The sequence below is a fragment of the Bidens hawaiensis genome, unplaced genomic scaffold, assembly GCF_021521415.1.
Source record: "Bidens hawaiensis isolate Kalapana, Puna unplaced genomic scaffold, B.hawaiensis_p1.1 tig00003058_1, whole genome shotgun sequence".
Lineage (NCBI taxonomy): Eukaryota > Viridiplantae > Streptophyta > Magnoliopsida > Asterales > Asteraceae > Bidens > Bidens hawaiensis.
In genome coordinates, this window is record NW_027491165.1 from 2,104,070 (window position 1) to 2,176,158 (window position 72,089).

At 36.4% G+C, this 72,089-nt stretch overlaps 3 protein-coding genes across 3 annotated transcripts in view; 2 read left to right on the forward strand and 1 right to left on the reverse strand.

Moving 5' to 3' along the window:
* The first annotated feature begins 14,538 nt into the window (after nucleotides 1-14,538).
* Nucleotides 14,539-15,273, forward strand: LOC143622182 (uncharacterized). The gene has a single exon (XM_077093394.1). The coding sequence runs from the start codon at nucleotides 14,539-14,541 to the stop codon at nucleotides 15,271-15,273; it is 735 nt and encodes a 244-aa protein (XP_076949509.1).
* Nucleotides 15,274-19,818: 4,545 nt separating this feature from the next.
* LOC143622210 (ent-copalyl diphosphate synthase 1-like) lies at nucleotides 19,819-42,892 on the reverse strand. Its single transcript, XM_077093414.1, has 15 exons — nucleotides 42,755-42,892; nucleotides 41,804-41,866; nucleotides 34,962-35,056; nucleotides 34,390-34,696; nucleotides 32,991-33,174; nucleotides 32,220-32,434; nucleotides 32,003-32,123; nucleotides 31,168-31,280; nucleotides 30,869-31,095; nucleotides 30,597-30,712; nucleotides 21,562-21,660; nucleotides 21,129-21,383; nucleotides 20,445-20,559; nucleotides 20,174-20,365; nucleotides 19,819-20,096 (listed from the first exon to the last, which is right to left on the reverse strand). Exons 1-15 carry the CDS (start codon nucleotides 42,846-42,848, stop codon nucleotides 19,872-19,874), a joined length of 2,421 nt encoding a protein of 806 aa, XP_076949529.1. The 5' UTR covers nucleotides 42,849-42,892; the 3' UTR covers nucleotides 19,819-19,871.
* A 27,673-nt stretch (nucleotides 42,893-70,565) lies between these two features.
* LOC143622155 (small ribosomal subunit protein eS24z-like) overlaps nucleotides 70,566-72,089 on the forward strand; it is a 2,118-nt gene continuing 594 nt past the window's right edge. Inside the window, exons 1-4 of the mRNA XM_077093380.1 lie at nucleotides 70,566-70,647; nucleotides 70,881-70,960; nucleotides 71,049-71,090; nucleotides 71,850-72,020. Coding sequence (XP_076949495.1) covers nucleotides 70,886-70,960; nucleotides 71,049-71,090; nucleotides 71,850-72,020 — 288 coding nt within the window. The 5' untranslated portion in view covers nucleotides 70,566-70,647; nucleotides 70,881-70,885. The remainder of the gene's footprint in view (nucleotides 70,648-70,880; nucleotides 70,961-71,048; nucleotides 71,091-71,849; nucleotides 72,021-72,089) is intronic.

The window sequence follows — 72,089 nt, forward strand, 5'->3', positions numbered from 1 at the left end:
AGTTAATTATGAGAGTTATCAGCCAAGATTGCAGCCAAGAACCCGAAATCAAAAAATTAAAAAACCCTAAACCCTAAGGTTGCGATCGGAACAGCAGGGAAGAAAGAAAAAAGAAAAAAACGGCGGCTGTTGGCGGCTGTGGAGGCTAGAGGAAGAAGAAGGAGGCTCGGGGTGATCTTGGGCAGCTGCTAGGGACTTTATACATCACAAATCTCAGTCATATATCTTAAGTAATTCATCTATAAACTTTTCTTTTCGTTCAAGAACCCTAATTTTGTTGAATTGGTCTTTTGCTTTGAATTGTTTTGCAAGTGATTGATAGTTTGACTTGTGATTGATTGTGTTTGAATCTTGAATGAGTTTTATTATGTTTATGATGATGTTTATGATGTTTTTCTTAAGTATACATGGCTGTCCAAAATCTATGTTAGGCTAAACTTGTTTGTTCTACCTAGGATAGATGATTGTTGAGTAGTTTAGACTTGTATAATGGATTGTTAATGTTCAAGACTTGAATTATTGATGTAAAGTTTAACTAAACCATAAATTAGATCGTGTGTGATGGCTGTGTTTTATGTTTTATTACTTATAATCCTCTTGCATTAGTTAATTGAATTAGTTTTGATTAATTGATTGCTTGTTAGACTCTTGACTTGGTGTTTAGGGTTTATTTGCGGGGTGTACAACCGTAGGGATAAGTGGGTAATATAAATCATCTAAAATCAGTTAAAATACACCTTCTTTGAGACCGAGAGGTGATAAGAAGTAATATTGTCTCGTTGCTTTTACTTGTTAGAATTAAGACCGCGCGAGAGCGGGTTTTTGACTTGTCAAGTTTGAGTGTTTATGTGCAATTAGTTGGTTTAATTTGGGTTAAGTTAAATTGTTCCTCTATCCTTGGTGACATAGTATTTGTCTCCATTAGGATAGTGTGTCGGTGAGACCGAGAGGAGAGTCGGCATTTGAACACGTTAATAATTGTTTTTCCGGTTTATTCTTTAAAATCAACTAAAATAAGTTAGAGTTTGTTAGAGAGACTGAGAGGTAATTTGACTTTCTTAAAACAAGTTTTAGTTGTGTCATCTTTTATAACCGGTGTCGTGAATATTTTCAATCCGTTGTCTTGTTATTTCTGTCAACATGATTCATTCCTAGGTAGACGTCTTTATATATTGAATTTAAACCAAAGTTTTCAAAGTTTTGTTAAAAGTTTTCATTCAGTTAAGGTAAGTAGTTAAAATAAATTCTAAAATAAATCAATTAAATATTTTGGTGAGTCTTGGTTAGAGTTTAGTAATTATAAACGTTTTCACGTGTCTTCGAGTTCGATATCCGGACTTTCTTTATCTGTGCTATACGCGATCGGTACACTTGCCGTTTGTGTGAACTAGGATAGTTTTTTTGGTTTTTAAAGCTTAGTTGCGACTTGTGTTTTATTTATATATATTTTTTCGCACATCAAGTTTTTGGCGCCGTTGCCGGGGACACGGTTTGAGGCGTATTAAGAACGACTCGAGTTAGGACTTGCTTTGTTACTACTTGTCTTTCTTATTTGTTTTTTTGTTAGTTTAAAATAGTTTAGCTAATTATAGTTTCTTTTATTTATTTTAATAGTTGTATGCGACGTACTCGGTCTCTAGGACCACCAGAAGTTGAAGGATTTCCCGAACCACAGAGAGAGCTTCTTAAGAGACGTCGTACAAAACCGTCTTCCAGTTCATCTACATCCGTCCGTAATACGTTCTCTTCTCCTACTTTTTCTGAACCCGTCATTAGGGATAGGATTATGGGCGACGCGAATCCACCACCGAGGAGGACAGTTGCAGACCGGGCCCGTCCGGTCGATGCTGGCGCGAGATCCAGCATTGCTCCACCAGCTATAGGAGTTCAAACGACTTGGCAGATTCCATCTAACGTTCTGAACACGATTGCTCATTCTGCTCAGTTTCACGGGTTGCTCCATGAGAACCCGCATTCTCATCTCACTCGTATTACACGTATCTGCGACACGTTTCATCTTGCCGGCGTATCCGAAGACGCCATCAAACTCCGAATCTTTCCGTTCTCACTCGTTGATCATGCGAGTCTGTGGATTGAGTCCCTCCCACAGGGATCCATTGCTACTTGGGCTGCCATGCAGGCCTAATTTCTTGAAAAATACGATCCTCCGGCTAAGGCCGCTCGTTTGCGTAACCAAATTCATTCTTTCCAGATGGAGGACACCGAGAGCTTCTACGAGGCGTGGGAAAGGTTCAAAAATCTACTTGCTTTATGTCCGAACCACGGCCTACAAGACTGGGCGGTTGTTGAGAAGTTCTACAACGGAGTGACGTACGCAACTCAGAGTATGCTCGACACAGCTGCAAGAGGTAACCTACTGACAACGAAAGATACGGATGAGTGCATTGCCTTGTTTAACGGTTTAGCCATGAGTGGATACCAGCGACCACCAGTTAAGAGCACCAAAATCATCGATTCCCTATCACGCGGCATGCATTCGGTCGACACGAGCACCGCACTTGCGGCACAAGTTGAAGCGTTAGCAAAGATCGTGAAGGACTTGCAAGTGAAAAGTAAGTTATGCGAGATCTGTAGAAGGGGACACGATACCGTTCAATGCCCCGTAGGTTTCCAGGAGGAGGCAGTCGACTTCGTTAATAATCCAAACCGAAATCAACATTCTTTCAATTCTTATAATTCGGGGTGGAGAGGTAACCAAAATTCCAACTGGAGGAACGGAAATCAGTCCGGCTTCCAGCAACGTCAGAGCCTATTCCAGGATTCCGGTGAGGGACCGAGTAGTGGGGAGAAGAAGCCCACGTTAGAGGAGATGATGGCATAGCAGACACAGATGCTGTCACAACTCATGACTCGAGAGGACTCCCGTCACAAAGAAACTCAAGAGAAATTCCGGGAGCACGAGTCATTCATGAGAAATCAAGAAGCATCAATTCAAAATCTTGAGCGTCAGATGGGAGAGATAGCAAGTCGTCTAAATGAGAGGTCGCAAAGTACACTTCCAAGTAACACTGAACAAAATCCGAAGGCGTTCGCGAAGGCTGTGACGACAAGGAGCGGTACTGGGGCACGTAGCGAGCCCGTGATTCAAGAGGCGACGAGAGGAGTCGTTAACAAGCCTGCGGTAGATGTGGAGGAGCAGGTAGACGAGGAGATTCAGTTGGAGTCTCCACTGGCCGAGGTGCATCAAAGGGACAGACTCGGAAGTTCAGCACAGGCCGAGAACCAACCATTACCCAGCACACCACCGAGAGTCTACAAACCTAGACTCCCATTTCCTGGGAGAGTCCGTAGGGATAGAGACGAGGAGCAAAACTCCAAATTTCTTGATCTTCTGAAGCAACTTCATCTTAATATTCCTTTCCTTGAGGCACTTACGCAAATGCCCAAATACGCAAAGTTTCTTAAGGATATTCTTTCGAACAAAGAGAAGTTAGCCGAAGTCTCTTCCATTCCTTTGAGTGCTGGTTGTTCTGCAGTCTTGCAGAGAAAGTTACCAGAAAAGATGTCCGATCCTGGGAGTTTCACAGTTCCCTGCATCTTGAGTGATAATACGGTCATCCATGCGCTGGCAGATCTTGGTGCCAGTATTAATCTCATGCCGTATTCCGTGTATCGCAAGTTGGGACTAGGCGAACCGAGGCCTTCCCGTATGAGTATCCAGCTTGCTGATCGTTCTGTGAAATACCCCCGAGGGGTGGTCGAGAACATGCTTGTTCGTGTCGACAAGTTCATTTTCCCGGTGGACTTTGTCATCCTGGACATGAACGATGACGTTAGTGTCCCACTCATCTTGGGCCGGCCATTCCTTGCCACTGCACAGGCATTGATCGATGTCTGCAAGGGTAAATTAATCTTAAGAGTTGGGGATGAGAACGTCACCTTTGACGTTCGACAATCACTGAAACACCCCAAGACTGCTGATGACTCCTTATACTTCATTGATACCATCATGGAGCATGTCGGGGAGTTTTTCAGCGAAATTTGTGGAGGATCTGCCTCCGACACCCAGATTCTCGATAGGGAGATTCCAGAGATTGAAATGGTTGCCGTAACCAATCAGTCCTTAAATGACGACACCGAGTCGCATACCCCATAATCTGGCGTGTCTGCTGAGATCGTACGAGACGATCTGATAGACCGACCTTCGGTCGAGAGTCCTCCTCTTTCCTTAGAGCTTAAGGATTTACCTTCCAACCTTGAGTATGCTTTTTTAGATGAAGAGAGGAAGCTTCCGGTTATCATTGCATCTGCACTGACCGAGGTCGAGAAGGAGAAGTTGTTGAGGGTGCTACGAGAGCACAAGGAGGCTATTGCTTGGAAGATTATCGACATCAAGGGTATCAACCCTTTGTTCTGCACTCATAAAATCCTCATGGAGGAAAATTTCAAAACTGTCGTCCAGCCGCAACGGCGGCTTAATCCGAAAATGCAAGATGTCATAAAGAAGGAGATCATTAAACTCCTTGATGCGGGGATCATTTTCCCCATTTCTGATAGTGCTTGGGTGAGTCCAGTCCAAGTGGTTCCTAAAAATGGTGGCATGACTGTCGTCACCAACGAGAGGAACGAGCTTATTCCCACGAGGACTGTGACAGGATGGCGAGTCTGCATCGACTATCGCCGACTGAATGATGCCACCAGGAAAGACCACTTTCCTCTCCCATTCATTGATCAGATGTTAGAGCGATTAGCAGGTCAGCAATACTACTGCTTCCTAGATGGTTTCTCCGGGTACTTCCAGGTTCCGATAGCTCCCGACGACCAGGAGAAAACCACTTTCACTTGCCCTTACGGAACGTTTGCTTACAAACGTATGCCATTCAGACTTTGTAACGCTCCGGCCACATTCCAGAGGTGTATGGTGGCCATTTTTCATGATATGATCGTGGACTCCATGGAGGTGTTCATGGACGATTTTTCCGTATTTGGGAGTTCCTTCGATCATTGTTTATCAAATCTCAAGAGGGTGATGTCCCGTTGTGTTGACACCAACCTAGTCCTTAACTAAGAGAAATGTCATTTCAAGGTCGCGAGGGCATTGTTCTAGGTCATCGAATCTCAAGTGCGGGGATTGAGGTTGACCGGGCAAAGTTCGAGACCATTTCTAATCTTCCCCCGCCTACTTCTGTAAGATCAATTCGTAGCTTTCTAGGTCATGCCGAGTTCTACCGCCGGTTCATCAAAGATTTTTCTAAAATTGCGAGACCCATGACCAAACTTTTGGAGAAGGATGCTCCATTTATTTTTTCTGAGCAGTGTATCGAGGCGTTTGATCTTCTAAAAGACAAACTAGTTAACGCCCCGATCATGGTTGCTCCCGACTGGTCGTTACCATTCGAGTTGATGTGTGACGCGAGCGACTTCGCAATCGAAGCGGTTCTTGGACAACGGAAGGATAAACATTTCCATCCGATCTACTATGCGAGCCGGACCTTAAATGGCGCACAGGAAAGCTATACCACCACCGAAAAAGAGATTTTAGCTGTGGTGTTCGCCTTCGACAAATTTAGGTCCTATCTAGTTTTGTCCAAAACGATTGTTTATACGGATCATGCCGCTATTAGATATCTTTTCAGCAAGCAGGATGCTAAGCCTCGTCTTATCCGATGGATCCTGTTTATTCAAGAGTTCGATATAGAGATCCGTGATAAAAGGGGGCCGAGAATGTGGCGGCTGATCATCTTTCACGACTAGAGGGAGTTGATTTAGGAGATTCGAGAGTTAGGATCGACGATCGTTTTCCGACGGAGAGTCTGATGTTCATTACTGCACAAGAGGAAGGTTTTCCATGGTTTGCTGATTTCGCGAACTATCTTGCTGACGGATACCTCCCAATGATGCCTTACCAGCAAAAGAAGAAATTCTTTGCTGACATCAAATTTTACCTTTCGGACGATCCATATCTTTTCCGCATTGGTGCTGATCAGCTTATTAGAAGGTGTGTGGATGTCAAGGAAGGATGGCAAATTTTGAGCCATTGTCATGTGGGACCGACTGGAGGTCACCACGGTGTGAATTCTACGGCAAAGAAAGTCTTTGATTCTGGTTTTTACTGGCCGTCTATCTTTAAGGATGCTCACATGTTCGTTAAGAGTTGTGATCGTTGCCAGCGTGTCGGCAACATTTCTTCGCGAAACGAAATTCCCCAGAATGCCATTCAAGTTTGTGAGGTTTTTGATATATGGGGTATTGATTTCATGGGACCGTTTCCATCTTCGCGTGGAAACAAATACATACTCGTGGCCATCGATTACGTGTCTAAATGGGTTGAGGCCAAAGCTCTACCCACCAATGATGCTCGAGTGGTAGTCCGTTTTCTGAAAAGTCTATTTGCTCGTTTTGGAGTCCCGAAAGCCTTGATCAGTGATCGAGGTACTCACTTTTGCAACTCGCAGATGGATAAGGCGTTGAAGCGTTATGGGGTCACCCATCGGCTTGCGACCGCCTACCACCCACAGACTAGTGGGCAAGTAGAAGTGAGTAATCGGGGAATCAAACGTATTCTCGAGAAAACGGTTGGTTCAAATCGTCGGGATTGGTCCGACAAATTAGATGACGCTTTGTGGGCCTTCCGTACAGCCTACAAGACTCCGACTGGTTCCACACCATTTCGGATGATTTATGGGAAGACCTGTCATCTTCCTGTTGAATTGGAACACCACGCTTCATGGGCCCTTCAAAGGGTTAATCTTGATTTACCCGCCGCAGAGGGTAATCGTTTCCATCAATTACATGAATTAGAGGGGCTCCGGAATCACGCATATGCACAATCATTTCGGTATAAGGAGCATACAAAGGAACTGCATGACAGGAAATTGAAGGGTAATAAGCAGTTCAAGTGTGGGGATAAGGTTTTACTGTATAACTCACGATTGAGTTTATTCCCGGGAAAGATGAAATCCCGATGGTCGGGACCGTTCACGGTCACTGAGGTTTTCCCGTATGGCACGATTGAGGTACAAGATCGAAGCGGGAAGTTTAAGGTGAACGGCCATAGATTGAAGCACTACATTGGAGAGCCGATAACTGATCATACAGTCGAGGTGTTCTACCTTGACTCATTCACCGAGGAATATTCGTGATGGATGCATCACTCGGGAGACAGCCCGAGTTTTAGAGTTTGTATTATGATTCTTTTTATTATCTGTTTTTATTTGTTTTATTTTTATTTATATTTATAAAAACATAAAAATAAAAAAAAAAATATTTAATAAAAATCAAAAAAATTAAAAAATTCAAAAACACAAAAATATGTTTATTTCTTATGTTTTTGTTTTCTGTTTCGTACGCCGCTACATGCGAGCGAGTTTGAGTTTTTACAGGTATTATTATGCGCATGGTAGCTCTGATGGCGTTTTGGAGCTGGTTCACCCGAGGTTGCGGCCGCGAATGAAATGCTATACGGTCGTTCGTTCGAATCATACACAGCTGATAAAGAATTTGCATCTAAACCAGGGGAGTAACCCGTTCTCTATTTTAATTTCTATTCTTTCAAGTTTTAATTTTATGCTTTACGTTTTATTTTTATTTTATTTCTTTTCCTTGTTCTCATTGAGGACGATTTCGTTCTAAGTGTGGGGATGGGAATTTATTTTACTTAGTTGTAGAAAAGAAAAAATTTAAAAAAAATAAAAAATTAAAAAAAAAATAAAAATAAAAAGTTTTCACTTATTTTTCGTTTTCGTACGTTGTTTAAGTTTAAAAAAATATAAAAATAAAAAAAAATGTCCCTTGTTTTTAGTTTCTTTTGCATTAAAGTGGGAGATGATGATATTTATCGGAAATCGGTTTTTCAAACTACTAATAATATGAGATAAATAAAAGAAAACGCACTTAACTTGGGATGTGTCGGTAGGCTCAGCCTTGAAAATGAAAGGGCAAATTTGATAAAATGGTTAAACGGAAATCTTTTGTGGGTAAAGCGTTTTGTCCGTGGAAAATAAGCAATGAAAGGTCGGGCCATACTCAAGCCTCAAATTTTGGTATGAAAAAAGTGGAAATATCATGAGTTTTTAAAAAAATTTGAATACGTTATCATATGATGCTTGGGTAGGTTTAACGTTAGAGTATGCTGTGTAGCCTGTGATATAAATCTTAAACTGCTAGTTTAGTGTTTTACACCTCATCGGCGTATGGTTTTATAACCTTAAATCCTGTATTGATGGGATGCTTCGGGTCCGGAGGCCATGGGTCTGTATGTAATCTATTCATCTGGGTATTCACAATTCCTAAGTAGGGTTGTGGATATTTAAAAATAAAGCCAAAGTGCAAACCCTTATAAGTCTATAAACATGATCATAAAAAGTACAAAAGTACAAATACACTACAGACTTGATCATCCACGTTGTTAGCCATGTGGGGTCCCCTTGCTCGCATCTCATTACCATTAAGAAACGTACCACAAGGGACACGCTACATGTAAGCCCTACAGATGAAATTTTGCATACTCAACTATGGTGATGGATTTGGGGTATTGCTTGATAACGGGGGTATGTCATGTTGTGGGGAACACTAGCTATAATTAATTGAACCTTAATCATATCTAATGGCTGCTTGGTAGACTTTGATGCTTAAGCTTAGGTGGATAAACAATACCCTTGATCGTCTTAACTATTCATAAATATTGAGCAACAAAGTTTTAATTCTGCTAATTTTGAGGTTTAAGTCAAGTTGGGGTGGTCTGGTCCGGTAAAAGCAGAAAATAAGCGGGTCTTAATTGTGTAAACCACTAAGTAATATTATTGTCGGATCTTATTTGTCCCGGTAAAGATTAAGGCATGGGTTTAAGTGGACAACAATATCGATGATCGCGGTTTTTGCGTTTTTCTGAGCTTTAAAATATAACCTATATGTTTGATTTAACTTTGATTTTCCGATTCTGATCCAACTGCATTAGACTTTTTCAGGGACGAAAAAGACTTAAGTGTGGGGATGTTTGATGTGTTGTAAAACACATTTACTTTTCGTATCATTTTTATCATGTTTTAATTGCTTTTTAGTATAATTATTAAGTTTTATGGTTTGTTTATGCTTAATTTTACAAAGTTGATTGTTTACTTGTAGGCTATGAGGTTTGGTGGAAAAAAGAGTTAAAATTGAAGAGTTTAGGGGCTTAATTGGTCAACTTTCAAACTTATAAGTCAAGGCCCGACCCAAGCCCTTTTATTAGAAGCCTTTTATAATAATATATGAAGTTAATTATGAGAGTTATCAGCCAAGATTGCAGCCAAGAACCCGAAATAAAAAATTAAAAAACCCTAAACCCTAAGGTTACGATCGGAACAGCAGGGAAGAAAGAAAAAAGAAAAAAACGGCGGCTGTTGGCGGCTGTGGAGGCTAGAGGAAGAAGAAGGAGGCTCGGGGTGATCCTAGGCAGCTGCTAGGGACTTTATACATCACAAATCTCAGTCATATATCTTAAGTAATTCATCTATATGACAAACTGAAAATTTTTCTTACTTTTTCAGACACTCATCACGACTTGACTCAAATTTTCGGGACGAAAATTCTTTAACATGGGAATGATGTGACAATCGTCAATTTCAGGTTCACTCCGTTAACTCAACCCCGTCAATTCAAACTTAAGATCATTGAATCTATAACGCACACCTCATTACATTTAAACTAGGGTTTAAATGACGCTTAACACTTACTACATGTGTAGTCTTTCGGGAATCGCACCGAAACGCAAACTAGTTGACGCAAACAATTGGTGAATAAACGAAAAACGTCAAAACAATAATTATGGGATAATTATGTGTTAGACTTATGTGTTATGTGATAACATTGTTATAAACGTTAACTCAAGGTGCAAGAATTAGTTAATTAAGCTAGTAAAGTAACATTTGAAAGTTAAGGGACCAAAGTGTATTATATTATTATTATTAATATAAACCTAAAACCCTAACTCTCCTCTTCCTTTCTCTCCCAAACCGACGGCAGCCCCCCCCCCCCTGCTTCCCCCTTGCGATCGGCCCTCATACACACACATACAATCAAGATTATTCAAGTTGATTGAAGATTAAGGTGCTAGGAAGGTATAAACGACTATCCTATGCATCCTTTATACTTAATTTCGATTTTTAATGGGTTAATTACAAACCCTAGATTCCGAAAATTTCATATATATTGTGTTCATATGATTTTTGTTTGAGTTGAGGATGTATTGATGATGATTTGATAACTAGGATTGATATTGTTACATGTTAATTGTTGTGTCTTTGATTTTGAGATCAAATAAAACCCTAACCATGTATGTATGGTGTAATTTATGTGCATGGATAGTGGTTATGGTGTCTAGAGTGTCATATGAACGGATTATGGTCTATAGATGATTAATATGTTGAATTTTGTTGCAAACAGTTTCTGGACAGATTGTGTTATTGATGTTCAATTGACTGTATCGGGGTGTAAATGTGAAAATTGGTTGAGAATATTGATACTACAGTAAACTAGGTTGAGTCTAGTTTCTAAAGAATATAAATTTTCAATTTTTGGACGTGTAAAAGTTAACCTTTATGATTTTACAAAACCGTTGTGCAAAGCTGAGTTGTTAGACCTGCTGTTAGGTTATTTTGTAAATGTTATATCTCATGAACTACGAGACCAATTGGGTTGGTTCCACTTCTGGAATTTGACTTGTTGAGTTAGGAACCTAACCCAAGTGGTCTTGCATTTTTTGGATTTTTCATTTAACGGGAATTTCAAATAACATTCCGTTGCGCATGAATTTGACTGTTATGAGCTTGCTGTAATGTTTTGATCATTATGAGAAATCTATGTGGAATAAAAATAAAATAAAATATGTTCTGGAAACCTAACACATTCATGCTTTTGTGATGATTTTTGATAAATTAATTGAGATGCTATGATCGGTGGAATAGTACAATCTTTCAAGTAGAATTTCTGTCTCGGTGAAACTAGCTGCTGAATTTTGTGAAAATGCATGAAACATGACAATTGCTAGTTAATTGTTATGTTTTGACCAAATTGCCCCTGTGGGGAATACTTGCTATATAATTTTCGTGTTTTGACCAAATTTCCCTTGCGGGGAATAATTGCTAGTTAATTGTTATGTGTGACCAAATTGCCCTTACGGGGAGTAATTGCTAGTGATGTACATTATTAATACATGACACGTAAATAATTGCTCACACATGAAATGTATCACGAATGTACTTGTTAAAGTCACACACGATTCACAAACGAAACACATTGTGTGCATAGGTATTATGTGCCGAGTCTAGAGACTCGATAATAGTTCCGACACTTAGAAAAATCTCTTTGTTGTTTTAGAACGCTAGAGAGAGTTTTTCTGTGACGCGCATCCTTTGGTGATTTGTTTTGGGAATTCTTCGCAAACAGTGAGTTCATTTACCCCTCTAAACTGTTTTCAAACGCTTTTCACTTGGGGAGATAACATACTCCGAAAACGCATTTAAGATTTTGTTAGTATAAATTATATATCACTTGTAAAGACTAAGTGGCAAACGCAATAACTAAAGTCCTTCATTCACATCGAACCGTTTAATATTGGATAATAGCGAGTCATTGTTGAGTAGTACTACTGGGTTTGACAAACCCCACCCAACGCTAAACTCGACTGGAGGTCGAGTGGGTGTAATCTTCGCTAAACACATACCATGGTCGGGATAGACCTGGTGGCAAGGCAAATGATAAACAGTCAGCTTCGGTGTCGAACACTTAGTAATACTTGTTTTATAGGCTAGCTACCTATAGATATATAATTGACATAACACTATCCGGTAACGCAAAACGCTGAACGCAAAACGCTAAACGCTTTATTTTATATAAACTTGTGAACTCACCAACCTTGTGTTGACACTTTTAGTATGTTATTCTCAGGTAGCCGAGGCGGGCGCGCGGTATAGGATCATGCATGGTTTTTGAACATTCTGATATGCAAACATGTTTTTAACTATTATTACTTGAGTTTTAAGTCGTCCTGCGTGACGCAACTTTTGTCTTTTGGTTTTTAAGCTTCCGCGCTTATTTTTCATTTAAACGTTTTTTATATGGTTTGATTATAACTAATGATTCTGATCCTGTTAGTTCACACCCTCTGACGGTAAAACTCCGTTAGTGGATTTTGAGGGTGTGACAATCTATAATCTTTTCTTTTCGTTCAAGAACCCTAATTTTGTTGAATTGATCTTTTGCTTTGAATTGTTTTGCAAGTGATTGATAGTTTGACTTGTGATTGATTGTGTTTGAATCTTGAATGAGTTTGATTATGTTTATGATGATGTTTATGATGTTTTTCTTAAGTATGCATGGCTGTCCAAAATCTATGTTAGGCTAAACTTGTTTGTTCTACCTAGGATAGATGATTGTTGAGTAGTTTAGACTTGTATAATGGATTGTTAATGTTCAAGACTTGAATTATTGATGTAAAGTTTAACTAAACCATAAATTAGATCGTGTGTGATGGCTGTGTTTTATGTTTTATTACTTATAATCCTCTTGCATTAGTTAATTGAATTAGTTTTGATTAATTGATTGCTTGTTAGACTCTTGACTTGGTGTTTAGGGTTTATTTGCGGGGTGTACAACCGTAGGGATAAGTGGGTAATATAAATCATCTAAAATCAGTTAAAATACACCTTCTTTGAGACCGAGAGGTGATAAGAAGTAATATTGTCTCGCTGCTTTTACTTGTTAGAATTAAGACCGCACGAGAGCGGGTTTTTGTCTTGTCAAGTTTGAGTGTTTATGTGCAATTAGTTGGTTTAATTTGGGTTAAGTTAAATTGTTCCTCTATCCTTGGTGACATAGTATTTGTCTCCATTAGGATAGTGTGTCGGTGAGACCGAGAGGAGAGTCGGCATTTGAACACGTTAATAATTGTTTTTCCGGTTTATTCTTTAAAATCAACTAAAATAAGTTAGAGTTTGTTAGAGAGACTGAGAGGTAATTTGACTTTCTTAAAACAAGTTTTAGTTGTGTCATCTTTTATAACCGGTGTCTTGAATATTTTCAATCCGTTGTCTTGTTATTTCTGTCAACATGATTCATTCCTAGGTAGACGTCTTTATATATTGAATTTAAACCAAAGTTTTCAAAGTTTTGTCAAAAGTTTTCATTCAGTTAAGTTAAGTAGTTAAAATAAATTCTAAAATAAATCAATTAAATATTTTGGTGAGTCTTGGTTAGAGTTTGGTAATTATAAACGTTTTCACGTGTCTTCGAGTTCGATATCCGGACTTTCCTTATCTGTGCTATACGCGATCGGTACACTTGCCGTTTGTGTGAACTATGATAGATTGTTTGGTTTTTAAAGCTTAGTTGCGACTTGTGTTTTATTTATATATATTTTTTCGCACATCAAGACTGAAAGGAGTAATTGGGAAGTTGATCTCGGAACAACAATCGGCGTTTTTGGCAAAAAGGAGTATTTTAGACGGGCAATTAATATTAGACGAATTGGTGGCATGATTACGAAAGTCTAATAAACGCGGTATGATTTTTAATATGGACATAGAAAAGGCATATGACTCGTTAAATTGGGGTTTTCTTGACTCCATTCTTTGTCAAATGAATTTCCCGTCTCGATGGAGGAGTTGGGTCTCAGCAATACTAAACGCGGGTCGGGCATCAGTATTGGTGAACGGATCACCTACCCGCGAGTTCAAATGTTTTCGGGGCCTACGACAAGGTGACCCGCTATCGCCCTTTCTTTTCATTATTGCTATGGAAGCGTTGACGGGTATGATGAAACGAGCAGTAGAGGTGGGTCTGTTTCGAGGGTTGAACTGTGGGCAAAATGGTCCATTTTTATCGCACCTCAGTTATGCTGATGATGTAATCTTTATAGGGTGGGAGAAAGAAAATGCACTGAATATTTATAGAAGGTGCTTTTATATGGTGTCGGTTCTAAGAGTAAATATGGCTAAGTGCAGGCTATTTGGTGTGTGTGTGACTCCGAGGGAAAAACAGGAAATGGCGAACATATTACGATGTCGGGTCAGTAATTTTCCTTGTAAACACTTGGGCCTACAAATAGGCGGAAACATGAATCTTATCAAGTCGTGGGATCCGGTGGTCGAGATGTTTAAAAATCGGTTGTCGATTTGGAAAGCAAAAAATATATCATTTGGAGGCCGACTCATTGCTATTAGGTCGGTGTTGAATGCTCTCCCGACATATTATTTTTCACTTTTTTGGGCACCCGACGGGGTGATAGAGAAGTTGGATCGACTAAGGAGAACGTTGTTTTCGGGAGGTTCGGACGAGAAGGCAAAAATTAATTGGGTGGCTTGGCAACGTGTGATTGCCCCCAAGGAGTATGGTGGACTTGGTTTGGGCTCATTGCGGGATACAAATTGTGCGTTTTTAGCAAAATGGTGGTGACGATTTAAAGGGGAAAGAGATAGACTATGGAGAAGGGTAATATGGGCAATACATCGCACGTCAATAGATTGGCAAAGCATTCCGACTAAGGTGTCGGTTCCAGGTCCATGGAAACAGGTTCGGCGTAACACATCGGATTTGAACTTGATGGGTATTAGATTGGAGTTGTTGCTGAGGCATGTAGTTAAAAGTGGTAACAAATCCCTATTTTGGCTAGACTACTGGATTGGTCAGGACCTTTTATGTAAAAAGTTCCCATTACTCTTTGCTTTGGAAAGGAATAAAGGGTGTACAGTGGCCAAAAAGTTAGTGATGATGGATGATGTCATATGTAGCACATGGAGTTGGGTTAGAGATCCTAGATCAGTTAGGGAGGTTGAGGAGCTTAGAGGGTTGCTACAGTTATGTAAGGATGTGGTTTTAGTTGATGGTGACGACTCGGTCAAGTGGGTGTCGGATGTTTCTAGCAATTTTTCAGTCGCGAGCTTAAAAGAGAAGATAGAAATGGCAAGAATTAGTTCCCCTGTTTATATGATGAGGTGGAATAATTGGGTTCCTAGTAAGGTGGGTTTGCTTGCATGGAGTGCGGAGTTGGATAGGCTCCCGGTGTTAACTTTATTAGCTAGACGGAATGTTGGGGTGGGATCGTTGGATTGTCCGGCTTGTGGAGAATTGGAAGAGACGGTCGAACATATTTTTGTCTCATGTGGATTGGCACAGTCAGTATGGCAAGCTATTTCCATTTGGTGTAATGTACCTCAAGTGTTTGCATTTAGTGTCCATGATCTCCTTGAATTATATAAATTTACTAGTTTCCGAAGAGAAAGGAAAAGGCGTTTCACGCGGTATGTATGGTTACCTTATGGTGTTTATGGAAGGTAAGGAATGACATGGTGCTTGGTGGTTTGAAGATTTCAGCTAGAAGCGTTGTGGATGAGGTTAAAGCTCTAAGCTTTCTTTGGGTAAAAAATAGGTCGAGTGGCTTATGTTTAGTGTGGGAGGATTGGGTTAGATTTATTGTAAACTGAGGAGTGTTTGGATGTTTTTTTGGAGTCTTGTTTTGTTGTATTTGTGTTTGTAGTCTAGTTTCTTACTAGACTTTGTTTGGTTGTATTGGTTGTGTTGTTTGTTTTTTAATAAAATACTTTTTGTTGGCCGTTCAAAAAAAAATTCAGACAAGTTTTTTGACTTTAATACAAAAGCTGGTTTTTTTAACAACAATTATTCACCTATAATCTTCACACCTTGCGTTTGTAAAAATTTATACCCGCCACCTCATTTTTAATGACACAATTGCTTTCCTGTATGGTTTTACAAATTGTTGGGCTTTAATATGCATCAAAATTAAGTTGACATTCTCTAAAAATAAGAAAGTTCACCGGTTCTAGCTTTTTTTTTTCTGTCATATCGCCAACTTAACAATGTTTTTTGTGTATGTTTTTAATAATTTGTGGACTTTGATACACATCAAAATCAAGTTGCTTGACTTTCCCTAAAAGTAAGAAAAGTTCATTGGTTCATTTTTCATGTCAGCCTATTTAAACCCAATGTAGAGTACTAATTTTTTTTCTTGAATTCATCTATGTTGGCTTAATTATTGTTTGGCCCAAGTGTAAGGCCCAACCCAAGAATTAGGGTTTTATAATATTTGGTAATGTCTTGTTTAGCAAGTTAGGTTAGTCTATATAAACCAAGTTATGGTTAGACATTAGAGTGTGTGAGTTTGGTGTAACCGAGTTAGGGTTCATCAAAGGTCAAACCGAGTTAGGGTTTGAGGGTTTGTAATCAGTTTTTATAGTGATATTTTCTGTTTAATATAAATGATAGTTATTCGTTTAGTTTGTGTGTTGATTATCGATACGGGACTTGAATTGGCATCAGAGCCAAGTTCAAGAATCGATAATCGGTACCGTGGTAGGCGGCGAGCGCTGGCTTGAGGAGGAGCTATTACTCGGCACATATCGGAACCAAGTTGGGTTTCCAAATCAGGGTGTATTTTCCGAGTCGGACCTGTGACGGCAAACGATCGGAAGAACAAGGAGGTTCTTTGGTTGGTTGCAAGGGTTACGTATTCACATTCTGTGGTTTATGTGGTTATGTGATTTTGAATCTTTAATTAAACAATTGAAGGAGGACGAGACAGGTCTAGCAATTACTGTATGATTGAAAAATAGTATTTCCTTGGATTTTGTGTGAGGAAATAGAGAAGGAAGCAATATATATATTTTTTGGTTATTAGGCCATATGTAATGGGGCTACAATTTGGGTGATTTTGGGCATGAAGGGGCGCGAACACCCCCCCCCCCCCCCGGGCGATTTTTGGGCGAAAAGGGGCGGGGGGCGAGGTCTTCTCGTCGTTGGAAGAAGGGGGAGAATTTCAGGGTGGTGGGGCCGGCATGTATGGATGTGTGTGTGTTATATATACATATATATATATATATATATATACATATATATATTATATTACTAGCTGTAGCCCATACACCATTACACCGCAAAAACAAATTCTCACATCTTGCTAACAGGGCGCCACACGGCGCAAAACGCCCCTATTTGTAGCTCCTCCACTACGCATAGCCTTACGATTTTTTATTTGTTTTGGGTTATGCTCACGTGCAAACAAAATAGGAATAATACTTTCCAAGAAAATATATTTGTTCTTTTGGAGTCTTGACGTTCAGGAAAGTTTGTTTTGCACACAGTTCGGTTTTCGAGAGATATTTGTAACCGGGTTTTTGTGAGCAAGCGTTTTGGTTCTGAAAAGTTGTCCGGAACTAGTTGGTTTGTATTTGTTCCAACGTAGTGGAGCAAGGGTGTTCTACGACGTCAATGGCAGGTGATAAAGAAGAGCCGATAATCCAACCTAAAGCGAGTGGGGGGATATCGTTGTAGGTTCCAAAGCTGAATGGAACTAATTACATCACATGGGCGATTGTGGTGGAAGCGATCTTAGATGATCAAGAGTTATGGGAAGTTGTTCAACCGAATGAGGGTGCGGTTATTGATGCGAAGAAGAATAAAATGGCAAGGTCGTTTTTGTTCCAAGTTATGGAAGGCAATATTCTTCTTCAGGTTTCTCAATACAAGAATGCTCGAGAAATATGGGCGACTTTGAAGGCACAGTTTGTTGGGGCCGAGCGAGTCCAAAAGGCTCGACTCCTAACGTTGAAAAGTGAATTTGAGAAACTCAAGATGGCGGAAAACGAGACTATTGATCAGTTTGCGGGAAAAATAACCGGTATAGTTTCAAAGGCAACGGGTCTTGGTCACGTATTCGAGCAAGATGTATTGGTGAAAAAGTTACTTGACGTGGTTCAACTTGATAGCCTCAATCGAGCAAACGGTTGATCTCGATAGTATGAGGTTTGAAGACGCTGTTGGAAGACTTAAGGCGTTTGAGGAACGTCTACGATGGGTCGAACGCACTTCAAATTCACAATGTCAGTTACTTTTCAATCGGACAGAAAGTAATTACAAAGGGAATTTGTATGATCAGTCCGGTAGCCGAGGTAAGGGTTGTCCGAGTTCACAGGGACGTGGAAGAGGCCGGGAAACCAGAGGTCAAGATCGAGAGGATGAGGATCAAGATGGTTGTGAAAACCGAGATGGTCAACATGGTGGGTCAAGGTATACGGGTCAAAAAAAGGATCGTCAATGGAGAAGAAAGGATATGTCACAGGTTCAGTGTTACCGTTGTGATGAGTTCGGTCACTTTGCGTCTACGTGTCTGGAACGTATGAAGAAAAACGAAGAATCTAATTTGAACAAAATTGATGATTTTGATCCAAGTGTATTTATAATTAAAGGTGATTAGAAAACGGTTTATATGAATGAAGATGGTATGATTCCAAAGCGTTTCGAAACCGAGCCGATGGAGAAAGATGTTTGGTATCTCGATAACGGAGATCACATGACAGGTAATAAAGCGTATTTTTATGAATTGAATGAACAAGTCACGGGAACGGTGAAGTTTGGAGATGAATCTTGTATTGATATTTGGGGAAAATGGTCGGTCTTAATTGAAGGAAAAATGGGGGAGCAACGTTTGTTGACCGATATCTACTACATTCCGAGCCTACAGTGTAATATCATAAGTCTTGGTCAAGCAACGGAAGGTGGATGCGAGATTTACATGAAACATGATTTGCTAACCATTAAAGATGATACAGGTAAGCTTTTGATGAAGGTGACAATGACCAAGAATCGATTGTACAAGATCAATCTCAAGATAACAAGTCCCGGTAAACGAACTATCATTGGAATGAAGAATTTTGCAGGTAGGAATCTTCAAAGTATTGGACTGAAAGAAGACAAGCCGGTTACGAGTCAAATTCCAATCAAAGATCCAAGTTCCAAAATTCAAAGTCCAAATAAGAGAGTTCAAGAAAATAAACGTGTGGTCAAGAAAGTGATTCAAGCCCAAGGGAAGGCGTGTGATGATCAAACGAAGCAAGTGTGTCTTCTAGCCAAGTGAAGCCGAAAGAACATTGCAAGAGATCATGAAAAGCCTCGGGAGAATCAAGATAATGATGACAAGCGTGAAGTTGAAGACCCGCCAATTTCGAGTAGGAAATTAGGGGGTGAGTCGGGTGGCTCGGATACAACAATTGCGGGGGGTGATTGTTGGCTCAATTGTTGTTTGGCTCAAGTGTAAGGCCCAACCCAAGAATTAGGGTTTTATAATATTTGGTAATGTCTTGGTTAGCAAGTTAGGTTAGTCTATATAAACCGAGTTATGGTTAGACATTAGAGTGTGTGAGTTTGGTGTAACCGAGTTAGGGTTCATCAAGGGTCAAACCGAGTTAGGTAGAGTTTGTAATCAGTTTTTATAGTGATATTTTCTTATTAATATAAACGAGAGTTATTCGTTTAGTTTTTGTGTTGATTATCGATATAGGAGTTGAATCTAACCCATTTATTCTCTCTGGCATTTGAACCCTCAACTTAGAATGGGAGGAAGCATTTATAGACAAATATATTAAAGGAGTTTGTGTAGAAATAGTGATGCGTTGAAACACAGCATAAAAATATCGCTATAAAATTACAAAATCTGAGTGTAACCATAACCTGAAAAGATAAGATTTGCACTCATGTTTTATACCATATATCCTGAAATATAAATATCGATGGGTTCATTCGAGAGAAAATGACAACTTTGTGTTTGTCAATCCCGTTGTATTTTCATTGCATACTTAAACATGCATTACACTTTCAATAAATCCATTTATGCTAAAATTATCTCGATGACACTTAAACGATCCACAATTAGCCCAAAAATTAAGACAAAATACGGCGGAACAAACTGATACATATATAACCGAAAACCAAAAGTAAATTCGAACGCTTTTTTATTACAATAACCAAAACTTTTGGTTGTGCTTTGATTATAGAAAACCAAAAGTAAATCCGAATTATTTTTTAAAATTACTGCATTTATTTTACCATATTTTTTTTGCACATAAGCAAGAAATATGGTATTTTCAAATTACAGTCTCAAACAATACTTTCGAGATATGATCATTTATGGTCTTAGGATCAAAGTAAGCCTTGTAGTAGAAGGTTTTTGCGACGGTTAGGAATGTCTGCTTCACATCTCGATCAAGATCATCAACGGGTGAGTCCGGCAACACAAGTTGCACTAGTTCTTGCATTTTGGAGTCTATCGTCGCGGTGATCCCATTATCGCTACTTGTCATGTCATCCTCCTAACGACATATAAAAATGTTTTTTTAATTGAAACAAATTCAAATCGGACGTAAACAATGTGAACTTATATGTTTACCTTGGAGTTATGGAACTTAAGTAGTTCCATGCAAAGGTTATTAGTGACGGTTGAAAGCCGTTGATATTGAGGATGAGCTAAGAGTTCAGTCAATACACATCTGCCAGCAGTTATGTTTATAGTTCGCACTATGAGTTCCACTTGTGCTGCCACGTGTTCTCCATCTTGCCATCTCATCAACCACATCTCCCACTATTCAAGAAAGACAACTGTCATTAGCGACAAGAGAAAAGTTTGTCACAAAAGAATATAGAAGTTATGGCAAACTTACGGCATGGTGTAGTTGTAGGCGGATGTCTTGATTGTGAATCATGAGTGAGTCCGATGCAAGCTCGTGTAGGGTTCCTTGAAGTGCCGCCATCACCTCAAACCATGGTTCTATGGTCCTATGCAACAATCCAGTCAGGGGATTAATTACACACACTTATATTTTTTTCGTTTTCAGTTGTTATATAACACTAAGTTATAACTTAATCTTTCATTAACATTTAATATCCAATACTTTAATATTTTATCTTTCTCAATTTTTATTTAAAACTTAGTTTGCTTTGATTTTTTTTTTTACGTTTTCATATAAATTTATTGAAATATCGAGATAAAAAAATACCGTATTCTTTGATCACACAATATAAAATATTACTTTAGTTTGGATACAACTCGTTTTTCAATAAAATTAATACGTAAAAAGTCTTGGATAAATAAAAATAAAAACAAATTTGTGCATTTAAAGTTTGAATTTAAATGTCATTAGGAAAAAAATAAATAAAATGGTAAATAAAATTTAAAAGAAAAAATATTAAAAAGAGTAGGATGTGTCGTTAATATCCGCAAAAAATGATAGCCAACGGTTTAAATAAATTACCTGTTTTTTCAAAAAAGAAAATCCTGAAAACAAACTTATCTTGGACTAATATATATTCCAAATCTACAGGAACATATCAAAGAAAAGGCGTACATGCGCTTGGGGTGTGCTTTGGAAGTGGATTTGTTTCTAAACTCGTCAGCAAAAGCTCGTCTATCCTCTTTCGCGAGTTGTGGTGAATCAAAGAACTCGGAGATCGCTTCGGCTAGTGTCACGGTTTTCGCCCATGATACCCGCTCCTTGGACCTTTCGGGCTCAAATATGCTGGCTGCAGCCAGGTAATACGCGACTAAAAAGCTAGTGGGATCACTGGTTCTGAACTGTTTGATACCAAAATTCACATACCATCTGCATATAAAAAAATAAATTAATAAAGATTAACCAGGTTTTGCCTTTTTAACCACAAAAACTGTTGCATGTCTGAAGATTTGAATTTGATTAAATGAATTAATTCATAAAAATTACCAATTAACCAATAAAATATTTTTGAAATTATGTTACATGAATAACAGACGTAGTAACTTACTGTTGAATAGCTTTCCATTCCAGTTGATGCATGGCTAGGCAGTTATTGTAATCTAATTTAGCCATTTCAAGGTACGTGTTATTGCTCAGCTTTCCCATCCTACATTATCATTAATTTTTGGTATAATGTTAGATGCAATAATACGTGATTTAAGGAACAATACTAAAATAAACAAATCCGATAATTAGGGTGTAAACAAGCCAAAGTTGCTCGCTTTCTACTTGAGATCAACTCACTAAAAGGCTAAAACAAGTCAAGCTTAAATGAGTTCGAGCCTAAACGAGTCCAAGTTTGACATACAGTTATCGAGCTCAAGCTAGCTCGTGAGCATGAGGCACCTAGTATTTATATAATTTATTAAATATACTAAATGCATATTTGTAACATATAGGCGTGAGTTAAGTTACAATAATCGCTTTACGTACATTATGTGCATGAAATACATTCAAGGTCAAAAACACTAAAACGTTCAAGCCAAATTCTCAACCCTAAAACGTTCAAGGTTAACCTTAAACGTTCAGGTTTAAATCCTGATACATTCAAGGTTAAAACCCAATATTCAAAACTCAAAACTGATTTATTGAAGCTTCAAATTGATGATTAATTGAATCGATTCCATAGAGTAACCGATCAGTTGGCTTCAATTTCAATTTCAGTTCTTATCAAAAGCTAAACAAAAACCTGTGAAACAAAAGGAGCGTTCGTGTGTTTCCGGCGAGTTGCAGGACCCTTGTTGTCGACTCCTGTGATGGTGAAGGAGATGTGTTGTTGCCGACAAGTGGTGGATCGGCGGTGGTGGAGATGGATTGAAAAAGAGAGACAGGGGCAAATGAGTGTATTTTGTGATTTAGGGTTTCTGAAATCAACGTTATATGTGCTCGCGTACGTAATGTACGATAAAGAATTAATGTATCGGATTCTTTATATATATATATATATATATATATATATATATATATATATATTGAAAAGATCCGATACACTAATGCCTTAACGTACATTACGTACACGAATCTATTTTTTCACGAATCGATCTATGAAAACACATCCAAACATCTCGGAATCGTCGATACATATCCAATCAATCATTTGTTCACCGAAAAAACAGTTTTGGATGGTTAATTGACCAATTTTTCACTTTTTCACGAAGACCGTTTTTTGTGTGTTTGCTTAGCGTTTAAGTTTTGTGAGCGTTTTAGGTTTTTGCCTTTGTTTTTTACCTTTGAGCGTCTCGTGTACCTACCGTACGTTAAGGCATTAGCGTATAGTAATTGCACCCTATATATATGTGTGTATATATATAAGGGATTGTTTGATAACCAACTGAAAATTGAGAACTTTGAGAACCATTTTGGACCGAAAAAAAACCCTTCAACAAAAATTTATTAAAAAATTCTATAAAACTAAAAAAATGCGAAAATAAAAAAATAAAAAAAACCAAAACGTTTATCTAGCATCCCTGTTTCAAAAATAATAATAATAATCTCGATTTCGCTAAATTATACATATGCTAGGTTATTGACCCGTGCACGACACATGTGGAAATATAGAAATCGTCGGGTAAACACATATATATGAATATACTTCATAAAACATAAACTTCATCAACTTTAAAAATTAATATTAACATATAACAAACAAATTTCACTAACATTAGTTTGGAAAGCAAGCAAATCAGAAAATAAGCATTCAGGAAAGATTCCCGATAAGCATCCAAGAATTATTCGGGCTTCTTTTCTTCCAGGACCGGAAACACACTTAATGACCTAAACATTCATACACCAATCTAACAAACATAGTGACTAACTGACTTCCAGAACTGTTTTTATATTTCATGTGAAAAATCTTACACCCTAATAAACTAAAGCACGCCCAAAACGCATTTAAGAACCAGAACTAAATCAAAACCTATTATAATGACATGTTTTGACTAGAATCAAATCGTTACGTTTTGAGAATGACCCATTTTAACCGAACCAAATCGAAATCTTCTAAAATTGACCCGTTATGACTCGATCCAAATCAATACGATTTTAAAAAGACTTATTGAAATCCGAACGAAATCGATACTTTTTTATATTGACTCATTGACTAGAACTAAACTGATACCCTTTTAAAATGACTCATTTTGACCCGAACCAAATCTAATAATTTTTTTTTCTAAAATGTCATGTTTCATAAATAAGAATTGAAATAACACAATTGAAAATAAATGAAGGGTAACGCATATAACATTCTTAGCTTTTGAAATCCTTTCTACAAAATGCAAATTCATTAATATCACCAGTTATGAAGATTCAAAAAAATATAAAGCTTCAATGACTTAAACCACTTGAAATGATTTGGGTGAAAAAGAGAAAAGAGGTCGTCGAGACGATTATTTTTACAGCTTGGTGGATTATTTGGAGTACCCGGAACGAAATGATTTTTGGTTCGAGTATGAAGTATAGAGAAAGCCTCTTTGATTCCATTGTTTCGGTTTCTTTTTTGTGGTATTCGTCTCGTAACTTTAAACATCGTATAAACTGGGTGACGTGGTTGAAAACCCCGTTACTTAGTATGTAATTTTGTCTGATCTGGTTAGAAATTTCTAACCACAGAGGTTTTATATATAAGTTTGCCTTTCAAAAAAAACTTAAACCACTTGAAAGTTGAAATGCATGTGAACCTTTCAATTAATTTGTCAATCCTTCATATTCTTTCATTTTACAGTAGGCACCAAAATCAAACACCAAACTAACTAAATACAATTTGAACCAAACCGAAACCGAAAACCTAAATATAACCGAATACCAATAAAACTAAAACAAAAATCGAAATGAAACTAAAAAAACTAAAACTGATAATCTGAAACCAAACCAAAAACAAAAATTGTAAAACCAAAATGAAAAACTAAATAAAGTTAAAGCCACCTAAAACGCAACTAAAAAAACAAAAACAAAATTGAACCGAAACAAAACAAATTAATAAAAACTAAACCGAATAAAAACCAAGAAAGCGAAGTGAAACCAAAATAAAAAATAACTATCATGAAACTTTGAAAAGAAAAAATCAAACTCATTAAGTAACACATGTATGATGTATTATTAATAGTATAGTAAATTAGAATATGTTGAATATAATTAAGTTGAATGTAATTAAATATAATTTTAAATTATTTTATTAGTAAGAACTATGAGAATGCTTATTAATAGTATAGTAAATTAGAATATGTTGAATATAATTAAGTTGAATGTAATTAAATATAATTTTGAATTATTTTATTAGTAAGAACTATGAGAATGCATATTATTTATGGTAAGAGTTATTGCTTTAAGAATATAACAGATGTATAATACTTATAAGCACATATGTACATATATGTTATATACATGTTATTTTTATACTCATATGTACAATTAAAATACATTATAATGTATTAATATTTTTTTGAAGGGATTTATATGTGGTTCAAATTGGTTCTCAAATTTTCTCAATTTCAAAATGTTTTCTACATATAATGACAATTACAATAAAAATAACTATAAATGTATATTGTTTAATTAATAAATAGTAAATGAGTAGTCAAAGAAAATAATAATAACAATACTAAAAATAATAATAATATTTAAAAACAAGTCGGGCTTAGTTTGAAAAACGACTCGCAACTCACAAGCTAAGCTTAAGCCAAAGATTCAAATACAGAGCTGAAAATAAGCGAAGCTAAAGTTCTTAGAAATTAAAAGATCGAACTTAATCTTGAAAAAGACTTAACTAGAAACGTTAATATGTAGATCAATCCACGCAAATTGTGTAGTGGTAACGACGAGTTAGAACGCAGGCAATCATTAATGTGTGTGTAAATATGTAACATCTTACTTTAGATAATAATAAATAAAAGAATTTCGTTTATTTAATAGTGTGTTATTATTTAGTTTAGTTAGATAGAAATAATAGAGTATGAGCTTGAAAAATAAAAAGATGGAATAAGGGATGATGATGGACCTTAGGTTCATGGGCTTAAGGGTATATAAACCTCTTTAAACCTCCGTAAAACACTCAATTCTATATTCTAGCCTCCATAACACACTAAAAACACACACGCAAACCCTCCTCTTTCATTACGGATCATATTTGAATTTGAACCAAGAAGAGTTTGTGGTAGATCATCATCATACAAGCAAGAAAAAAGTCCATAGTCACGTGTTGAGTCAAACCGTAGCTAGAAGTGAACCAAAAAGGTACGTTTTAGATTAAAAGGTTAAGTTTTTTAGGTCGGTTTGCCCTAAGATAAGGTAATAAGGCAAATCGGGCCTTATTATGTAAGAAAAATGTAAACATGAACGTAAACGAGATGTTTGGTATGAAACGGGACAAACGGGTAACATTTGGACCGAGTTAATGCAAGGAAACAATATGGTTAAAGTCCTAGGCTCGTTTCTTATGAAAGACGGGGAAAACAAGTAGAAAAGAAAGGCTGGAAAGTGATGCAAATAAAATCATATTCGAACGAAAAGTAATCGAATCAGATGGACAAAGTAATCGAATCGAATGGGCAAAGTAATCGAATCGAATTGGTAATTCGATTCGATTATAATTTTCATTCGATTGAAATTTGATTCGATTAGTTCAAACTTAAGTTTTCTAATGAATTTTTAGTAAAGGACGGTTAATGAAAATAAAACTTAAACTCGACTACAGCCAACCGCTGCCAGGGGCGCTGCCCCCAGACCCCCGTTAGCTAGGGTTTTCACTAAGATAAAAGTATGATATAGTTAGAAGTAATTAATTGATACTATAATTGTTACACAGTTAGCCATACACATCTAAGGTGTAACATCCCGAAATTTCTAAGAATAATATTATATATATTATTTACATATGAAGGGGAACGTTTACTTGAGTTGGTAGAGAAATGGTAAAATAACAAAGATGGTTCAAGTGGGCTAGTTAGATGGAATTAAATATGGACCAAGAAGGAAAGATGGGCCTTAGGTCCATGGGCTTAAGGGAGTATAAATACCCCTTAAACTCTAATCCTTTCCATTATCATCTCTACACCATAGCTTACACCTTGGAAAACACACACAAACCTTATCCTATAACCCGAGCCAAGATCCGAAGACGAGAACCCGAGCTTGTTGGTGTTAGATCGTCGTGACGAACCAAAGCAACATCAAAGACCAGCTCGTGTTCGTAGTTCGACTCGTTTACGGTACGTTTATATTGAGAACTTGTTCGTTAAGGTTCGGATTTAGTCTAGAAATCATAGATCTGTGTTAGTATGGTAAAAACGAATCCAACAAAGCTAAACTTACTGAAATTGATTACAGTTTGATAGGTTAATTGTTAGTATGAAGAAACCCATATGTAGATGCATAAATCGCACCCTTTAAATGTAAATTTTTGGCCGATTTGATGATTGGGGTTTGTAGGCGCTGGTCAGACGATTCCATTGATACCAAAATCGTGACGTTTCGTTAAGAAACGAAGATTTAATTGCAAATCTAAGTTCTGTTGACTGTGGGTGTTCTTGACGATTTTGACTTTAACCCTTGAGTCAAAGTCTGGATAAGAACTGTTGATGATTCGTTAAGGTTGGGTGATTCGTTACGGTGATTCGTTACGGGGTCATAACGAATGGGACTCATTCGTGTGACTTGATAACGAATCAGCCCTTAATTCGTTAAATGCCCATTCGTTCTGTCAAGGTAACGAATTAGCTACCAGTTCGTTATGTTCAAGTAACGAATCAGATGAAGATAAGGTAACGAATCAGTTAGCGAATAAGACTCAATTCGTTATAATTGAGCTAGCGAACTAGGCCATTCGTTATAGCGAATGAAGGAGGATTTTGTAATTAATTAGACTTTGAAATAATTACAGAAGTGACCCCTGGACTTGTGAAAGAATGAGATAATTATATAATATCCCTTGGACTTTGATAATTTATGAAAGATTCCTTTAAAGGTTAATAAGTAACGATTAACTAACCGGGTAATGATTCAATGAAGTAAAACCGGCTTAGACGAGTAAGACTAATTAAGTAGCATTGAGAGTGGCTAGAGTAGTATTTAATATTTGCAATTATTAAACAGTTAGTCGCGCACAGCTCAAGGAGGAACCAATAGCCGAAGAAGTAACCGAGTTCAGGTGAGTTTCTAGCCCCATTCCTTGTTATGTTTTCGGGGCTGTGTGCATAATCGATGTGTTTGTTAATACATTTATTCTAAGTGATAATTGTATGCCATATGTGATATATGTGATAGATATGAATGATTGCTTGTCGGTACGCGAACGATCTTCGGATATTGCGCATACTGGCAGGTTATAAATAAAGATATGAATGTTATATGTAATGTATGACCGTGATAGATGAATACTTGTCGGGGCGTGAACGATCTTCGGATATTGCACGTATCGACAAGGAGTAAGATTGTCAAATGAATGATGTGTAGAGCGCCTAGAGTGTTCTTATGCTACGATGTGATTATTGTATATGCAAATAAGTGTATGCAGGTACAGGAATGGCAAATGAGTTCTATATCTGACTTAGTAAGTTAGGATGACAAATCCCTCTAACTTCCGTTGGACATAGACTTGGCATGTGATGGCGTAGTTAAGGACGGCGGGCCTTATACGTGTTATAGATGATAAATGAGAACGTCGTTAAGGACTGTGGACCTTATACGTGTTTACGAAATAGGATTCGGCATGGGAAAGGACTGCAGACCTTATACTTGTTGTAATTGTGTTGTGATAGCATAGGGGAGGACTGCGGACCTCTTACGTGCTAATAAATAGGTTGTAACACAGGGAAGGACTGCGGACCTTGCACGTGTTGTCAATATAGGTTGGTACAGGGAAGGACTGCGGACTTTGTACGTACCATAAATGGTGAACATAGGTAAGGACGGCGGACCTTTTTCGTGTTCACGACCCTGAGTATAGGTATAGACGGCGGACTATGAACATACTTTCGGTGGATTTAGGTAGGTAGTAGTAAGTATGTATGTAGAATAGAAGATTAACTGGTTAAGTATGAATATGTATCTTCGGATACATAAGTATGTATGATATGCGTATGTATTGTATGTTACCTGATTAACTAGAACTCACTCAGCGTAGCTGACTTTTAGTATGCACGCAGGCATATATGTTTATCGTGATGGCATGAGAATGGCACGTGGCATGGATTGAACGACTGACATCTGAAGATAGAAGGAACGATGTTTTAATTATGATGCTTTATGTTATGGTTTTTAAGAAAAGATTGAATGTTTTGTAGCGAATGTTTAATGTTTTATATTCCGCGAAAGTTTTAATAAACTCTGATTTGTAGAACTGTGTTTATGAGTAAATTCAACGTCCAAAGGTGAGGCACCGGTAACGGGGCCTTACATAAGGAGGGGTATTACTGTAAACTTAGAAAGGAACAAGATAAGGTGAGTTTCTAGCCCCATTTTCTTGTTATGTTTTCGGGGCTATGTGCATACTCAATGTGAATAGTTAATACACTTATCTTAAGTGGTAAGTGTATGATATGTGAATCTGTATGAATGATATATCTATGAGAGAATGTAAGTATGAATGTTTATGAACGACATTTGAATGATATAAGAAAAGGTAAGAGTATGTACGTAAATATTCGAATGATATTATTAGTTCGTAATATATATATATATATATATATATATATATATATATATATATATATATATATATATATAACTGAAAGTATGTATGGTTGTATGGTTGTATGCTTAAAAGGTTGCAGACTCTAATAATATTTCCGAATGTGACAGGGTTGCAGACCTTAATAATATCTGCGAAGGTTACATGGTTGCAAACCCAAATAATATATTCGAATGTTAAATGGGTTGCAGAGCCTAATTAATATATGCGAAGGTTACACGGTTGCAGACCCTAATAATAACTGCGAAGGTTATAGGTCAAAATGCTCTTTAAAACATATACATAGTTATGTATGTAATGGACATGCTAAAAGAAAGTATGAAAGTATGTATGTATGTATGTATGTATGAAATAAAGGTAAATAGGTTAAGTACATAATATGTGCTTTCTTATACATATATATGTAAGTATGTGAAAGTATTGTATGTTGCCTGACTAACTAGAAATCACTTAGCTTAGCTGACTTTTGGTATGCACGCAGGTAAATAGAATAAGGCAACTAGCTTGAATGAAGATGCATGGCATTGGACTGAAGAGGCCGGCATCTTTAGAAGAATGTTGGGTTGTTTAGTTATGACTTTTTATATTATGTTAAAGACAAGAGTTTGATTGTTATGAAAAGATTCGAATGATTATGTAATATATGGTTGAAGTTTTATATTACGCGAAAAGTTTTAATTAACTCTGATATTTAGAACTGTGTTTATAAGTAAATCTAACGCCAAATTAGAGCACCGGGACCGGGGTTTTACAAAATGCAAACCAAAACTGTTAAGCGAACATTTAAGGTTAATTATTAAATCCAAAATGTGATGATTACACGTCGATGACAAAAGGTGTCATTGTATATAAATAGAAGTTTATAATTACATGCTCACGTCTTAGGATTATAAGGAAAAAGATATCAATATATTTTTCTTTATTAGAAAAGGCCCTGATTTTAAATCCACATTAGGCCCTAAAAAGTACGGCTCAACCATGGATGTTGTGTATTAACATAGTTCGTATTATAAGAAATGTTATGTTATTCTAAGAAAACGGTAGTATGTAATTCTAGCGTGAATACGTGATAACAATAGTAGTAGTTTGTAAGAGCTGACGTGACACGTGATGCGTTATGCATTTGCATCATTACTAGTTTTTACATTTACTTTATTAAAAAGAAATTTAGAATTACGTAATTCAATTGAAAACAAAACCTAAAGAAAACGGAATTAAATGTTTTAACCTAAAAGCGTTTTTAGTCGATAGTTGTACTCAAGTTGTGTATGAGGATATGATTTTCCCTACAATAAACTACTTATTAAATTTGCTAACGAAATTAAACTTTGTCACAATTCTCGTTTCTGAATTTGTCATACCTGTACAAGGTTTTCCCGATCCAAACATCTTCTTCGCCTCCGTATTGCTCCAAATAATATCTTGTCTCTAGTCGAGGTAAGCTCGTGTACCATGGTACATTTAGTGCATATCCAACCTGTTAATATATACTCAAGTAAGTCGCTACAAGTAAGTTCATATAAACATGTAGTTTTTTTTCCTGAAAATGTTGCATCTACTCACTTCTAAATTATACCAAAATTTTATATATATTGTATTGCTAGTTGTTTTTTGAAGTAATAATTTTGCATACCTCTCCAGGCAAGTCCTTGTTGATGATCCATTTATCAAGAAGCTTGTTTGTCGATCGGTTTTCCTTCAAGTAGTTATATGAAAATCTCTTGGCATCATCGAGTATTTTCTCTCCGGGAAAGAGCATTTGTGAAGCCCTATACAAGTTGAACATTCCGGTGATCGCTTGCGTTGACTGCCCCACAAAGCATACAAATTTACCATTTTTCTCAAATTGTCGAAACACATCTGTCATAAAATTACTCGTTGGGATTTTGCCGCTAAAGATATTTTTGACATGCTAAAACCTAATTAACGAACCTGGACTGATTTCATAACCATACATTCTCAAAACCCTAAAGCCCATAGCGGTATCATCAACATCTTGTACATGTGAGTTTTTCGCCCAACAAATCCCATCATTCGTCCAATACCTGATATTGAGTTTGTAATGATCTTAATACCGGTTCTATTATTCGTTTAGCGTAAATGGGGTAGTGAGGTACCTTAGGTTTAAAAGGTGATTTGAGCAGCACAAAACAATGCATTAACCACGATTATATACCATATACTAGTTATACATACGTGGTATGACGATACCATGTTATTAATGACATATGAATCAATTATACAAGTGTACTAATCATGTTCATTACATTGAATACAAAGAAAACCTACCATTGGAACACGATACTTGAATATAGATAATAAGCTGCTTACCATTGTATCACTTCTTAATGTTTATTTATAATCCGTTTATCCACAAACTATTTAAATATATTTTGATACGAATGGAATCAATAATCAAATGGTCCAAAGACAATAGATGAAAACAAGATTAGAAATAGAGAAAAAACCAGATCAGTTCATTATTCTTCGTTTATAAGTTGATATTGAAATTAGATAGATTTTTATAGGCAGAAAGAAATGAAATCCCTAACCCATGACTACCAACTCTAAACTAACCACCAACACTTTGTAACTAAATAAAATAAACGGAAACATGAAGCGAAAAGGGCATGGCACGTTATAACATATTCAAGTTTAGAAAGATAGATTACACAACTATAAGAAGCTTTATTCGTATAGACAGGTACTCTACACATAAACATCCAAGTATGTACATTTTACTAATCTCTAGTTATAAGTTGCATACCTGTGTATATATTCGACGCAATCCTTGATCTCTTGCTCAAAATAACGAGCAATCCCGAGTCTATGAAGGCAATCAACGACCCATATGTGTTCGAAAAGATCCACCGGGTAGACATTCGGGACTACAACATGACCAAGCACAAGAACTTGATACACTTACATAACTAGAAACAAATGCCCTTTATAAGAACACCTAAATGGTGGTTGCTAAAACGTACCTCCACCGTTGAATTTGGTAACAATATTTGTAAGATATTGAAGACACTTTTCATCTTTTGTTTGCATAAGTGCAAACGCAGTAGACGCCGGCGAAAAGAGAAATGATCCATCTTTGCACTGCAATTTCAGAAGCTTTTCCCACTCTAGATCTAACATTCCTTCCAAACTGTGAAGTAAAGTTGTCGGCACCGTGTGCATTACTTCCTTCGGTATCCTTTTCATTGTAAAAGAAATAACCCTCACGTTTATGTTTTATGTTTCGTTGTTTCTCATTAATTTACACCGACAAAACCAGAACTTCTTGGTCGGGGCAATCATATCTAAAACTTAAAATTACACTAAAAAATCACTATATTTTAAAATTTACACTAAAGATCACTATACTTTCACTCTCTTTTTAATTAAATAATATTTTTTATACATTTATCATTACCATTTCTCTTTCCTTCACTCACAACCACTTTCAAAATCTTATAAAAAATTATTGAGTGTAAACAGTAACTTTTCAAATATACAGAAAAATCACTGCATTTCTCTCTCTTTCATTGATAACAGCCTAAATCACTACCTACATTATAAAAACTCCACTCAAATAATATAGTGAATTGAATGTGAATGCTCTAAGAGTTGAACGCATGTTTTTGTTAAAAAAAAATTAAGATTCTATAACAAAATTAAAAACTTGACCCCGGCCTGGTTTCATCCATGTATTTTGCCATATGTATATACTTGTTTATTTCATTGAAAAACAAAGGGTTTAAAGTACTTGCTTTGTGATCTTAAGAGTTCGTCTTGCGTAGATTTCTTTCATGGCAGGAGTATCCTCAGGGACTTCGAGTTTTAGCTTCCTGGCCATTTTTATTAGCGAAGGGAACGCTACTTCAAAACCAATCGGCATTCGTTCCCCATACTCGTTGTCAAGTTTGCCTATGTTTTCTTTCAGAAACGTCAATCCTGATCGAGTACGCAAATATTAATGATACTTTTTCTACCATTAAGCCACCTTTTAGTGGCGCAAGACATCAACGATTGAAGCATATATATATAAAAAACAGATATAAGTGTTAATTCAGTTGTTGGCTTGTTGCAATTCTTTACTTAAATATATAAAAATATAGTTATGTACTGAACGTTCATATGCTAGTGATTTTAGTGTAATTAAAGATTAACTTGTTGATAAAGTTAATTGTAATATTAGTCTAAATAAGTCAGGTGCGAGATGCACGCTTATTTAATTTTATTATAATTTATAATCCTATTGATATTTATGGAAAATGTTCCTAGGTTATGGGGATTCCAAGGAGGCAACACCCCTTTGGCGGGGTCTGAGGGTAGCCCTAACCCTAATAAAATGTATCTTGATCAAAAGATTCCTTTTTTTGATTTGTCAAAACGCACACAAAAAAATACATATACAATTATTGCTCTCAAAATGAGTGAGTTTTGTCAGGTTAAAACACTTGGAAACCATAAATAGTTTTGATCTAAAAGTGTTTCATAGCTGTCAGATATCAGATGTCCAAGATAACCCGTTTTCTATGCAATTTCCCCAATCAATAATATATATAATCGAAACCATAAAAAACCTAAGTGTCGCGATGTGGTCGCTCCCTCTTTTTTTGGAGTCACCAGATTTGCTTGATTTTTAAATGAAGGTTTCTCATGTATTTGACCCGAATTCACGACTATGGGTCTTATCAAACCCAGATTTTTCTTAAACGGGTTATAACATCTCATTAAATTAAAAACTAATTTCACCAAATATTTGATATAAAAATCTTATAAAGTAGGGATATACTAAAAATTAATATATGATTTATTTAAAAAAAAGATATATATTATTATAATTAAAAAATCAATTTTATAGTAAAAAAAAACGGGTATTGGTTCTCATCAAACCCATATAACTTTTAAATCGGGTTATAACATCTCATTTATTTGTGAAACAAATTATTATCAACGATAAGTATATTATTAACTTTCATACAATAAAAAAATAAAAATTCAAAAAATATATAAATATTATAAACAAATAATATAAAAAAAACCCGGAGGATAAAAACTAGTTATATATATATAAAACACAAGTAACGGTACATATTATGTTTATACTTTTCTGTAGAAAAAAATTGAACTACTTTTGGTAGTATGGACCAAGGAAAGATTTACCTTTTTGGCATTTAGTGGGATGAACGTTCCAATAACTTAGTGCAATAATACAAGCAAGTGTATTAATGAGTCTATCATGTGCAGAAAATATCAAACGGTCGCCCCAGGACCCGTCTGAAAGTTGATTATTAACGATCCAGTTCAAACTTGATGGAAACTGAGGGCGACCACTTCCATTGACATCTTGTACGAGTGCAACCCAGGCCGTATCATAAGCCGACACACTTATCTCTCCATCATCCATAGAACCCAACTTTGTTTTAATTATGTCTTCAAACTGCGTAATTTTATGGCTTGGATACACAATCTGATGATTTAAAATAGTAATTATATATGTTAGATGATACAAAATGTACTTTTAATAGTAATAAAAATAACGGACATGGCATAAAGTTGTTTATAGGGTGTTTGAAATGTATATTTACTTCTAAAATTAAATCTACTAAAAATAAATTACAAAATTAATTAACTTTAAAGAGACAATATAATGTTTAGTAAATTTTAGTTATCTATTTAAAACTATTTTTTTTTCTTTTTAATTATATCTCACGCTAAATTTGATAAAAATGCACCTTTTGTGTGTCCTCATGATTCATCAGCTTGTCATTATTGTGCGAGTTGATAAGTGGCGAACGATTCTGTTTAAGTACATCAGAGTATTCTGCATCTACAGACATAAGAATACATGTAATGTCGTTACAAATTTTCGAACAATTTATAACTAAAATAAAATTCACTTGACATAAATACTTTTATGCAATTTATAACTTTTTAAAAAAATATGTCTCTTATGTTATCACTTAATATTTTAATATGCATATTTTATACTTCGGGTTGTAAATCTCTAATTTCAGAGTACGTATTATAATATGAAAAAAATTCGGAGTACGTATTATAATATGAAAAAAAATAAAATTATCTCTCTATTAAATTTTTTTTTTTTGAATGGCAAATTTCATTAAACACCCAAAAAACGAACTAACTCCAAGACGGAGATAGTTCCAAGCCACAACAAGGAAAAAACGGCTAAATTACATCAAAAAATTGAAAGATTGGAAGAATGCCAACCCTTCCAATCTACATCACATTTACCCCTACTTTTATACCAAAGGAAACCCATCGACTTTACGTCCGAAATAATCTCAGTAATCTTTGTATTATTCTTCGTAAACACCTTCTCGTTTCTCGCCTTCCAAATGCGCCAACATGTTAGCACCAAGATGCCATGAAGCAGCTCCTTTTTCCGGTTCGAACTCCCCGACTGATCAACAATAGTCTGTATATCATTAATTGAGAATAAGAAGATCGGAGGAATGTGACACCACCGAGCGATTCCATTCCAAACTCCGTCAGCGAATCGACACACCGTGAACACATGTTCAGCCGTCTCTTCAACTTCTCCACATAGGACACACTTGCAGTCTCCTACCAAGATATTCCGTCTTCTAAGGGCAACCTTTGTAGGAATCCGATCTAATAAAGTTCGCCACATAAAAATGTTGCACTTAGCCGGTAGCCAACTACTCCATCGAAACGTATGCCCAACAGCATCTGAATTGAAACTTTTAATCCACGACTTAGTTTCCTGTACCGTTAGTTGCTGCAATCGACCCTTATTCCATTCCCACAAATCCCGGCTCGAGTCGAGTGTAGTACCTGAAACCATCTGAGAACACTCAACAACCTCAGCTATTTCTTGGACAGTGGCCGGATACTTCTTCCATTCCCAAGTCATTACACCAACAAAGTCATTATTGCCGACTCTATCCGCGACCATACACCATTTATTCTTTTCGAGACGGAAGAGTGCAGGGAATAAAGTCTTCAAAGGAAGGGGATTTATCCAAGGATCAATCCAGAATTTAATACTCAATCCGTTCCCGACCTTACCTTGCATCAAACTACTAAAGCTAGATCCATTCACTATAAGCCGAGAACCACTTTTAACAATCTTTGACCAAGTACCCGAAACATTCCTATTACACGGAACAGATTGCCACCGTCGTTTAGACCCATGAACAGCATCAACTACTTTCCTCCATAAAGCATCGCCCTCCATTCGGTATCTCCATATCCTTTTGAGTAATAACGCATTGTTGCAATCATCCACTTACTCAAGCCTAACCCACCATCCTTTTTTGAGCGAGTAACTACATCCCATCCAACCCAGTGGACTTTATTAGCTTCCAAGTTTCCTCCCCACAGAAACTTTTTAATCATCACCTCAAGCTTTTGGATAACCGCAACCGGGGCTTTAAACAATGAAAAATAATATGACGGGAGACTCTCCAAAACGGCTTTTATCAAAACAACCCTTCCACCAATTGAGAGGACTCTAGATCTCCACTTCGAAAGCCTGTTCTTGAACACTTGCACCACCGGCTCCCAATTATTAATTCTGTTCATATTAGCACCAACTTGAATCCCAAGATACTTGAACGGGGTTACTCCCGGACGACATCCCAACTCTCCCGCCTTCACCCTAACCTCTTCCCCATTTTTCCCAACACCAAAAAGGGTCGACTTGTTAATATTAATTTTTAGGCCCGAACACAAATGGAAAATCCGCAAAATTCTTTTAAGCGTCCGGAAATTCGAATCCGACCATTCACCCATAACCATTGCGTCATCCGCATACAGCAAATGAGAAATTCTAGGACCTTCATTAGGAAGATCAACGCCCTTGAATAGACCAACATCACACGCCTTTTTGATAAGACCTGAGAGTGCCTCCATAGCTATAATAAACAAAAAAGGGGAAATAGGATCTCCTTGGCGCATACCTTTCCCACAAGCGAACTCAAAAGTAGGAGACCCGTTAACAAGAATAGAAGACCTAGCCGATGACAGCACCCCATAAATCCACATACACCAAGGTTCTGGAAACCTCATTTGCCGCATCACCATCAATAGAAATCCCCAATTCACATTGTCGTAGGCTTTTTCGAAATCAATTTTAAACATAAAGAACTCTTTACCACTTCTTCTAGCCCAAGACAAAACTTCACTGACGACTAATGGCCCATCTAAAATATATCTTCCCGCAATAAAAGCCGATTGAGTTTCATTAATCAGAGAATCCATTACCTTCTTTAATCTGTTGGCTAAGACTTTAGATATAACTTTGCTAACTATCCCAATTAAGTTAATAGGCCGATATTCTCCCAATTCCACAGGGTCGCTCACTTTAGGGATCAGAGTTATGAAAGACGACCCCGCCCTACGACTAATCACCCCATTGTTAAAGAAATGTTGAAAAATACTACGAAAATCTTGTGAAAAATAAGACCAAAACTTTTTCACAAACCGAAAATTGAATCCATCTGGACCCGGTGCTTTATCACTCCCGCAACCGAACACCGCATCCTTAATTTCCTTTTCAGAAAAAGGAATCACCATCTCATCTGCATCAGCCGCCTTGATTTGCTTTAACCCGTAACATGCGAGGTACGGTCGCTCACCCATATCTTCAGTAAACTTTTTTCTAAAAAAACCGAATACCTCTTTTTTTATTGCACTCGGTTTCGTCTCCCATCTCCCATTGATCATGAGGCCAGGAATCGAATTACGAGCTTTCCTAATATTAATCGAACCGTGGAAAAAACTGGTGTTTTCGTCTCCATCTTTCGCCCACTTGATCCGAGCCTTCTGTCTGAGATCTTTATTCTTGAAATCCTCAATTTCCTTCAATCGCTTTTTACCTTCCTCAAAAATCCAAGATTCCTCTGCAGACAACTCCCTACTCTCCAATATAACCTCCAGGTCGTTCACCTCTTTTTTTAAACAAAATTCCTCCTCCACTTCATTAGTCAAAACATCTTTTATCCACAATTGAATTCCTCTCCTTATCTTCTTTAACTTAGACATAAACACCTCATCTGGCTTTCCCACCATTCCATTGAACCTCAACAAGGACCGGCTAACAACCTCTTCGATACCGTTCCTGTGCAGCCAAGAATTGAAAAAACGAAAAGGTTTCGCACCGAAATTCCGAGACACAACCTTTAAAACTAACGGGCAATGATCCGATTTCTCCCTAGCCAATGCCCGATACTCCGCATTGGGCCAATCATTAAAAAAGTTCCACGAAACAAAAATTCGGTCGATTCGGCTTAACTTATCTCCTGCAAGAAAAGTAAACTTACGGTCTCTCAAAACAAATTCACATAAACCCGATTCTTCAATAAATTCATTAAATTCCGAAGAAGCAACCGCATTGAACTTTGAGTTCCTCCTCTCGTCTCGGTGTCTAACACAGTTGAAGTCACCACCCACGATCCAGTACTTGTCATCCGCCTCCATAATGCTCTTTAAATCGTTCCATACCAACCGTTTGTCTACCAACTTATGAGGGGCATAAACATTGATGAACGTAACTTCCTTTCCACTTTCTTTAATCACACCTGAAACGGCTAGAAAGTTCCTGTGCTTGACCACCACTGTGTTCACCAGCAGCTTCGGATCCCATAATGAAACCAATCCACCCGACCGTCCCGTCGCATCAACCCATTCATATTGAAATTCTGAATTCCCCCAAAATTTACCCATATCCAGCCCCGCAATAGACACAAATTGAGATTCCTGTAACATCACAAACCCCACCTCATTAGCACTTCGAAGATTACGAACCCAGACACTCTTACCCTCGGATCCCATCCCTCGAATGTTCAACGATAAAACATTCATTGACAAACAAATTGAGAACCTTCTTCCATTATCGCCTTGGCCACAGGACCTTCGAATTTCTCTATATTAGAAGCACCGAGCACCTTTCCCAGCTGAACCGTTTCCATGACTTCGTTCAATTGAGGATCTAGTATTGAGTGGGAGTTCTCTTCGATGCCGTCAATAGACTTGAAACCCATCGGGTTCACACTTTTGTTCAAATCTGGGGTCTGAAAATTATCCTGAAAAGCTTCAATATTCGAGACCGAAGTTCTGGGCATTGGGCTCCCCTTCACAGCCCAAATATATCGGTCCAAATCGAACATATCATCTTCCTCTCTAAGCCTCTTCTTGGGCCTCTCCTGGCCCACTGGTGAAAATGATTTATGTTGCCTGGATTTTTTACGGAACCCCTTCCCTTTCTTTTTCAAAGTATCCCTACAATTGCTCCCATCAAATAAATGATGATTAAAAGTTTCCTGAATTCTCGGACCGTTTCCTTCTTCAATGGCATCAAGATTGGAAGGTTGATCTTGTTCCACAAAAGTTTCCTGAATTCTCGGACCGTTTCCTTCTTCAATGGCATCAAGATTGGAAGGTTGACCTTGTTCCACAAAATTTGCACCTTCCAAATTTGCACCCATGACCCCGGCGTTGACCTCATCCGAGTCCATGCTCACTTCGTCTTCTACGTCCTCCGCCGCATAATCTTCATCTTCCACATTAGCTATGCAATCAGGAATCCAATCACCGGACTCCTCTTCCACCAGAATGGGAAAAACATTAGCCTTCCAATTCAAACTGATCCGTTGTTGAATCCTGCTCACCGATTTACTTAGAACCCCAATCAACACATACGAGACATCATCATCTTCTTCAGATATGTTCGCAGGTTGGACCACAACACCAAATTTGGATCCAATGTCATTAATCACCTGTTCAACCGCCAAACATAACGGGACCCCATAGACTTTAATCCATGCAATACGTTCAAAATCAAGAACCTGTCCATCCCACTCTTCCATCCTCTCAAAAACCGAATCCCACACTTCTTTTCTTTCTAAAAACAACTCTTTCTTTTCTTTATCTTCAAACACGAGGATAACCAAAAAACCACCCACATACTTAATGCAAATCTTACTCTTAGCAGCCCGTGACAGCCAGGTCCGTAGATTTGTCAATGAATTAAAATCTTTTACCCTGCCAACCAATCCACGGTCGCTCCAGTTCGACCGTACAGCAATTCCAGACTCCACCGTCACCTCCATCGTCCCTTGCTCTGGATCTTTATCGATGAGAGTGTCCCGGAAAGACCTAAGGCCAACAACACTCGGACCCGGCTTATCCGTAACCACCTCTGTAACTTTTTCCATAGAAACATCTTTCTGTGCCGCATTCTCGCTAACCGGCTGCCAAACCTTGGTATCCTTCCTAGTCATCTTCTCGCCATCCACAAACCTTGCTAATACTATATATAACTTATAGCTGCCGATCCAAACGTCTTTGAGATCCTTCTCGAGTCCCACCGGATCCCTCACATTACGAAAGGATACAAAACCAAACCTCTTCCCGAGTTTATCATATTTCCTAGCAATATACGATCCGTGAATGTCCCCAAAAACCTTCAGCACCGCAACCAACTCTGCCGATGAACACCTCTCCGGCAGGTTTGAAACAAAAACCTTTGTAATCACCACGTCCTGTTGTCTTGATCTCCTGCTGTTTTTCGTCGAAACATCATACCAAGTATCAACCCTAAAGCGTTCCCTGCCCGCCATGTGAGAGAGAGAGTTTCTTTCTCTAAAACCCCGAAATTCCGGCGACGTCACGGCGGCGGCGGTCAGCGGCAGCAACAGTTGCTGCAGCAGCTCCGGTTCAGCAGCGGCAGCGAGATATCAGCCGGAAACGGGAGGCGGTGGCGGTGGCGGCGATGAAACGGGGGGCGGTGGCGGCTGTTTTGGTGATGGTGGCAAGGGTTTATATCTCTCTATTAAATTGATCATTGTTTTCTTGTCGACCCTTAATATGTTCTATCATGAGCGGCTTTTTGTAGTTTGACCTCTAAATTCTCAGTAGTCCCGCATAGGGGTGTTCAAGAAATCCGAAATCCAAAAAAATCCAAAATCCGAACCGAAACCGAAACCCAAATAAACCGATCCGAATTCTTATTCGGATATTCGGACCGGATCAATCCGAATATCCGAATAACTAATTCGGATTCGGATCGGATTCGGATTTGGAATTTTAAAAAATTCGGATTGTTCGGATTGTTCGGATATCCGTTTAATCCGAATAAAAACATGTTTTTGTTGATAGTTTCCGGTTTGGTATATTTATTAGAATATTATTTGAAGTTTAAACTTTAAATTTGTGTTAAAAGTAATTCGTATTTTCCGGTTTGTGTGTTGATTGTGATTATAAACTATTAAATGTTAGGAACAAAAGAATCGGAAATTTTTTTAGGTTTATTTCGGATTATTCGGATAATTTCGGATTATTCGGATATTATCCGAATCCGATCCGAATTGAATTTGGATAGATTCGGATCGGATAGGAATATTCCTAATTCGGATCGGATCGGATCGGATTTCGGATAGGGTCCAAAAATTTTCAAATCCGAATAACCCGAACCGAATAACCCGTTATCCGATCCGATGAACACCCCTAGTCCCGCATAAACTCATCAAATGATTTATATACTATGGCTTCAGTTAACATCTTAAAGCTACTTTTTGGATGATTTGTATACCTTGTATACGAGGGTTTGATACGGCTTTGCACTGGAAACCGATACTTTTAAAAAATAAATTTCCTGTAAAGAAATAGCAAATAAAGACTAACTAAATAAGATTACATTTATTAACAATTATAAGTTGTGGAAAACATATAATCATAAAAACAATCATTAGTCATATACTAAAAAGGTTTTCTTTTAGTATATAAAAAAATAAAGAAAGAAAGAGAGAAAATTAATACTACATGGGCATATACATGGGTGTCACTGTGTTACCAACACAATATGAGGTGTTTGGAATCAAAGTAGAAAGGAATAAATTTTAGAGACAAATATTAACCATTATAAAATATTGTCATAAAATGTGTAAACTTGAATAATAATGTATGGAGAATAAATAGATATACAAAACAAATTATTGAATATATATATATATATATATATATATATAAATTTTAGTAGTTTGGTATATTTAAATTATTTCTTATGATACACACACAAAATAGACCTGGCATATAAATCTACCAAATTAATAATATTGTGATTTCAATATATATATATATATATATATATAAATTTTAGTAGTTTGGTATATTTAAATTATTTCTTATGATACACACACAAAATAGACCTGGCATATAAATCTACCAAATTAATAATATTGTGATTTCATTATTTAATATAAAAATGGAAAGGATACACTATAGATGAGTGTAATTGATGTATATGAGGTGCTTGAAATCAAAGCAGAAAGGAATAAAGTTCAATCATGACCATGAATTTTTTTCTGCTTCAAGCTAACAATGGAATCCAACACATACACATAAAGTTATTTGAGTTTAAATCACTTATCTTTAAATAAATTATTAATAATAATTTGAACTATCTAAATTCATTTGTATCATGTAGATACATACATATGATACAAACATATATACAAAGAGATAAAGAGAGAGGAGGGGATACCGGTGGAGGGAGAAAGAGAATGGGTGGCCGGATCAGGTAATCGATGGTGGATGGTGGTGGTGGTCGGAGAGAAGATGCCGTTCTTCGTGGCCATTATATTGGATTAAAGGGATTTGTTACTCTCCGGATTAAGCTTTTGCCCTTGTGTACTTGTCTCGGGGAAGAATATATAAGGTTTCAGAGCATTGAAGGGACCTTGAAAACTTTTTACACATGCTAAATAGCTTTAGCTATAGCCCACGAGGCATAGAATGAGAGAATGTTGTTCGGGGTTATTGCTTGCTGCTGAACAGGCCAACATATAGCTTGTATTTAAAGAACGTATAATTTAACTATCTATATAATTGTTTACCATGAAATCCTATGTGTCGCTCTCAGGTTGTTCCCCCATTCTCTAGAGTCATCAGATTGCTTGATTTCTAAATAGAGGCTTCTCATGCATTTGACCCGAATTCACGGGTATTGGTCTTACCAAACCCAGATAGTCTTTAAATGAGTTATAACATTTCATATATTTATGAAACGCTTTCATAATCAAACAATAATTTTGGCGGGTCATGGGTCTCACCAAACCCGGATAACTCTTGTACGGGTTATAACATCTCATTTATTTGTGAAATAACAATAATTTACACGAGTTATGGGTCTTACCAAACCCGGATAGTCTTTAAAAATATGTTATAAGATCTCATTTATTGGTAAACACTATCATTAAACCCTAATTTAATTTATCTCATTTACATGTTCTATGTTGTTGGTCTATCATCTTCATCGCCGGTTAACTTCCGATACTACCCACCATTGTCAACTACATTAACATCTCCTTTTTCATTAGACAAATATTTGTGTTCATGTTTGCTCATTTAAAAAAATCAACATGCTCGTGTCCGTTAATGTTTGTTCGTTAAGAATCTAAAAAAAACTGCATATCTCGATTGAAAAAACTCAAACGCTAAAAATATAATAACAAACTAATATAGATTAAATTAAAACTAAACTACGTTAAAAAATAAAATAAATTATCATCATAAAATAGCAAAATGATTAAAACAAAATTATAAATAAACCCCCGTAACACGGGAGGATTAAACTAGTATATATATATATATATATATATATATATATATATATATGATTGATTTCTTTTGAGAACCGCTTTAAGTTTTAAGAACTCGAAAGAACTCAACGTAATAAAAAAAAATTTTGAATTTTTTTACACATGTGTAATACGTAAGTGTAAGTAATGCACAAAAAATTACAGTATTTTTTTACACACCGAATCGATTTATTATTACACATTTGTAATTACCATTTAAACTTATATAATCATAAAAAATAATTATTCTATCTCCTGATTAATTTTTTAATCAAATTTATTCTCAGCCACACATTTCATACTCATTTAATTAAATGTGTGGTCCATATTAAGTTTTTAAAGTTCTTATAACTCATCAAAGTTCTCAAAATATCCCTCTCATATATATATATATATATATATAGGATCAGGATCATGAGAGAACTTTTTTAAAATTGAGAACTATGAGAACCATTTTGGACCACAAAAAACCCAAAAATAAAAAAAAAATCATAAAATAAAAAACAACACAAAAATGAAAAAATTAAAAAAACCAAAATTCTTATTTTAACATCCCGGATTCATAAAATAAAAAAAAACTCGGTTTAGCCAAATTATATACACATATGTATAATATATACATATATGTACATTTACATTATTCTTTTATACACATGTGTATAATTTAAGATAAATGATACTGTACATATGTATATATTACGTAACTAAAGATTAAATAAAATTATACATATGTGTATAATACGACGTTTTTTTTTTGTTTTTTTTATTTTTTTTAATGAAACCGGAATGAAATATAAGAATTTTGGTTTTTTTTACTTTTTTAAGATTTTTATTATTTTTTGTTTTATGATTTTTTTTAAATATTTTTTTAAATGTGTTTTAGTGGTTTAAAATGGTTTTCAAAGTTCTCAATTTTCAAAGGGTTCTCTTAGGATCCTTACCCTATACATATTCTAATAAAGTAAAATAATCGTAACACGTATCAGTTTATGGTTAAACCTCACGATTTTTTTCTCTCAAAAACTAAGAGCTTAATTGACCCTAATGCACAATGTTTTGAAACCAGGTCCGACCGGGACCCGGTGCTAATACCGGACCAGGTCAGGGTATTTGACCCGTTTTCTAAAAACCCGGCCAGGTTTTGCGGGCGACGGTCTAACCGGACCCAGTGACCTGTCGGGTGAGCCGTCGATTTCGATTTTCTTATCAGATTCGTCTTCATATCTTGCATTAGTCTTTGTTATGAAAGCAACACAAGTCTACAATGACAATAAGATGAAGCCGAGTGGGTTTAAAACCATAATACAAGTTCATAGAACAAGAAATATAGATGAATCAGAGAGAACTGAGAGTAAGTGTATTCTGGTTAGAAAACATGGTTGTCACCGATACATTGATCCGATGGAGCTCTCCAGTATTGATGAAAAGGGCGGCCATTATTTTATGAGCTAATTGTGGTCTGCTAATCTGCTTGTAGGAATGTTGGGTTTATAAAGAAACATGGGCCATAATTATGGTATGCTTGTTGATGTAACAAGACTGTGGGCCTTAAGCCCAACCATAGTGTAGCCTCTACCAAAATAAACGTAAAGTAGAAGTTGTAATAATTATTAATTAATATTGGATTATATATATAAATATAATAAGTATTTATGAGGTCATTCAGGTCAACACCGGTTCGCCCTCCCGGGTCGGTCCGACCTTTGATCCGCTAAGGAGTCCAGGTCAACGTCCGGGCCGGGTCTGAAAACATTGCTAATGCATGTGCATATTCACTTTCCTTTTACATTTTATTTATATTATATTTTTACATTTTTGTAAAAATAGATATTAACATATTATTTTACTATATATTAAAAAATATTTGATGAAATCCAAAACCATGTTTGTTATAGATTGAAAAGAATATATAATTTTAAATGTTATCATTATATATTTTACTATGTATATTGTTGAAGATTATAAAGAAAACAAAACTCGAGCATGCTTTAATTTACAAAGTACTTTTTCTAATTATTAAATCATAATCTATGCTTAAAAGCAGATCAATTTTTTTAAATCAATCCATTTATTTATTTATTATTATTATATTGTAAATTGTCATATAATTTAAAATTTTTAAATATATGCTTTAAATTTATCAATTTATTTTTTCGGTTAATTAAGTAAACTGTATATTTTATGTTAATTTAGTAAATATGTACCAATCACTTTCATATATAACAAATTTTAACATATTTAATTTCTTGGTTTTTTTATCAATGATTGTTTCGGGTTTTGTAAAACTTAAATTTGGTTTTCACAGTAAAAAATTGGTAAACAAATTGTTTTGTACAAGTTTACTACATTTTGGTCAAAATTTGTTATGGGTCGAAAATGGGTACGTTTTTGCACGTGTATTTTTTTATTAAGTTTATTAAAAAAAATCATTTTGTGATATAAATAAAATCAATTTATATACACATAGTATAGACACAAACATAGATGTAATTTTTTTTTCATACACATTATGTAATTATTTATTTTACTTGTAATTTTATAATTTGGATAATCTTGTGTATTACACGGGCTTTAAAACTAGTGTATATATACACACACACATATAAACATATAATAGACGGGGAACAAAAATCATAGTAATCATTTAACAATTGTGGATGTTCAAGGTTAGTTTGAAACCTTGAAAACGTTTGAACCAACTATCACTTTTGGTCAGCCGGTTTCCGAATGTTCAAACCATAGCAAACGGTTTGGTTTATAGTTTATAAAAAATGGTCATATAAAATCGGACTGGACGGTAAACTTATTATTGCAGCTCAATGCATGAAACCAAACCTTTAGTAACGATTCATGAAAAGCCCCATCACCGGTGCCCTACATTGGACGTTGGGTTTACTCATAAACACAGTTCTAAATATCATAGTTAATTAAAACTTTCGCGGAATATAAAACTTTCAATAAACATTCATAACATTTCATAACTTGTCTTAAACCAACATCTTGTCTTTCAATTATAAAAACATTAAACATAAAAACATCAGGAGTCTTCGGATGCCAGTCTTTTATTCATCTGCCATGTGACCCGCTCAAGCCAGCTGCCTCATTCTACTCACCTGCGTGCATACTAAAAGTCAGCTACACTGTGTGTTCTAGTTAATCATACAACATACAACACATTCATAATTACATACTTTCGTTCATACTTTATACTTTCATACATTTGTTCATTATGCATTTACTTACCTTCATACTTTCTTCCTTTCATTATCATACCTTACGTTTTAAAGAGCAGTACGCCCTATAACTGTCACACCCTCAAAATCCACTAACGGAGTTTTACCGTCAGAGGGTGTGAACTAACATGATCGGAATCATCAGTTATAATCAAACCATAAAAACGTTTAAATGAAAATAAGTGCGGAAGCGTAAAACCATAGAACAATGTTACGTCACGCAGGACGATTTAAAAACCAAGGATAACAGTTAAAACAAGTTTGCATAGTTAAAAGTTTATCACACAATGCATGTTCCTAAACCGCGCGCCCGCCTCGGCTACCTGAGAATAACATACTAAAAGTGTCAACACAAGGTTGGTGAGTTCACAAGTTATATAAAATAAATCGTTTAGCGTTTGCGTTCAGCGTTTTACGTTAAGTGTATTGCGTAACCACGTAACGGCGTTTTACGTTAAGCGTTTTGCGTTACCAGATAGTGTTATGTCAAATTATATATCGATAGGTAGCTAGTCTATACAACAAGTATTACTAAGTGTTCGACACCGAAGCTGACTCGTTTAGTAAGTGCCTTGTCACCAGGTCCTCCAGACCATGGTACGTGTTAGCCAAAATTACACCCGCTCGACCTCCAGTCGAGTTTAGCGTTGGGTGGGGTTTGTCAAACCCGGTAGTACTACTCAACAGTGACTCGCTATTCAAAATATTAACCGGTTCAATGTGTAGAACTTCAAATGTTTCGTTTGCCACTTAGCCTTTACAAGTGATATATAATTTATAACAAAATCTTAAATGCGTTGTGGAGTATGTTATCTCCCCCAAGTGAAAAGCGTTTGAAAACAGTTTAAAGAGGGGAAAGTGAAACTCACTGTTTGCGAAGAATTTCCCAAAATAAATCACCAAGATGCGCGTCACCGAAAAACTCTCTCTAACGTTCTAAAACAACAAAGAGATTTTTCTAAGTGTCGGAATATTATCGAGTCTCTAGACCCGGCACATAATACCTATGCACGTAACATATTTCGTGTTTCGTTTGTGAATCGTGTGTGACTTTCACAAGTGTTTTTGTGACACATCACATGTGTAAGCAATCATATACGTGTCATGTATTCATAACGTACATTACTAGCAATTATTCCCCGTAAGGGCATTTTGGTCAACAAATAACAATTAACTAGCCATTATTCCCCATAAGGGCAATTTGGTCAAATCATGGCAATCAATTAGCAACTATTCCCCGCAAGGGTATTTTGGTCAAAACATAACAATTATATAAAAAAATATCATATTTCATGCATTTTTACACAACTCAGCAGCTAGTTTAACAGAGACAGAAATCCTACTAGAAAGATTGTACTATTTCACCGATCATAGCATCTCAATTAATTTACCAAAAATCATCACAGAAGCACATATGTCTTAGGTTTCCAGAACATATTTTATTACATTTTTGTTCCTCATAGTTTTCTCACAATCATCAAATCATTACAGCAAACTCATAACAGTCAGATTCATGCACAACAGAATGTTATTTGCAATTCCTGTTAAACGAAAAATCCAATAAATGCAAGACCACTTGGGTTTGGTTCCTAACTCAATGAGTCAACTTCCAGAAGTGGAACCAACCCAATTGGTCTCGTAGTTCATGAGATATAACATTTACAACATAACCTAACAGCAGGTCTAACAGCTCAGCTTTGCACAACGTTTTTGTAAAATCATAAAAGTAAACTTCTACTTGTCCAAAAATTACAAACTTATACTTTATAGAAACTAGACTCAACCTAGTTTACTGCAGTACCCACAATCTCAACCAGTTTTTACGTTTACACTTCGTTACAGTCACTTAAACATCGTATACACATTCTGTCCAGAATCTGTTTACATCCAAACTCAACATAATAACAATCTATGAACTATCATGCATCCATATAACCCTCTAGACTCCATAAACACCCTCCATGCACATCAATTACATATTACATACTTGATTAGGGTTTGTGTTTGAACTCAAATCAAAAACACAACAATCATCATGCATCAACATCAATCTAGTTATCAATTCATTATCCAAATAACAACAATCATATTAACTATATGCATACTCAAAATCGGCAGCCTAGGGTTTGTGGTTAACCCAACAAACATCAAAATCAAGCAACAAGAATGTTAGGGATAATCAAATATACCTTCCTAGCACCTAGTTCTTCAATCACAAGCTTGATTTGATGGTGTATATGTGTGTGTTTGTGGACGGCAGCCAAGGAGAGCAAGGGAGGGAGGCCGATCGGAGCTTTGGGGTTAATAATAATAAGTTAGGGTTAAGTGTTAAGGATATATTTATAAACACACAAGTTACACTCAAGTCCCTCCACTTCTAAGTATTACTTTTCTAGCCTGACTAACTTGTTTTCGTCTTGAGTTAACGTTTATAATCATGTTATCACATAACACATAAGTCTAACACATAATTATCACATAATTACTGTTTTGACGTTTTTCGTTTATTTATCAATCGTTTGCGTCAACTCGTTTGCCTTTCGGTGCAAATCCCGAAAGACTACACATGTAGTAAGTGTTAAGCGTCATTTAAACCCTAGTTTAAATGCAATGAAGTGTGCGTTATAGATTCAATGATCTTTAAGTTTGAATTGACGGAGTTGAGTTAACGGAGTTAACCTGAAATTGACGATTGTCACAATAACCTTCGTATATATTATTAGGGTATGCAACCTTGTAACCTTCGCATATATTATTAGGATATGCAACCCTGTAACCTTCGCATATATTAGTAGGGTATGCAACCCTCTATCATTTGCATATATTGGTAGGGTATGCCACCGTGTAACCTTCGCATATATTATTAGGGTGTGCAACCATCTAACCTTCGCATATATTCTTAGGGTATGCAACCCTGTAACCTTCGCATATATTATTAGGGTATGCAACCCTCTAACCATACATTACCATTCCTTATCATTATCTCATTCAGACATACTTGTCATGATATCATACCTGCAATACTCATGCATACTTTCTTTCACATACTCATATCATACTTACTACACTATACTTTTCTTAAAAATACGTGCAATATCCGAAGATCGTTCACGTACTGTCAAGCATTCATTCATAATATAAACAGAACTATCACATTCATCATTAAGACATACACTTACCATTTAAGGTAAGTGTATTAACATTCACATTGAGTATGCACACAACCCCGAAAACATAACAAAGAAATGGGGCAAGAAACTCACCTGGATCCTGTTACGCTCTCCGTTCACAGTTATTCCTTTCTTTAACTGAGCTCTGCTAACTGTATATTAATAACATGTATCAATACTTGTCCTAATCATATTATTTGGGTCTCATCAAATATGGCTAAGCTTGGTCTATTCTATTGGCTTCAGATGGTATTGTATTCATAAGTATGGTTTTGTATTCGAATAGATTTTACATAGAATATAATTTCATCCTTAACACTAATGTTTTCAAATACTTTATATTTGAATACAACGTGTTCCTTCTTTTCTTTCCTTATGTAATCGAATACTTAGCACTCGCTTAATCTTTCCTTCTCATTTCCTGTATTCAAATAAAGGTTACTTAGAATACAATTATGTATTCAAAACATATGGGTTCAAAGGACATGCAAGCACCCAACATACCATGTATTTGAATACGTTGGTGTATTCGAATACATTGGTGTATTCTAATACATTATTGTATTCGAATACCTGATGTATTCGAACGTTCACTTTGTATTCGAGTCCCCATGTAATTGAACATATCGTATGTATGCGAGTATGCAGATTGTATGCGAGTTGCCCATTGTATGCGAGTAGGCATGTTGTATTCGAGTTTATGTAATGCAATCGAGTCCCTTTATTGTATGCGAATACTTGTATTGTATTCGAACCATATAATTGTTTTCGAATGAGTCCATTGCAATCGAATGAGCCCATTGGAATTGAACCATCAGTTGTATTCGAATAAGACATTGTAATCGAGTGTAAGCATGTATTCGGACCATGCATTGTAATCGATTATAAGCATGTATTCGAACCATGTATTGTAATCGAATGACCTACATGTATTCGAACGAGCTGTAACTAGTTGTCCCTTTTATCACCATTATCATTACATTTCATGACCTTAACACCCTTTTATGGTTTGGTATTAACCCATAAACGTTCCCGTTTCCATTTTCGGCCAAGACCTAACTCATTTAACCATAAAGCTTGGACCTTTATGGGCTAAAACATTCTTAGGCTAGATCTAGGGTTTCCTTTATGAACCGTATATAGCCATGAGTTCGTTAAGTCCATTTTAAACATCAAGTTTGCATTTTTATGACATATCTATACCCGATCTACTCTAGGGTCAAGTTTTAGGGCAAACCGTTCATAAAAACGTAACCTTTAAAAGCAAAGAACATACCTTTATGTGTTCGTTAGGTCACGACTAGCTTGATATGCAATACTAATCTTGTATCTTGTTCGTTTATCCAAGATTTATAAGAATCTAGGCTCGGTTTTTGGTCTTGGATCTCCTTCTAAATCACGGCCGAACTAGGGAGGGTGTATGTGTGTGTTTTAGAGTGTGTAGGGAATAAGAAAGATAGAAATGAGGGTTTTAGGGTTTTAGGGAGGTTTAAGGGGGTATACTCACTTAAGCTCATGGACCTAAGACCCATCCCATCTCTTATCCCATCTTTCCCACCCAAGTCCATACTCTTTACTTTATTTAATCTTATTAAATATTTAACACACATTTGACAAGCATAAATTCCTTTATTTATTATTAAAAAATTTAGGATTTTACAAGTCTTCCCTCCTTAAAGAGGTTTCGTCCCCGAAACCTAACTATTACTAAAACAAATTCTGGTTAAAACTTGCGCATCTCCTCTTCAACTTCCTAAGTAGCGTCTGTTCTTCTGCGATGCTTCCATATCACTTTCACTAAGTGTATAACCTTGTGACGAAGTTGCTTTTCCTTGCGGTCAACTGTCTCTACCGGCTGCTCAATGTAGTTCAACCATTCATCAACCTCAATGTCTATCAATGGCACATGAGACGTGTCATCAGCCAGGCATTTTCTCAGATGAGAAACATGGAAGGTTGAATGAATTCCTTCTAACTTTTCGGGTAAATCCAGCTTGTAAGCTACTTCACACACACGATATATAATCTTAAATGGTCCAATGTAACTCGGACTCAACTTCCCTCTCTTCCTAAAACGAATAATCCATTTCCAAGGCGAGACCTTGAGCATCACATTGTCACCAACGTTAAACTCAATCGGTCGCCGCCGCTTATCAGCATACGATTTCTGACGGTCTTGAGCGGATTTCATTCTTGCCTTGATCTGATTGAACCTTGACGAGGTTTCTTGGACAACTTCCAGGCTTCCAATATCCTTCTGACCAATCTCTCCCCAACATGCAGGAGTTCTACAACGTCTTCCATGCAACATCTCAAACGGTGGCATACCAATACTTGAATGGTAGCTGTTGTTATAAGAGAACTCTGCCAGATGCAGATGATCATCCCAACTCCCTCCAAAGTCTAAAACACAAGCACGTAGCATATTCTCAAGGGTTTGGATCGTCCTTTCAGACTGTTCATCTATTTGAGGATGATACGCTGTACTGATGTTCAATCTCGTTCCCATAGCTTCATGGAACTTCTTCCAGAATCTCTAAGTAAAGCGAGTATATCTATTGGACACAATCGACAGTGGTACTCCATGCTTAGTCATAACTTCCTTTATGAATAAACTTGCTAACGTTTCTGACGAGATAGCCTTTCGTATAGGCAAAAGTGAGCACTTTTCGTCGAATGGTCCACTATCACCCAAATGGTATCATGATGATTAGCTGTACGAGGTAGCTTAGTTATGAAATCCATTGTGATGTGTTCCAATATCCATTCAGTTATCTTCAAAGGTTGCATCTTTCCATAAGGCATCTGGTGTTCGGCTTTGACTTGCAAACAAGTTTAACACTTACTGACATAATCTACCACATCATTCTTCATTCCTGGCCACCGGTAGTCTCTTTTCAAATCTTGATACATCTTAGTGGATCATGGATGGATTAAATACCTTGTCTTATGAGCCTCATCTAAGATTCGACCTCTCAGATTTCCATGGCGTGGAACCCACATACGGTCAAACCTAGTCTTAACTTCATGAGTGTTTTCCATCAACTCGTCTTGCTGACCGAAAATCTTTTCCTTCTTCACTAGCCCTTCATCTTCTAGAACTTTTGTCTGCACCTTGACGATTTCTTCGAAAAGACTTTAGTTCATAATCAATTTGTACGACTTCACTGTCGCAATAACTTCTTCATTCTTACGGCTAAGCGCATCAGCGACTACATTAGCTTTACCATGATAGTACTTAATATCGCAGTCGTAATCCTTTATCAACTCTAACCATCTTCTCTGCCTCATATTCAGCTCTTTCTGCTCGAAAAAGTACTTTAAACTTTTATGATCTGTGTAAATAGTACACTTAGTACCATACAAATAATGTCTCCGTATCTTGTGAGCATGCACTACTGCTGCTAGCTCTAAATCATGCGTCGGATAAGTACTCTCGTGCACCTTCAACTGCCTGGACGCGTACGCTATAACCTTTCCTCATTGCATCAACACGCAACCTAACCCACGATGCAAAGCATCAGTACAAACAACCAAATCCTCGTCACCATCGGGTAAAGCAAGGATTGGAGCTTGTGTGAGTATTTTCTTTAACTCCTCAAAAGCTTCTTCCTGGAACTTACCCCAACTGAATACCACCGTCTTTCTGGTCATACTGGTCAACGGTACAACTATCTTGGAGAAGCCTTTGATAAATCTCTAATAATATCCAGCTAACCCTAGGAAGCTTCGTATATCAGTCGGATTCTGCAGAGTCTTCCAATTCGTTATCGCTTCAATCTTAGCTGGATCCACAGTAATCTCTTCAGGATTAATCACGTGACCTAGGAACTGTACTTCTTGCAACCAGAATGCGCACTTTGAAAACTTAGCAAATAGCTTCTCTTCCTTCAAAACCTCCAATACTTCCCTCAGATGCTCAGCATGATCAGACTCGCTCTTTGAATAAATCAATGTATCATCAATGAAAACGATAACTGACTTATCCAACATCTGCCGACACACCCTATTCATCATGTCCATAAATTCTACGGGAGTGTAAGTCCCGTAGAAGGATCTTTCAATATGATATCAACAATCTCTGTGTTAGTGCGGAAATCTAGCAAGAGATGATTCAAGAACAATGAACAAGAATACGTAAACACAATGAGATGCTTCAAAACATATGTTTATTACGTCAGATGCTTATGCAATACAAAACTCGTGTAACACACCAAACAAACTCCACGGCCAATAATATGAATGAACAACACTTAAACCCTATACAATATGTTCTATATATAGGATAGCCAACACCTAAGCCCAACAAGAAACCCAAAGCCCACCGAGATCCTTGATCCATAAAGGATCTCGGTTTACATACAAAACCCAAAACCAAAGCAACTAAGTACAAACCATCAAGTGTAGACCCAACTGTAACATCACGAAAAATTTGAGATAAAAATAGCAAGTTTTCAAAGTCTAGGGACCCAATCTGCCAAATTCCAAACTCCAAGGTTAAAAAATGAAAAATATGATTCTTTGGCTGATCGCGATATGCGACGACCTTAGGGTCAAGGTCATCGTGTATCGCAATGACCTTTCTGACAAAGTGTGACACGTGTGCCACGTGGCAACCGTGGCACTATGTGTTTCCACGTGTCACCACGTGGCAGATTGATCGCCACATGTCGCCACACGGCACAACATCTGCCACGTGTCGCCACGTGGCAGGTTTACATGGTGACTCAGAGAGCCTCGTCTCAATACGTGCCAAAGGGCCATCGCGTATCGCGATGGGCCCCTGATTTTGCCTATAAATAGAAGGCTACGGGTTTGAACTCTTCATACCTCAAATCTCACATACAACTCTCTCTCTCTAAGTCATATAAATTATACCCTCGATCCACCTCGAAGTTCGTGCCCCGAATCCTCAATTTCCGCACCCAAATACCGACATACCTCGATTTTCGTGCCGTATTCCAACGACGTTCCAACAACAAAGGTGGTGCCATCTCGACGTCCCGACGATAGCCTCGTGAAGCGTGCTAACGTGTGAAGGAATATTGAAGTACCTCGTAAAGCGTGCCAAGGTGAAGTGTTGATCAAGAAAGTTGGAAAAGAGTAAAAGACGTCGAAGTGCTGCTCGACTTTCTAGGGTTATTATAAGCCAACAAAGGTAGGCTTAACGTCTGAATAAAATAATAATAAAATATTATGAAAGGCTTATTACCCTAAGTCGAGGTTAGACTCGAAACCTCTATAAAATAAACATATAACAAAGAAAAAGAGAAGAAAAGAAAAAGATAAGTATATCTATATAAATATATATATCTGTGAATATATATTCTTTGTTATAAATATTATTTAAGTAATAATGAGTATTCTTAAATAATAAAGAAAAGAAAGAAATACGTTTCTTATAAAGAAAGAAACGTAGGGTTTAAATAAAATAAGATTAACTATAGGTTAACTTATAAAAGAAAGATATTTTAAACTAAAGGTTTAAAAGAAAGGAAATAATTTTTAACTAAATGTTTTAAAGTAAAAGATTATATAATCGAGGTAACGATTATAAAAGACTAAAGGTCTTCAGCCGGATTGTATATCCGACTAACAAAAGGTTATACTCGTACTATAGGTGCGAGATAGCAACGGGAAAGACCCTTGGACGGTGTTTGAAGCCGATCCAAATTGAAAAGGTGAATACGCCCCAAACTTTACAACTGGTTTTAAAATGAGTCAAACATGTTATGTGAAAAAGGTTTATATGGGATTACGTGTCTCTAAAACATTTATAAACAAAAGTAAAAGCCTATCCTTCAGGCTGTCGTTTACGTTTGTCTGAATCCTTACATATGTCGTATTAGGCAGTGTGCGCATCGCACCACACCACACCTGGTCATGTTACGCTTTCCTGCGGGGAGTTCGACCATGTGTATACGAGCGGTACTTAACTAAGTTGAACGCTGTGGTGTTTGCTGGGGTACTTAGGTAGAGACTTGAGTTTGTAAATAGTATTATAACTTTGTTATTCCTAAGCCAAGATGAGCCGAGTCTTACGTAACCCTCGAGGGGTAACAAAGTAAAAGAAAATATTTTTAGCGTCAGCATATTCACCAGCATTCGTTGCTGGCATATTTTATTAACATGTTGCAGGTGATCAAAGTTAGTGCTTGACGAACGAAAAGCTCAAGATATACTATGGCTCGGATCTTTTTGTTTAACTTAATTATTATTAAATGGTGGTTTTTTTGTAAATATAAAACAAGTAACCTTAAATGGAACGTTTGTTCCGTCTTTTGTATAATGTAAATATTAACTTTTAAATACACATGTTTTCCGCTCTAAATACGTAACTCTGATTTATTTACAAATGTGGTATCAACTGTTGGTCGCACTCCCAGGGGGTGATACCAACAATCTCCCCCTTGGTTTGTAGCTTCGTTCTTAATCGTGCTCCATGTAGTCAATGTCAGCATCCTTCAAACCACCTGCCCAAAATTTAGTTCTGATGATAGAAGCTGCCATACTTGTGTATTCTTTTGCAGCCGCTTCAAAAATTGGGTCAGCCATTATCTGAAATGTGTCGAGGGTCTTGTATCTCTTTCCCCAAACTTAAGCAAGTCTCTTGGATCAACAAATCTGAACTGCCCTTACCCTTCTGTAACATATAAAAACAGTGGCAGTCTCACTGTCATACATCGAGAACCTCATGTTATCCAGGGTACCATCTGGAATGGCTTCAAACACATGAATATGAGTAGCTTTGTTTGTGGCAGGCCACATGACATTTACCATGGCCTTTCCTGTTCTTGGATCTTTAACCCCCTTAGCCTTTTTCAAAAATTACTCAGTGGTCTTCATGTTTGGAAACTCGTTATCGACTTGATGTCGTAGAAAGTTCCAGAAGTCAGTAGCTCACTTTTCATGAGATGGGTTGTGGAACGGAGTATTGATCAGGTCGCTGAGATCTACCTTCGTCCAAGATCCAAAGTCTTTCATCTTCTTGTAATACTCAATAGTCCCAGACTTCCGTTTAACCCACCACATGTTCTTGTCAGCATCAAAGCCCCACGACAAGACTCCAGAACGATCACCATATTTATCCAAGAATCCCTTTGGAAAGGTGATAATGAACCTGTCAGGATGATCGGACGATTCAACTTTTTGATTAGAATTCTTCATTATAAGGAGCTTTTTCTGAATGCGATCCGATTTCTCTTTTCTCATTGGAGGAGTAGACATATATTGTTCCAGCGTCTCAGATTCATCTATAATGGTAGTTGGACGACCACTGGAACTGCCACCTTGATTCACATCGGGTGTCTTTGAAGTTACATCATCACTGCTCTTGAATTCATCTCCAAACTTCTGAACAAGTTTTTGTTGGAGGTCTAGATTTATAGCAGTTAATTCTCTCATACCAGACTGAAGCTCTTTAATCTTGGAATCTTTATCAGTGTTACTTGCTTTAAGTTCTTGAATACGTATATCTTTGACAACTGTGTCTTGTTCAAGCTCAAAGACTCTACTTTGCAAAGCTTGTACGTCTACCGGTTCAGCTTCCAGTACAACCCCCTTTCCTTTATTCTTCAGAAATTTATCTTGCATGGCCAGAATATGGGCAATCTTATCAGCAGCACTCGAAATCGACTGGCCCTGATCAATTGGGTCAGAGGATCCCAAAGGTTCAGTAAGATGTGGAATGCCAGTCTCAAAGTCAAACTCTTGATCTATATCATCAAAGATTTGTTCCTGTGTTTGAGGCTTAACATTGGATGGACTCGAATCAATATGAGTCTCAGGAACATTCGAGTCACGTCGTTGTAGTAGTTGGCTTTTTGTTGATGGTGTTGTTGGTGGGGTTTCAGAGACCAGCACGCCTCTCGGATCTTTCTTCCTTCGTTTACGTGGAATGAGATCGACGGCAGGTTCTTCAGGGATATTATCTTCATATTCATTCACAGTGACTGCTTGAAGAGGCTTCAAGGCAGTCGACTGTAGTAATTCTTTAAAAGTCTCAAAATCATTTAGTTGCTCAGTAGTCGGAGCACTATGTGTTTCACAGTGTTCTATCTCTTATCTTCATCATCAGAACTAATCTCAAGTGTAGCAGCACGCCTTTGAGCTAGCGCCACATGCTCTTCAGCAACTTGAGCTATAACTGGTACAGTCTCTGTTTCACCAAACCGGCCAAATTTAACTAAATCATGAAGGCCCTGATAAACGACCTTTAACCCTTTTCTGGACTGCTTCATCAATCCAAAGGTATTTGGTCCCATCGACTTCATATCTAAAGTCTCAACAGATTTAACAAAGTCAGGGTAACGTGAATCAAAAATCATATGTAAGAATCGAGGATATATAAGAAACATCTCTTTCTTCTTCCCCTTCAGATTGCTCATCATCTCATCAAAGACAAACTTGGAATAATTGAAATTCCAATCCATTATCAGAGCAACTACAGCCAACATCTGGATGTGGCTAATCTCATCGGATCCTCCTTTTCGTCCCGACACACATGTAAAGAATGTGTGTATCAAGAATCTCTAGTAGGGATGGAAAAGTTTCTTGATTGCAGGAGGATAAGTTCCCTCATAACCCATTCTAGTCAATACTTCAGTAACAGCAGCAATCGAGTATTCCGTTGGGTAATCAGGTTGATCCCCAAATAGCAGCACCTCACGTATAACAGCCTCAGAGATCACGACCGACTTCTTTTGAACAGTGGAGTTTATAGTCACGGCTCTACCCCTGCATGTTGATTGATCGAGACATTTTTCCAGAATTCAGTTATCATCTTCTTGCAAATAATCGGAGTTTCTCGTAATGCGTGAGAAATCCTGCACGTGTTGAGACCAACGTTCATGGACTTGAACTCCTTGTGTGCCAAAGGAGGATCAAACAGATGTCCAACAATATTGTGAGTATCGACAAACTTTAATGGAGCCTGATCAGCCATTACTGCAATAAACGAGTCAAGTTAGCAAGGGTTTACACAATTTGAATGAAAAATACAAATTCAGGGGCACAATTATCAATTTCTTAAACATTCAGGTTCAATCTTGATAAAAACACATTTGATGGACCATAAAAGAACAACAATAACAATATTATAATGGATCTCGGTTCAGGAGACTATTTTCTATCCAGGTAAAGAGATTTCGGTCGATGTATGGAGTTTTCGGTCAAAGGAGACATGTTCTCTGTTCAGACTCACTGAGAACAAGGGTTCTCGGTCAGGGACAAGAGATCTCGGTCAACAAAAGTCAACTGAGAACCCTTGGTATGACCATGGGTTTTCGGTCAAACCGTCAATGAGACAAAAGAACCTTTGGATTCAGCCTAAAACTCCGTGTCATCCCCTCCAATTAACCGAAGTCTCTAATCCACCATGGAACCTGTAATAAAATCCTAACATTCAACCATATCCCAACATGCTTCAATCAAAGATCTAACAAACAAACACATAATCAACGTATGATTCTTCACAAACAGCCCATCTATCTTCGGAAATACATCTCAATCTGTCTTGTAAATATCAACCGAATCCTTCGTGTGTTCATTACCTGTGATTGAATCAAAGAGCACCAAGCAAGACGAGTTTTGGTTAGTATATCACATATAGGGTTTTCGGCCAGATGGATTTTTGCTAGAGAGAGAATGATTTCAAAAAATAACAATAATTAAGGCTCAAAGGATATTTATATCCCAATCCAAGTGGGCCGAGAACCCACAATGTTCCAGCCAGATGAGCCCAATTCACAGATAAGCCTAAAAACAATCCATAAGGTACTCAGTTGCAAACCCAAGGCCCAAAACGACTTAACCACTTTAAAGAGGGCCCAATTTGAACACATGCTACGAGGAGAGTAGTTTCGAGATAAAAAAACAAAATGAACAAAATAGAATAAACAAAAATTAACACAAACACTAGTCCTCTTGAAATATAACACAATTTTGGGATCAAATTTCAGTTTTGATAGAAACGCTGCCTTTTTATGAAAAGATCCGAACATGGAATCTTATTGATTGAGGTACTTTCATAAGGATTCATGTTCAGCGTTATTATGGCATAAATAAACAGGTTGATGACATGTATAAGGGACTTAGCATGATTTTCGTTGCGTCAGTGATATGGATTAGGTTCAATTAGGCATAAATCTTAGATGGGCATCACTTATGGACCTGTGATGCCTCCTATCTCTTCTCAAAACGTATTTGGCTTTCCCCAGATCACCCCAATTTGACTTCAACCCCTTAGTGCTTGATCAAAAATTTATAAAAGGCAATAGAAGCTTTAAGGTTGAACGTTGGACTTAAATGCCTTTCATTCAGGGTGTTCAAAACATATTTGAAGATCTCACCCTTGTAGTTCTAGTTTGACCCTTTAAGCTTTTTGGAAATATAACATCACAAATTCTATACATACATATTATATATATATATAAAAGCACCTGTAAGTCCCGAATCTGGATCACTACAGTAAGATAGCACAATATTTTTGGTGATCAAGACACAAACAGGCTCGTGTATGATTGGGTAATTGCTTTTCTGCCTATCCTTCGGAGAGATGTATCTGGAGACATGCACATTTCTTCAAAATGACTCTCCACAGTAAGTTTAGCAAGATTAGTTTATATCACTTGAACTTTTACACGTCATGGAAAGCTACCATACAAATCAATGACTGTTCTAGGGCCTTTTAAGCTTAATAACTTCACCCGTTAGGCACACAGAAACAATTTATCTATCATTTTCCAAAGGTTGGATCAATTTTCATTTAAAAATGTTTTGAAGCTTTGGAAAGTTGTTAACTGAATAGTCATATCATTTCCCAGAGAATTACAGAAGACACACATGTTAAGAACTCAGTCACTCCGGTCACTCTTTAACTTTCAGGTAAATGGCTATCCCGTATAACCACAAGTGGTTAATAGGACCAAACACATATGAGAGTACGTGTCCCTCCAACTTATAATTACCAACATGATTTTAAGTGAAAGAATTCAAAACACAAAACACATCACAATCGCTCTGGATGCTTTCAGTCTTTAGATAAATGGCTATCCTGTGAATCTACGAGTAGATTACTGTAGGTTCCCGGACGGATCTTACACGGGATATCGCTATATACGCAGGTGCGGAATCCCTGCGTAGGTAGTTACGAGCGTAGAATACGTAAGACAATCACACGCGATACAAACGAACACGTTATATATTATAACCTGTAACACGTCTATTACAGACTCGATCTCTCGTCTACTGACTTACTGAAATACACGTGATTAAACAAAACTCTCACTGACCAACTGATTAACATCAAACAGTTAACCCGTAAACTGTTTAAATACACGACAACTTCGCCTCAGGCGAAGTTGTCAGTAACTTCGCTCGTTGAACAAGTTCGCCTAGGCGAACTTGTCAACAACTTCGCTTGTTCAACAAGTTCGCCTAAGCGAACTTGTTGACAACTTCGCTTACATACATAATCATAAACTTAAACATAATTACATTACAGACTCGATTACAAACGCTAGACTATGAACTACTGACATTCATGTACCAACAATTACCGGACTAAACATATACAAGTATATGTCCCTTAAACTTGAGCAACCGACATAATTTTAAGCGATAGTGAATCTTGAAAAACACAATCAAAATTTTTTTAATTTTTTTTAATAATAAACACACACACACACACACTCTTTTTGAATTTTTAATTTTCTCCCACTAAATTTGTGCAAATTAAAAAGTGAACAAATTTATTCTAAAAAAGACTCAATCCTCGAAACGAAGCATCTTAAGAAAACTCACAAGCACATTAAATTTGGTTGTTCCGACCGGTTTTATAAATAAGTCTGCTACATTATTATCAGTGTGAACTTGTTCAAGATGAATCAATTTTCGGTCGTAACAGTCGAGAATAAAATGTTTTTTTTAATATCAATGTGCTTGGTTTTGGAGTGTTGAACAGGATTCTTAGCAATTGCAATGGCAACATCATTATCACAAAAGATATGAGTATCAAGAAATTCTAAACCGTAATCCAGTAGTTGATTTTGCATCCAGATAACCTGTGAGCAGCAAGCTGATGCCGCAACATATTCAGCCTCGGCAGTTGACGTGGATACCGTTTGTTGTTTCTTGCATTGCCATGAAATAAGACGATCGCCCAAGAACTGGCAGCCGGCAGACGTGGATTTCTTTTCAATGTCGTCTCCACCATAATTTCTATCAGCAAATGCATATAGATCAAAATATGAGTTTTTGGGATACCAAATACCTAACTTCGGTTGTCCCTTTAGATATCTAAAAATACGTTTAACAACAATTAAATGAGAGAGTTTAGGGTTAGCCTGGAAGCGAGCACACTGGCAGATAGCGTACATGATGTCAGGACGACTGGTGGTGAGATACGTCAAGGACCCGATCATCAATCGATAGTACGTTTGATCTACAGGACTCCCTTCCGGATCAGATGTCAGGAGTGGCCTTTCCGCCATGGGAGTGGTAACACTCTTGGAATCTTGAAACTCAAATTTTGCAAGCATATCTTCAACATATTTCCCTTGATGCAGCAAAATTCCTGTTGAGCTCTGACGAACCTGCAACCCCAGAAACGTTGTCATTTCTCCCAACGAGCTCATCTCAAATCTTTTCTTCATTACTTCTTCAAATTATGTACACAACTCAGCAATAGTGGATCCAAAGATAATGTCATCCACATAAATCTGAACTAGAATCATATCTTTCCCGACAGTTCTAAGGAACAGGGTTTGTATGTGTCCAAAAAGCCTATTGTTTTAATAGTCTAGGTAGATATTTATTTTATTGGTAGTAACTGGTATGACTTATGAAATATGAATTCTCATTCCCATCCTTCTAAAATTAGACCCAATTAAGATTACTTTAAATTTAAATCCGTAATAACTTCTTAGGTTGTTTTGATATAAATCAATTCCAATACATCTAAAAATACACCCAATTATGATATATTTAAAATTTAAATTGTAATCACTGGGTAGGTTGTTTTATATTAAATCCTATAGATCAAATATCAATTAAACAATGCTAATCAAAATAAAACAAACTGACATTTGGTCTAACACCTAGTGTGCGGCAAAAAAGATTATGAAATCCTAAAAATAGTAAATCATTTCTTGTCAATGAACATACCAAAAGTTGTCAACCAAAAAAACAATAGTAGATACATTGTAATACCTGATGGTTTAGTGAGTCGAAGTAAGGTCGATCGATGGTGAAGACAGGCATGGATAGGACGACATGACTAAGAGTAAACTTCCTGATGGTGAACAGGTGCATCGATGTGGATGGTTGATTTGCTAGATTGAATGAAATCAAGAGGCAGATCGGTGGAAGATAATAGAGGCGTGAAAGAGGGAATACTTGATTTGAGTGATTAGGTTAAAATAGTTTTCATATTATGAATGCAAAAGAATGGACTGATGGATGTGAAAACCGGGTATGGTATAGTGGTGGGTAATCCATAATTCATTCATATTCAATAATATTCTATATTCCTATATTCCATATATATTCCACAATACAATTAATAGATAGTATTAATAACAGTTTACAGAGTAATTGATATTCTTTTTGGTTTATTTTATTGTCAAGAAAATTAGAGAAGTGAATGATAAAATTGGAAACAAAAGAAATAGACTAATAGGAAAGGGTCATGTAGACTCAATCTCAATTGTTTTAATAGTATAAGTAGATGCGTATCAAACGTATGCTCAAGTGTTAATAAACTTTAATCCAGTTTTCTTATGAAACTCGCGTCAGACATATTAATAGTTTCTGAAATTATAAACAGGAAAAGAAAAAAGTAACTCCACATTTTTTTATAATAGTTCTTAATTAATTATTCAGTTTTAAAAAGTATATTTTTATGCATATGGATTAATAATTAATGTAGATGTACTTGTTTGCCTAATCTGTCTAGAGTAATTTGAATCTACCGATTTTTAAATCGTCAATATAGACTATATAAGATAGGTATATTTTTCATATTGATATAATTAATTAATATAAATCTGACCTACAAATAAATCACTTACTTCATTCAATCGGTTTAGCATGTTAAAAGTTGAGGAATGTTGTTTATTATAAGATTGCACTAATATCATATGTTACTCAAAAGATTACATCTTGAGGAATGTTGTTTATCACGAGCAAATGTTATAAATTTGCCTAATTTACTAAAATGTGGACTGGGATTAAGGATTTGTGAACGAATGCGAGTTACCAAGAACAGAAGAATGGACATATCTGAAATTAGTAAATGGTTGACTATAACAATAATGGTTGAAATTATTAAATGCTTCATTGATATTTAGGATTTAAAGGAAGAATTGATCGGAGAGGGATAAATAGATTAGCAATCTTTTTCTTTTTTTAACTTTCTCTTCGTTAATAGTAAGTGTAAAATAAACATTAAATATTTAATATGATAACTAATGCTACAGAAAACGTTATGTAAAACAATAAAATGAGTGTTGGTCTTATAAACCAATGGTATGGGTGATGGTTTATGCTTGAAATATGTGACGAACTTGACTTACGTTGGTTTTCCTATAGTGATGGATTTCCTACTGGATGGTATTCCTATGTGAGTAAGGAGTACTGGAGCATCAAAATCAGTATAGACGATTAACATAATGTCTTAGAAAAATCGACTTGACAAGAACATATTAGGAAGGAGACATAGGATAAAGGTTAGAGATTTATAGAAGAACGTATAGATATTAAGGATTAGGTGTGCCTCTAGGTGTAGGAAAGCACGTAGACCTAGGTGGGGCGTTTAGAGTATGAAAATTCTTTAGTTTTTCTACACGTATTTATGTTAGCCTGCCTATTTATTTATCTTTGCTACTCCTGCTACTGACAATTGTGTATTTGTGAACTGTGTAGTGTTATTTCCTATGAGCACATGTTTGCATGTGTTTTTATTTACCTCATTTTTGTTCTTTATGCCTTTGGAGTTTGAGATCTTGCGCAATGAGCAATCTCTCTATCTTATTGGTAAGGCGTGTTTTCATTTAAAGTCTCCTTAGACTCTACTTTATAAATGAAATTTTAGTAGGTATGATTGATTGATATTCATAAATGTGATGATTGGGGGGTTTGGATGAATGGGATAGATAACAATCATAACGTAGTGAGAATATGGATAAAACATAGTTAAACGACAATGCAGTTGGGTTTTAGGAAAAAAAATACATACATAATTTATTAGGTGATGATTAGTAGCCTCATGTTAAGTGTGTGCCTATACGAACAATCTGTGCAATTAACTCCATTGCTTGAAAGATAAAAAATAGCATTGTTCACTATAAATTAAGAGACTTGTTGCTTTTCAATTTGACACAGCCTTATTATGTGTATTAATCGAAGTGAGCTTGGATTGATCCGCGATTAACCCATTGTAAACAAAATCAACTAAACAATATTCCCTTATAATCGAAAAAACTAAACCGTTTGCAACATAAACCGGTCATTTATGGAAATCTAAAAACCTTTCATATTTTACTCATGCTCGGTCTGAACCCACTCATGTTCACCCCTTCATCTAATCACCATCCCAATGAACCCCCACCAATCCAATATCTACTTCACTCATCTACAACGATTCTTCTATAAAACCCTAATCCTAAACGGTAGCCTCAATGGGCACGCCAACACATCTCCGACCTCATCATGTCATTCGACTTGCTACATCTAGGATGCACGCACTGACGAGTGTGTCAATACCCAACGTAGCCAAGTCAATTTCACCCGTTGCAACAAATCAGCATTCATTCCAATCTTGTTGTCTACATATCGTTTGATGAGACGACCTTACGTAAAAAAATAAATTAATAAATAAATCAAATTTATATTAACCACGTCACCAAAACTCACTCGTACAAACTACATTTCCATGGATTATTGATTATTTCCCTCAACCATGATGGCAGTGGCTTGTAGATGCTAATTGACAACAAGGCCCTAGGGGTTACGCTCACTAAGTTTTCACTTGATGTAAAGTTTATTCTCGTGGCGATATTCAGACCATAATCTAATTCATTTGGTATGGAATTGCTCTAACTTGCGTTAGATATTGCGCAAATGGTCTACTAGTTCTCTACGTTAGAGTTGTAAGTGTTTATTAAATAGCAAACGGGTACGATCTCTAAACCGATTCGGATTGAAATTAGACCATCCTGGAATACTTTTTTTTTGTTTGTTTTGTACACGAATTGAGGTGTTGAGTATATGATTGTAAAGGTGAAGGTGATATTCTTTAAACAATTTGAATCTTTAAAAAAATAATAATAAACATTAAAAGTAAACTTATTTGGTGTCCTAGCCAGACAAGTTCTCCCTTAATCCTTTAGCTAATCTTTTGATTTAATCTTTAACCATCCTAAGTAAATGAGTCAAAATTGACAAGTCTATTATTTTCCTGTTACTTAGAACTAAACCGTGTGAGTGATCATCAAACCTATAAAACTCTAAAAGTGAAGTTATATAGTCATCATGTTCATGTCACAGGCCTTTAGAGTTATGCTTGTTTTTTGCAAAATCGGTTTAGTAGCACATAAAACTATAGAGAAATTTAATGCTAATTCATTGAATAAGATCTTAAAATAGTTTGCAATTTACATAGCAAAAGAAACGCACTCCTGTTTCTAGCCAAAGATTAAGGGCTGTTTTTTAAGCCGAACGTGTCTTCAACACCACTGGTAACTTTTTTTCTCCGCTCGGCAATCATTTCCGTATATGCCTGAAACGGAAAACATATTAAACATTATTGCATAATTTGCAATTTGCATTAGAATCTAGTCACCAGTTTCTTTTGAATGCTGTTTAAAAGCTCGCGGTTCGCTTGAAAAAAGCTTGAGTCGAAAAAAGCTCGTACAAAAGAGCCGAGCCTGAGCCAGGCTTGTTGGTTGCCAGACTCAATTGGATCGTTTAAATTAAAGCCCAGATTAAATATATATAATAATAACTTATAAAATACACGAAAAAAACAAAAATAATACATAACTATTATCATTTCGCTAGTTTATAAATTTGTATTATGTTTCATGTTAAAATTTTTTATTTTTTTTATATATCACTATATAAAAAAAATTAACAAACTGGCCCTAACTTTCTAACCGAGCTCGAGCTCAGATTTTCAGCTCGCCAAGCCAGCTCGGTTTATATTCGATCCGAGCCCGAGCTTGCCCTAGCTCAGCTCATGAACAGTCCTGTCTATGTCTAATAATATAGGGCTGTGAACAAGCCAAACCAGAGCTCTTTATACCTTAAATTCGGTTTGTTTCAATTCACCACGTGTTAATCTTGAGCTCAGCGTTTTACATGCTCAAACTTGGCTTGTTTGTCAGAATAAATTTAGTGGGCATTACGTATAAAAGTTCGAGTTTAACTTGTTTGACTTAATAGAACTCGAGTTTGGCGCCTTATGTGTGTAAAACTTGACCTCAACTAGTGATTGGTTTTACAGGCTAGAGCTTGAGTTATTTGTCAGATTGAAAGTTGTATATATTGTATTATACATAAATATACTCTATTCCATTTTTATAATAAGCTCAAGCTCCGGACATGGCTCATTTAGCTTGAAATCAAACCATGGCTCGTGGTTCCAAACGGAATCATATTCGAGAGAGAGATAACCGTCCATGTCTTCCACCACGCCATCGTCATCCAAAAACCTTCTGGCGGATTGATCTCCGTTTGGATGCGTTGGGTTTTGTTGCGAAGATGGGGCCGGACGGAGCAACGACTTCCCGCTCCTGGTGATACAGCGCAGAGGTGGAAGAGAGAGAAGCTCGCCATTATCATCCCCCTTTCCTTCACCCTTCCAATTGTGATGATACAACGCCTAACGACATCCTTTTGACATATAATAATATATACCTTTCATTTTCATATATTGTTGTCCTAAATATCCCTTTTATATTATATCATTCAAAAAATGAATATGAAACCCGACCCTAATAACATGCGGTTAATTCAAATAATCTTATTTGTATTTTTTTACCCTATTTAACTCGACTCTAGGTAGCTTATTCGGATTCCGTCGCGTTAATCTGGTTAGGCATTTTGGACACCCTTAATGATTGGCGTATATGTTATTGTAAAAGAAAGGTAGGGTGAGCATTTGAGGGTACCTGACTTGACCACAAAGGAGCGATGAACACCGTTACATGGGTGGCGTGGCTGGGCACCATATGGTGGTATGCAAGTATGGTAACGAGTGCAAAGAGGAGAGACGTGAATGTCAGAACACGGGGATATCTAGGTAGGGGTCATGAGCTGTTCAAAAAGCTCGCGGCTTGAAGCTCGAGCTCATGGACCGCTCAATTTAAGCTCAAATAAAACTAGATAAAAAAATTGATTTTAAACATCCTGAATGACTTGGCTCATTTTTGTAACCAAGTCAAACTCGTCCCAAGTTTAGAGTGGGAAAAATGAAGTCGGTTCAACCTCGTGAATTTCCAATATAATAAGTTGTATATTTTGCTTTTATTTCTTGTTTTCGTTATTATTTGTTTTTGAGCTACTTTTATCTTATAAATGGTTCATCTTTTGGTTTATAAATTTGGTATTTAAAAAAAACAAATAAAAAAACCACCTAAATCATTAACAGTCCTATGAATGATTATTAAAATCAAGCCTTTGCAATATCTACCAAATGTAATCAAGGATAAGTGGTTTACAATTATGATGTCTTGCTTTATCATATACTAGCCAGTTGCCCGCGCGATGCAGTGGTGTACATACAAACGCAACCGGTGTTAGTACGTTTGTAACCTCGTAACGGTACATACAGGCGTGTAACCGTGCCAGTAAGCGCGCCACTTAATGCCTATACGCGAGCAACTCGGTATGTATAAACAATGTCATCCACGTAACTGATGCTTGAACACGTATAACAGGTAGAGACAAGCAAGAAGCAAAGATGAAATGTACAATAATTTCAAATAAACTACTTTTAACCCAATCCTTTTTGACGGACATGTTCCAACCCGAAAATGTGTTAAACCGATGCCCGTTTTGACAAGAACCCTTTCAATCTAAACCCATCCCGGCATGAACTAAATTAACACTTTTTTGTATTAACCTGTTCCAACCCTAAACCGTTCCAACACCATTAGTTGAACATGCCCGACCCATTGCTGGTAATAACCGTTAATCATGTAACATCTTAGTTTTTAAAAAATTAATAAACTATAACAATACCATACTCAAATTAAAGATAATAAAATGATCGTTTTTATGGTGTAACTTTTTAGAAAAAATATTAACGTGTGAAAAAGTTACGACCGTTAAAATGTCGTGGGGTAGTTGGTTAATAAATATGGGGAAAATATGTAACTATTTAATATATTAACAAAACTTTATTGAAATTGAGGGACAATTATTGTATATTACTTTTGAATAGGCAAAGACTATTTTACTCCTACATTCTTAAAATTATATGCATTGACACTTGTACAATATGCAACAAAAGAGGTATCCCTTAAAATTTAAGAGGTTTCTCACTCATATATTATATATAATATAGATATAGATATAGATTAATGCAAATATTTCTTGATATAATCTAATGAAAATAGGTTTCACTTGATGTTAAAACATATTATAGGTTTAAGGGATGTACGTAATTACGAAAAAAAAGATCTTATGTTAATAATTTTGATCATGCTATTAATAAAGTCAATAATTTGTTTTAAACTTATGTTTAAACTTTAAACATATTATATGTTCATAATTGCATTAAATGTCATGCTAAAAAATAAAAGATAAACAAAACCAATTCATACTTATTATGTGGTTTATTTATTATAAGGGGTTTATTTATTATAAACGTTAATGGCATATAATTATTAAGTTAAGACACTAAGTTTTGTAATTTGAATTATGGTATAATTGGAAGGACTGATTTTGTAATTACATATTGGAGGTAAAGTAAAAATTCCATAACCTTATGCATTGTATGTTGTACAATTAGCAATCAATCTTATACCTCTTAACAATTAAAAGGTCCTTGACTTCTCCTTTATATATATATAGTAGAGATATAAAGATAAGGATCAGCGCCAACTTCTAGTTTGAATACATTCATCGGTTTTAATAAATTATTTATATGATTTTAATCCAAACACAAACAAACTTAAGTCTTAACATCGTTTCCTTCAAAAAGTTGTCAAGACCAAAGATGGGCTGGGCTAACTCTTTTTTTGTAACAAAACATAATAATATTAACTAGCCCGCTAAATATAAAAAATGTCCAGTGTAACCCATTTATATATCCGTATTAGGGTTCACTCATCTCTTCCTTCTCAGCCGATTACTAGCAGAACAGCCGTTCACCGGAGTAGCTAATAGCAGGTTAGTATTTGCTGTCATGCTCATTCTTTTGTTTCGATCAAATGATGACTTGTAAAAGCCCTATTTTGTTGTTTGAGAATTATTTTTTTTTGGGGGGTGGGGTGTATAGGGTTAATTCATATTCTAATGTTACTTAATTGTATATTTAAAGCTTTTGAAACTATCTTTGATTATTCTGCTAGCTGATTTGATGGTTAATGACTCCTTTTTTTTATGTGGGATTAATTTAATAGTGAAAATGGCGGACACGAAGGCAGTGACAATCCGTACCAGGAAGTTTATGACAAACAGGCTTCTTTCCAGGAAGCAATTTGTGAGTTCATGTTTAACTGTCAAATTATAGTAATTTAATTGTACTTTTTGCTTATAATTATTTATGTTTGTTTGTTTTCTTCATGTAGGTGATTGATGTGCTTCATCCTGGAAGGCCCAATGTATCCAAGGTTCTACACTCTTTTATTATTTTTTAACTTTTTTTCATTTGTTTGTATTTGTGTATGATTTCTTTTTTACAAATGATTGCTTCAGATGACATGTAAATTATTGATTGGTACAAATTAAAACCCCTTTTCAGATAATCTTAAATTAAAATGCTTTTAAATGCATAGTTGTCAATAGCGGTGATAGCGGGCACTATAGCGCGCTACATAGCGATGCAGCTATAGGCTGCTATATACTAAATATCGTTCATTTAGCGTGATTATAGTAGTATTTAGGGTTTTTTATTGATTTTGTTTTTTAATATAAAAAAATGTAGAAACCTATTTTTAAGGCTTGCTTATCGACCAAACGTATACACCTTCCACAAGTTCCACCGTAAAAGCTTATTCTGTGAATATAAACCCTAACTTTTTGCTTAAAAGTTTGCTACTTCTTTATCGCTAAATATGAATTAGCAGTCGCTATTTACTGCTATTCGCTATGTAGCATATAGGTGGCCCGTCGCTATTCACCGCTATTCGCCATTGGCAACTCATGTTTACGTGTATGAAACGTGATTAAACAAGCTTTTTTATACAAAATAATGATCTTGTTTTTTTTACTAATAAAGCCATTTAGTAGTTTGTAAAGGTCTAATTTAGACAATTTATTAGTAAGATATTTTTACTAGTTTTTAAAGCTATTTTTATTGCTTTACACTTATACCCGTTTAAGCTGTAATTAGTAGCATAAAAAATGATTTTTTAATATTTTGATTGAAGGCTGAATTGAAAGAGAAGTTGGCTAGAATGTACGAAGTTAAAGATCCGAATGCCATTTTTGTATTCAAGTTCAGAACTCACTTTGGTGGTGGTAAATCAACTGGTTTTGGATTGATCTATGATTCAGTTGAAAATGCCAAGAAGTATGAACCAAAATACAGGCTTGTCAGGGTAAGTAAACTATCTTATTCGTAAGTTTTTTTTAATGTTTTTATGATGTATTATTTTTTCATATATATG

Coding starts and splice junctions, on each gene's coding strand:
- LOC143622182 (XM_077093394.1), top strand. CDS start 14,539: ATGGGTATTAGATTGGAGTTGTTGCTGAGGCATGTAGTTAAAAGTGGT.
- LOC143622210 (XM_077093414.1), bottom strand. CDS start 42,848: ATGGCCACGAAGAACGGCATCTTCTCTCCGACCACCACCACCATCCAC. Junction 21,661..30,596: donor ATCGGGAAAACCTTGTACAG/GTATGACAAATT, acceptor ATGATAATGTAG/GATGGGAAAGCTGAGCAATA. Junction 20,560..21,128: donor AAAGCACACCCCAAGCGCAT/GTACGCCTTTTC, acceptor ATTGTTGCATAG/GACCATAGAACCATGGTTTG.